At 42.6% G+C, this 60599-nt stretch overlaps 5 protein-coding genes across 7 annotated transcripts; 3 read left to right on the top strand and 2 right to left on the bottom strand.

Annotated features, from left to right (window-relative positions):
- The first annotated feature begins 1613 nt into the window (after positions 1 to 1613).
- On the top strand, positions 1614 to 4266 carry ptp4a1 (protein tyrosine phosphatase 4A1). 2 transcript variants are annotated; one of them, XM_076294933.1, is made up of 5 exons: positions 1614 to 1746; positions 1915 to 2007; positions 2183 to 2313; positions 2471 to 2545; positions 3216 to 4266. In XM_076294933.1, the coding sequence occupies exons 1-5, from the start codon at positions 1642 to 1644 to the stop codon at positions 3502 to 3504; spliced, it is 693 nt and encodes a 230-aa protein (XP_076151048.1). In that variant the 5' UTR covers positions 1614 to 1641; the 3' UTR covers positions 3505 to 4266. The 2 variants fall into 2 exon arrangements, with proteins under 2 accessions (XP_076151048.1, XP_076151039.1); XM_076294924.1 differs by having other exon boundaries at positions 3212 to 3463.
- Positions 4267 to 4290: 24 nt separating this feature from the next.
- Positions 4291 to 23891, bottom strand: col9a1a (collagen, type IX, alpha 1a). The gene is made up of 32 exons (XM_076294915.1): positions 23484 to 23891; positions 22843 to 22917; positions 22685 to 22723; positions 22530 to 22592; positions 19135 to 19188; positions 18880 to 18915; positions 18281 to 18304; positions 18114 to 18167; positions 17919 to 17972; positions 17293 to 17325; positions 16622 to 16678; positions 16370 to 16423; positions 15811 to 15864; positions 15450 to 15503; positions 15140 to 15193; positions 14303 to 14356; positions 14129 to 14182; positions 13828 to 13881; positions 13680 to 13733; positions 13474 to 13518; positions 13238 to 13291; positions 12953 to 13006; positions 12803 to 12856; positions 10759 to 10830; positions 10135 to 10170; positions 9962 to 10006; positions 9236 to 9268; positions 8897 to 9043; positions 8363 to 8417; positions 7796 to 7984; positions 6402 to 6479; positions 4291 to 5708 (listed from the first exon to the last, which is right to left on the bottom strand). The coding sequence occupies exons 1-32, from the start codon at positions 23556 to 23558 to the stop codon at positions 5503 to 5505; spliced, it is 2064 nt and encodes a 687-aa protein (XP_076151030.1). The 5' UTR covers positions 23559 to 23891; the 3' UTR covers positions 4291 to 5502.
- Positions 23892 to 24284: 393 nt separating this feature from the next.
- On the top strand, positions 24285 to 29875 carry hyls1 (HYLS1 centriolar and ciliogenesis associated). Of its 2 annotated transcripts, XM_076294952.1 has the most exons (12): positions 24285 to 24593; positions 24872 to 24986; positions 25079 to 25195; positions 25366 to 25439; positions 26170 to 26390; positions 26495 to 26550; positions 28247 to 28398; positions 28674 to 28719; positions 28815 to 28878; positions 28973 to 29054; positions 29145 to 29171; positions 29566 to 29875. In XM_076294952.1, exons 2-12 carry the CDS (start codon positions 24887 to 24889, stop codon positions 29695 to 29697), a joined length of 1071 nt encoding a protein of 356 aa, XP_076151067.1. In that variant the 5' UTR covers positions 24285 to 24593; positions 24872 to 24886; the 3' UTR covers positions 29698 to 29875. The 2 variants fall into 2 exon arrangements, with proteins under 2 accessions (XP_076151067.1, XP_076151076.1); XM_076294961.1 differs by lacking the exon at positions 24285 to 24593 and having other exon boundaries at positions 24612 to 24986.
- Positions 29824 to 33058, bottom strand: mrpl4 (mitochondrial ribosomal protein L4). Its single transcript, XM_076294975.1, has 9 exons — positions 32897 to 33058; positions 32589 to 32670; positions 32321 to 32489; positions 32181 to 32232; positions 31923 to 32040; positions 30986 to 31092; positions 30798 to 30907; positions 30639 to 30712; positions 29824 to 30044 (listed from the first exon to the last, which is right to left on the bottom strand). Exons 1-9 carry the CDS (start codon positions 32942 to 32944, stop codon positions 29899 to 29901), a joined length of 906 nt encoding a protein of 301 aa, XP_076151090.1. The 5' UTR covers positions 32945 to 33058; the 3' UTR covers positions 29824 to 29898.
- A 17569-nt stretch (positions 33059 to 50627) lies between these two features.
- Positions 50628 to 59119, top strand: pdcd4b (programmed cell death 4b). Its single transcript, XM_076294988.1, has 12 exons — positions 50628 to 50703; positions 51282 to 51378; positions 51801 to 52106; positions 53643 to 53737; positions 53860 to 53973; positions 54363 to 54584; positions 55627 to 55724; positions 55896 to 56010; positions 57221 to 57328; positions 57439 to 57549; positions 57858 to 57997; positions 58162 to 59119. Exons 2-12 carry the CDS (start codon positions 51336 to 51338, stop codon positions 58220 to 58222), a joined length of 1413 nt encoding a protein of 470 aa, XP_076151103.1. The 5' UTR covers positions 50628 to 50703; positions 51282 to 51335; the 3' UTR covers positions 58223 to 59119.
- The last annotated feature ends 1480 nt before the right edge of the window (positions 59120 to 60599 follow it).

Genomic DNA, 60599 nt, shown 5'->3' on the forward strand with positions numbered 1-60599 from the left:
AACTCACTGCTGTGCTGTTAGCAAGCTAATGGTATGTTAGCTAAATCAGTGTTTCCCCTTTCTTGTTAGCATCTACCCTGATAAGTGCACACGGCCTCCTCATCGGTTATGGCGCTTGGTTTGTCAAAATAACACAAAGGCTAACGTTAGTTACCCAACTAGCATACGTCAACTTTGGGCTAAAAAAAATCTATCCTGGTCTCTTAACAAAACGCATTGCATTGTTTCCACCACATTTGTCGTTCTACTCAACGTTAACCTAACGTTGTAACACGATTGAATGGTCGTGGTTATCGATGCCAAACCAATAACATTATCGATAACGTTAGCCGGTTAATATTTAGATTAGACGCGAAGAAGAAGGGAATGGAGGCTTCCCTCGATTTTCATCGTTTTTCTTGCCTTTAGCTGCAGCTACCTCGAAAGAAATGTAACTTCTATTGGATATGGGTAACGACTAGGGTTTTGGCCAAATATAAATTATAATCGCTAATCTATTGCAGTAGTAGCTTTACGTTAACGTTACTCTACTTTTCTGCTTTACAATCATAACAATAGATAGCTAACGTTAAACCTGTCTGTCTACATCTAACGTATTTGTCACACGCAACCTGACACTTTATCTTGTTAAATAGCTTTTGTGATCAAGCTAACGATGATTTATATCGCATCCAAACCGTAGACCATTTAAATAAGGTCCAGGCAATGAACAAGAATATTGTCAATGGAGCCTTAATACGTCAGCCTTGTTTATCTGCGGAATTTCTCCATGATGCAAATGAATAAACGCCAGAAATGGAGAAAATGTCCTGGCAAGCTTTAAATTACACGTATTTCCTTTGCAGTTAAGACATGAACTTGATATTTTAGTATAGGAGCAGGTAAATTAAAACTGATAAGCTTGCGGTGAAGGACTGTTGGACCATATTGTCAAAATGGTGCCTCAAAGCGTTTATCTTTCAGTCTTGGAAGATGCTGGGAAGTCACTGTACTTTCCTACATCCTGCTTTTCCTTTTTATGAGAAACTGTTATCTCTTGTCTCATCTTGCTTGTTGAGGCATGTTTGCTAAGTCAACATGAGGGGTTCATGGCTGTTGATATCCTCTTTTCTCTTGTAACTCTTGCAGCAGTTCTGTGGTGTTTTGGGTCACACATTTATGGAGTTTCTGAAGGGCAGTGGAGACTACTGCCAGGCCCAGCACGGCGTGTATGCAGACGAGTGAAGTGCCGGCCCACCCAAGCTACCTCAAGAAAGAAGCTTGCACAGAGACTTGAACGTTGGCGGGATCTCGTGACTCAAAGAGTGAGTGTCCACACCAGCAGAGCAAGCCTGGATGGGGTAAATCTCCCAAAGTGCACTGCCCTAGCCGGCCTTCGCCTCCTCGCTCCCAAGAGGACTTGCCTTGTTTTGAAGGATTTTTTTTCTCCCTTGTTCCTTCTCTCTCCCTCTTTAGTTCTTAACTTTGGCCCCAACCTTCACATTGTGTTGGTTGTTTTCCTTTTATCCCCTTCACTCAAGTACCAGTTTTTACGGTTACACATTTTTGGTGGTGTGTCGTGAGGACATAGCCCTGGAGTTTGTCACCTCCCAATTGTGTCGGCCCATCTGTCAGCACTCAGCCTCTTTTAATTCAGTTGCCATGGCTCGTATGAACAGGCCTGCCCCGGTGGAAATCACCTACAAAAATATGAGGTTTCTCATCACCCACAACCCCACCAATGCCACTTTAAATAAATTCATTGAGGTGAGCTTTGAGCTTTGATTGATATATATCTATATGTATATATATTTGTCATAAAATAAGCCAAAGTCTGACATGTACAATAGTGTTACATTTCAAAATGTACAGCCTTGTTTTCAAGCACAGCTCTTATTAGTAGTCCTGTGTATCTTGGGATCTTTTATCTAACAGGAACTCAAAAAATATGGAGTCACTACCGTAGTGAGAGTTTGTGAAGCCACATATGACGCTGCGCTGGTGATGAAGGAGGGAATTCAGGTTCTGGTAAGAGGTCTCATGCAGCCTGCTCAATGAGCACAGCATACCTGGAGCATGGCACTGATAACAATTAAATCATTTGATTTCAGGAAAGATATGTTAAATTGTCCTCTCTCGCTCTCTCTCTCTCTCTCTCTCTCTCTCTCTCTCTCTTTCTTTCTCTCTCATGGTATGGTAACAGGATTGGCCTTTTGATGACGGAGCTCCTCCCTCAAACCAAATTGTAGATGATTGGCTCAACCTCTTGAAGCTCAAGTTTAAGGAGGAGCCAGGCTGCTGCGTTGCTGTCCATTGTGTCGCCGGCCTTGGAAGGTGTGTGGACCATGGCCCTTTAATCAGAGCAAACATGTTTAATAAGATAATAGCAAATAGGAAATGCATTGTGTGGTTTGTGATAGAATGTGAAGAATTTAGCATGAGGCCAGTGTACTGCATTCTCCTCTGACGGCTCTCCACTCTTTGCTTCCAGAGCTCCTGTCCTCGTGGCGCTTGCTTTGATTGAGTGTGGGATGAAGTATGAAGATGCTGTTCAGTTCATTCGACAGTATGTCTCTCCTCTGCATTGTTTGAGTCACTCTAACCACGTGGTCTTGACAGACTATGGGCAAGAGGAATGAATTGTCTTGGTGGGCTGCTCTTATAAATGAGCAACTACTGTAGATATGCCATGGCTGAGAGTTAAAGCAACACCAACGAGTTTTTTATACCTTAAAATAATGTTTCCAAAATCGTTTCAGTGGTTCATCAACTCGTAACAGGGTGAACGGCAATTCTGCATTCGCTTCGCGGCCCTCTATCGGCTATAACCGCACTATGTAAGTTTGCCAGATCAGGTAGCGGATCTGTAGTTCGATGGAATGAGACATAAGAAACTACAAATTTCACTTGCATCTGATGTCACAATACATCGTACTTTTAAGTCATGAAAAATATTCTACCTTGTCTGTGGACATCGTTAGCCGGTGCTGAATAAACAAATAGCGTGCGACAAGAGGGAAAGTTCTTTGGTGTTTGTTTTAATGTTTTGCTAATGATATGCCAACAGTTAGCCTTACAGTGAATTATTACTTTACCAAATGTTTTTGTGCATATAATATGCATTCTGAAATGTACAATTGGAATGTGTTTTAGCTATACACAAGCTTCACACATTGGGCTGTTTTAATACTGCATATTTGCTCATGAAAAACTTTAATCCCTTTGCTCTCAGGAAGCGTCGAGGAGCGTTCAACAGCAAGCAGCTCTTCTACCTTGAGAAATATCGTCCAAAGATGCGCCTGCGCTTCAAAGATTCCAATGGTCATCGTAACAACTGCTGCATTCAGTAGGTCTGAGTGGAGTCCCAGGTCACTACCTCCCCTCAAGAGTTTAGCCAGTTGTCATCTAAGCTTAAATCATGCCCTATGTACTTCCACACAACCGAAACCATGCCCAATAACTCTAAATTGTCCCGTTTTTAACTTTATCCAGTGTAGCATCTTGGAATGTTGTGTCGACACGTGAGTGTTTTCTTGTATGTGATTGCTGACATTGAGGGGGGGTGCTGCTACCTGAGTTTTATTATAATGTGAATTTTGCCATCAGAGAAATTTGGCCAGCTATTGCAAAGTCACCCTTTGCTAAACCAATTTTACCCTGTACGGTTGTCAAAATGTCTAAATATGACCTTTTAATCATGTATCCTTTTTTATGTTATGTTGTTCTATGAGTTTAGAAACATTATTATCATGTCTGCCTTCAAACTGATTACATTTAAATGCCTTATGATTGAAATGAAAACAAGGCAATCTTAAGGAGGGTTGGTCCACTGCATTTGGAAAGGTATTTCATTTTCTATTTGGAAGAGATGTCAGCAATGTACACTGCAGGAAGATTAGAAAATAAATCCTTCCATAGCTATTTTAATATACATTGCTTATTTGTAGCGAAAATGTTTATTGAAGGCTTGGATAGTTTCTTTTTTTTTTCCTCATTGTTTTTTTCTTTGTCATCCAGACATTGTTTACTAATTACTGCCATGTCAGAAATGTGATTTTTTTTGTGTTTAAGCTTCAGAACTGGACTGAAATGTCTGCGATATTTTGTATGCTTTTTTTATTTGATGTGCGTAACTTAATTCTTGGATACTTGATTTATGTATTTGAAATGTGTATTATTAGATGGGCTATTTATACTTATCAATGGATGTGTTTTAGTATAGTGAAAGGCAAATTGTATCTGTTCACCAACTTGTGAAAGTACATTAAAATAATACACTGAAAAAGATAGATGTGGTTTCAGGATTTTTATGTTCTTTTTAAAAATTACCTAAATCAGAAGATTTCAGTAGATAGTGCCCTCTCAAGGCTACAATGTGAAACTACAGTCTTGGACATGTTCAGACAAGTCCAATGCAGAACGACCAACTTTAATCAGTGTGTACAGTTAATCTTTTTGCTGAACATAAGTGCCCTAATGGGGCTATATAAACCCTTTAAATTATATGGAGAATTTGAAAAAAGGTTACTGACATTGGAGTGATGCATATGTCTCGTTTCACAGCTTTAGAAATGACAGTCTTCATATAAGGTCTGATTTGATGGTGTCTGAGGCTTTAATGACCATGACATTCATCTTTACACGGGCTATACAAAACCATGCAAAGCTTTATCAAAATGTGTTTATTTCCCCTTTTTCCACAACTGGCGTCACATCTGCCTTTCATATAATAAATAATATATAGTGCGTCAAACAGGATCAGGTGAATAGGCTCTTCCATTGTACAAACACAACAAACACTGCAATGAAATTAAGTGATGTACTGTACAAAAGTCTGGAAACATGGAAGTCAGTGACAAACACACAGGGTCATTCTGTCACTAGTATAATTCGCAAGAGACTTCGGGTTCAGTATTGACACATATACACAGATTTACAGTTACACTTCAGACATAATGATATTTCATAATTTTCATATTTGGCATTAAAACAGCAACTAAAAAATGAAATATGTATCTGGGTGTACAAGTATGGCTGACAAGTTTTTCTTATTACAAAAGGAGTGAAACTAGAATTCAATGGATATGACATTGTACCTCAAAAATTCTCATCAAAGAGGGCAAGAAATATATTTCATCAGCCCATATTTTTCTATTATGGAGGGAGTTAATCACATCAAAATAAAACATCAAAACAAAAGGCTTTATTTCTGTAACAATTTATTTGAAGTGGCTTTCTCTTTGGTCCAGTCATAAGAGCAAGTATGTCACGATATTACATACCAAAGGAATTCCAAAGATGTTCCCCCCTAACCATCCAAATGGTTCCATGCCTTACAACAAATGTTATGAGCACATGTGAGTATCACTGTGACATGACATCTTACTCTTATGCTCCCAAAGTGCAGTGGCTACTTCAAGTAAAGTGTTAGCCTGTTCTCCTCAGTGGACGTGTTCTCTGTAAGTCTCTTAGGTCTCCCTGACCTGGGCTCTAGGTTTGGGTTCGGACTCTAGAGTCGGAATCTCAAAGCCCATCCGGCCCTTTCATGCTGGAGTCCTTGGCCGAGATCTCCCCTGGCAACGCCTGCAGGACACACTGGGAGGACTCGCACCATCCGTTGACCCCAGAAGGACCAGGAGGCCCTGGAACACCAGGCAGGCCAGGAACTCCGCGCGGGCCCCTCAACCCGTCACGGCCGTGGTTACCGTACGCGGCTACACCTGGTGTACCTGTGGGCACAAGATGCATTGTGTCATATTTGTGTTTAATAAGTCAAGTTCACTGGCCTGTGGCAGAGCGAACCATCTTAATCACTCAAGCACTATTGGCTAATTCAGCTGATGTTAAAGTAGTCTGCGTTTCTGGTGAAAGGTTATTGACATTTTGAGTGAATGACAAATTATACCCTGTCCCCCCTGTGCTTCTCAAACAAACTGGATTGGCTGAGTCACTGTGTTGGCTTTCCATTCAGAGTGACTGTGTGTACCAAGTGCATACACTGAAAGTTAGAGAACCACGAGGAACAATTCAATCAAAAGTGTATTTGCAGACCAACCTTTAAGTAGACAAATAAAATAAAATTGCTTTTGTAGAATTTGTTTGGAATTTGACCATGCAATATTAACCAAAGTGAAGTTAAATGACAGAATCTCTATTTTGAGCTGGATCTGGATGATCGTGTAGGTAGGGGGAGTGAGATATGGTGACCTTCTGCCTTGTATACAACTTTAGTATAGATAGATAGATAGAAAGATAGGTACTTTATTGATCCCCAAGGGGAAATTAATGAACATCAGACCAGTACTTTTGAAGTTATGCGAGTGAACACACACACACACACACACACACACACGGACCCAATTAATAATAATATCCTCTTCCCTCCTATTGGGGGGGTGAGGGTCATTTAACTGTGTTCTTACCAGGAAGACCAGGAGGACCAGCGATACCCTTTGGACCGATAGCTGTGGGACCTCTGTCTCCTCTGTCTCCTGTATCACCTGTAAACAACAAGCATCAGAAAGGAGAGTGACCCCAGAGATTACAGCATACATCATTTTTGGGTCGTTTAAGAGGGGTCTAAAGACATTCCTATTCAACATATACTTAGTTGTTTAAGCGCTTTTGTGTTATGGTTTGTATAATGTTGTTTTATTTTAATTGGGCTGTTAATTAATTTGACATTATTGTTTTTTATTGATATTCTTCTTAATGTAGTCTTAGCATGTCATTGTTTTTATATTATTGATTGAATGAACATTATTGTTTTATTATTGCCTTTCCCCTTTTTTTTCATTGCTTTTTATTAGGCTATTGATTGAATTGATACTATTGTGTACTTCAACTATTCTCCTTATTATATTTGACCTACATTTTAATCTGTTCCCTGTTCAATTTTAAATATTATTATGTTGTTTTGTATTTATGTGTCGCTTTGGACAAAGGCATCTGCTAAATCCATAACCATAACCATCCATAACCATAACATAACAACTGGAATATACAAACACTGCAAGCTCTGGGAATCTCTGGGAAAGGACTCATCCATAAGCAGCTTGTTCTTGATCATCAAGAGGAGTGGCTGTGCTTGTCTACTTCAAGCCAAGAACGCTGGCTAAAGACTGTTGATATTTGAGCTGAACAGACAATCAAATGACATCTCTCCTTTCCATTCTACCAAAGAGACAGGTTGATTGGCTGGGACACTTTGATAGTCTCCATTTGTAGAGCCAGGACTGTGCAGAAACAGCACAACACTCCATTTGTAGAGCCAGGACTGTGCAGAAACAGCACAACACACACAGAACAGACAGCTGTGGGATTGTGAGGAATAATTTTCTGACAAAAGGGCAATCACAATCACAGTCACAAAAGTACAAGGCACTCCTCTGTTGCATGAGCATGAAAGACACATCTCTGCCAACGAACATTCCAAAATGGACATTCTCAAGTAATTGTCAGTTTGGCCTAAAGTCAAATTATGAGCTATCACTGTTCTTCCTGGCTCAAGTACTACAGAGCTTTGAATGGAAAATATATATTTTTTCTTAACTGTGCCCACAGTTAAGCATGCCTAATTGGTAAGTTAAGTGGGCTATTGGTAGCTTAATACAGTGTGTTGCATGTTGGCTAGCCAGGATCATTCAGTTAATGTCTTGTTGAAAGGGAGACATTCTTTGAGATTGGCAATATCAGTGTCCAGTAACACAGCACGCCCTCATAGATTTCACTTTCTAAATGCCACTCTTAATGGAGAACACACAGAGTTGGACAGACACTGTGACCTGTGAGGTACACCAGGCTCGCCGCTGCTCACCTTTGGGTCCTTTTCGTCCCAGCAGACCTGGCGGCCCTTTGAGTCCAGGAAGGCCTCGAGCTCCCGGGTGGCCAGGGTAGCCGTTGTTGCCAGTAGAGCCGGGAGGGCCAGGGGGGCCGGGGGGGCCAGGGAGTCCGGAGATCCCAGACTCTGGTCTGCTGAGGCTGGCAGCCAGCTGAGCAAGCTGCTCTGTAATCAGAAAGGGACGACACGTCAGCCACATGGAAGGATGGCAGGTGGTGATGACCTCATGAACATGTCACATACAATGTCATGCACACCTAGTATACTGTATGTGCAGACCAAGCTACAGTAAAAGAAGTGAATTTCATTGCTCTTGGCAACTTCTTTGCTTTTCAGTGATGTAGGTGTAACAGTGGCTGCCAGGTTAGGGGTGATGTTGAGGGGGTTGAGTGAGTAAAATTCACTCCCCATGCCAGTAGCCACGGACAGCCTTCCACATGTCAGAGGATGCAGGCTTGAGCCCAGCGTGGAGCTGTGTTTCTCACTGCACTTTAAACACTATACAGGAGATGAAGGAGATTAGTAAGATGAGTGTGCTCTTACCTTGCATTACTCTCATGCAAACTTGCTTGATGTGCTGATCTGTTGGACCTCTGCCCTGAGAAGATTGTTATTTTACTGCACGAACCACCTCATTTCAACAGTGTTAAATGTTGCATTTCTACATGATACTGTTACTTTTAAACCATACAGTACACCAAGACGCCAGCCATTAAAGTCAACTCATTACAGTGTCATAAGTCAAGTCAGGATTCACACAGAGTCTTCCCACATGTGGATTGCACTGTGTGTGGTGGTATGGGTGGTGGCTAAGGCACTGGACATAAAGTCGTGGGCCACTGTTGTGCCTTGTAGCAAAGCACTCGACCCCAAGTTACTCCAGGGAGACTGTGTGCTTTGCACAAAAGCATCAGCTCAATAAATAAACATGTAGAAAAGTGTGTTTTAAAAAGACGGACGCATGCATATGTTGTATTTCTGTTTTAAAAAGACGGATGCATGCATATGTTGTGTTTCTTATCAGATGGCAGCGGCTTGACTCTTAACACCACGGGCGTCCTCAGGCTGGGTGCTTACTGCTACGCCCTGTCCTCCGGTCAGTCCTGGTGCTCCTCGGTCTCCCTGCATGCCACGAGGCCCGATCTCTCCTGTCTCTCCCGGGGCTCCCGGCAGGCCGCGCATCCCCTCTGGGCCTCTGTTCCCCGTCTCTCCCGGCTTCCCTGTCTGGACACAGTGCCACGGAACACGTGTAGTAAGTGTCACTGTGTGCAATCTCACCTTCAGCTCTCACATTTGTACAGTACGTTTCTACAGTGTAAAGCAACCTCTGCAGTCTCTGCAGATAACCAATGATGAGCAGAGCCGCGTGTTGTATCTCCATCTGATCATATGTGTGAGTATAGAGAGTGCACTTACTGATCCCTTTTCTCCTGCTTCACCTTCATCGCCCTGTAGAGAGTGGACAAACACATCAGCACAACAACACAGACCAAGTCCTTATCCCACAGGCACATCTGACTATACTGTGATAAAGTGGGACGTGGGAAAAACAATGAGATTTATTCCTGAAGGCAATATTCCTCTTGTTCCTCAGAGTTGGGTTCTATACTATAAATGTGGGTGGCACCGGGTCTGTCCGAAACAGGAAAAAATCCTTCCTTCTATGAAAAAATACGGTGGCAGTGAAGCATCAAGGTATGTCTGAATCAAATAATTGTATTACATTCTGCCTTATAAGATACCTTTATTTGGCCAGATGAAGGCAACGTACATGTATCCTTCATGCAGCCTTCAACTTCCACAAATATTTATAGGATTATGAAATCGGAGGTATCGGAGGCTGTCAGTATCTTGGCAACAGTAAACAGAAGACGGTGTTCTGTGTTCTAGGCCATCCAAAAAACAAGTTCAAGTTCATTGCTGGTACTTTGATGCCTGCTACGGCAAGTGACTCGTTAGACAGTTGGAGGTAGCTGGCAACCTCCCATTTCAGACAGACCCGACATTGTTAGTGGTCAGTCCTGTAGTGTAGTATGATCTGGGGTGGCTGAAGACTGGGCCTACTAGGCAACCCTTTCACAGGGCATCATGGCAAATCAAGTCCTCACTCCCTGATTTCTAAAACTCAGTGTGGTTTCTTACGGGGTCTCCTTTGTTTCCTGGGGTCCCTTCCTCTCCTGGAGCTCCCTAAAGTCAGAGAAGCAGATAGAATTGAATAATCAAAATTACAAACAGACAGAGCAAGATTTAAATATGTTTATGTTGACGGTTGGCAGTTTTAGCTATCAGTATTAAACACATTGAGTTGGACTTACTTGTTCACCCACAGGGCCTGTGAGACCAACTGCACCCTGAAGACATATGTGTATTAATGGGTGTTAAATGGAAATGGACAATGGACTACATTCTGATCAAATATATTTAAGTAAAAACAACTGGTTTACACCAATGACACAAGGACTACTTCCTAGAAAACATGTTTAGCTCAGGCTACATATTACAAAAGTAATAGGATTCCATTCATGAAATAGAAACTCCCTTTTTGGCTAGGCCTAACTTACAGAGAACACTTAAGCACAATATAGTACATAAATACAGCTAATAATGTAGGCTACAGTGCTATATTTGACCAAAAAAGAAATATGTCAAGTGTGCCAGGCTCTTACTCAACTCAACTCTAAGCTGATTTAGGCTGGATAAAACGTGTATTGTCACACTAGGATAAGGGTCACTTTTCCAGCGTACATGGACTAATTACCAATTGATATGACTTTCTTTGTGCTGTGAGAATTGTGAGGTGAGGAGTATAATGAACTGAAATATTACACTGGGATAAAGTTCTGATACACTATTCTTTATGGGGAAGAGGCTGTGCCTACCTGGGATGAGAATTCCTATTTCAACATAAAAATGTATCAATTTTGTGCATCTGGTCTTACCCGATCTCCTTTTTGACCAATAAAACCAGCCGGCCCTGGAAGTCCTGGAAGACCAATATCCCCTTTAGGTCCCTGTTCAACACACACACACACACACACACAGACACAGACACACACACACACACCTAAAATTATTCTGTTGAGAAAACAGAACATCAACTGTGCAAAGGCCCTACCTCACAAGCCTCTAACCACATTAGCTTAGAAAAACATAGTGACCGCGGCAGGGATGGAAAAGCAGGTCGCTAGGTGTTGTAGAAGAGATGTCTGGGCCCTGATTGTGCCATACCCTTGGCTGGCTGACTTTTGAAATTCCTTCTTAACAGAGGTCTCTTTCAGGCCCCTTTCCTGCTGCCCATATCCCATTACCAAAGAAAATACCCCCTGAGCCGGCTGGCCATAGCAACAACGAGCTATTCATGCTCCTCTCCATCAGATTACAGTAGTACTGCAGCCAGGAACCCCAGAAGGAGCCTCGGTGTAAGTTGGTCTTACCAATTGGCTCCCTATATGTGTGAATACATGGGAGTCTGAGAGTAAAAACATAATAGGATGTCAGCGTCCCTGACAGATCCACATGGGGGCTGTTCGGTCACTTGGCGGCAGAGTAGTTTTGGGATATCTGGGTCAGACTCCATCAAAAACTCCCCACGGTACAGCCGTCTTGTTTCTCCTTACTACAGTCGTTCACGAGGTCCACATGACATTGTGTTAATCTGTTTGCTTGGCAAAGGGCATCTCTGATCCATGGCAGAATAATGTCATTAAGCCCAGTTAAGAACCTCATCCAATATGAGCCCAATGCCATGAACGGTCTGAATATGGAGTAGGTCGCCTTTTGTGTGCAGTAGAATGTAAGGGGGGTGGACTGTGTCACTGTGCAGCCCTTTGAGCAAAAATCACAAACGTTTAAGCCTTCCCTGGTGTTTCCCAACGTAAGAAAACAACGTACACCAAATGTCAACCCTGTTCAGTCACATATCAGACGTAAAGTGACACTGTGTGCACAGGTGTGACAGCCTCAGAACATCCTTTTCTCCTCAGACTGCAGCAGACTCCAAATATTTGCACTGGGTTCCATTTTCCTCCTCTTGTTTGGGGACTCCTTCTTCATTTCCTGCTTCAGCACTTTCTTAGTTCCTCCAATTAGTTTTTTTACAGACGTTCCAATGAACGTTGAACATAAGCAATGATCTCTGTGCCAGCATGTATTACACACAAAAAAATCCCTTTCGAATCCCAGAGTTACTAGGATGCCTCTACATGTTCAATGCTACATCAAAAACAATATCAGAGCTTTAATCACTACCATGATTCACCACGTCATGTGAGCTTAAGATTGGCTTGGTGTAAATCATCTTTGTCTGAGTTGCATTTACATATGGATCACATCCAGTCACACAGCAAAACTCACAAAACCTTTTGGGGCATATGAGGCTCCCTCTCACATTTAACTCTGTTAGGAGTTGGTCATCCAGTCAAAACTACTGTCTGCACTCTAGCAGGTCTTTAACCTAAAATACAATTATTATAGATTATACAGGTTGTACAAAGGACGTCCTTATCTTGAGGAAAGGCTACAGGAGTCACTATTAATCCGATTTCTTTTTTTCTTATCTTACAGAACTAGGCACATTAAAGAGATGAATCTAGAGCTTCTGGTGTAACTCTCATGTTGCCAAATTTACTAAAGCTGTACAAATATACATACTTCTAAGACCTACAACACCCACCATACTATTTTTCACCTTTTTGTTTATTTCAAGTCTGAAAATCTGATGAACCACTGGTTTAAGCAAATTTAGGTATTCCTGCACTTCTGACTGTTTGGCAAGATCAGTAAACCACAGCATTAGTAAACTACTCTACACAGCATTAGTAAACTAATCTACACAGCATCTGCATCTGCAATGCTCTGTGATGTCTGTCTCCTTTTTAGTCAAGAACACAAGGCACAAAATCATTCCAAGACCAAAAAAAAAAAAAAACCCAAATCTGTTATCAGTGCCCGACGCAGTGGCTCTTCTTGGGGCTGGTAACTTACCCTCTCTCCTGGTGGCCCTGGAGGTCCGTCAGGACCGAGCTCTCCTCTCCCCCCCTACACACACACAAGAGCAGAGACGCTTATCAATCACACACTGGACACTGTGTGGACACTAGTGCTCATCTGAGATGCGGACAGAAGCATACTCACTGGTCCACCTCTGGCTCCCACCGGGCCCTGCTCCCCCTGCTCTCCACGCTCTCCCTGCAGATAAACAGAGCATCAGAGTAGCCATGGCAACTACACAGCACTGGCCATCATCCAACCATCATCCAGTCATCCTGACACATAGACATTCTATTAGGGATGTAACTGTGAGCACATTTAAAGGCATCGTACCCATGATTTCCATCACAGTGAACCTCTTTAACAGTTTGAACACTTGCATACAGCAAAGGAAGAGATAAACAGAATAAATTGTTTGTATTGACTCACACTTTTGCCATAGTTCCCAATTAATCCAGCAACGCCGGGATCACCTGAGGCTCCCTGGAAACAAGAAAAAATATTATTTTGTGCATGTTTCTAAATGCAGAAATGGTAATTTTTTGTAGAATACTCCCAATAAAATAAAGCTACTGCTAAGTGCTGTTTGCCACAAACAATTATTTTTTCTTGTTGTGAATTATTCTCCCTAGTTTCTTTCTGTGTGATTTCCTTTAAAAACCAACCTTTGGCCCAGAGTGACCCTTTGCACCTGGGATACCAGGCAAACCCTGTAAAGAAAAAGAAAAAAATAATACAAACAGAAACTCAGAAACAACTATGTGATCACAAAGATCGGAGCAAAAACACACACTTGATGGATGCTTATGTTCTATCTACAGTGGAATGCTCTCGTGTGGCACATGACCCTGTGAGAGAGGCTGATACTCACAGGAAGTCCCTGCAGTCCAACATCACCAGGAGATCCAACCTTTCCTGGAATACCCTTAAAGACAGACACAATGCAGGATCAGATCTTAATTCACTTCAGCAGACTCCTAATGCATAATGACACAATATTAACATGGACAATATCATACTTTCCCGCCTGGCATTCCAGGGATACCCTCACGACCATCTGGTCCAGGTAATCCCTAAATGAAGATAAAATTATTAAGGTATGTTTTTACAACAATATTTGATCAAATATCTTCTTTTGTAAATATTGAACTGAACATTCTCTGTGGAGAGTCGCCACCATCATCTATAATGACACTTTAACCCTGAGGACACATTTTATAATGGTGGCCACATGCTTTCCCTTACTGTTAATCATTCTAACGTGGACATGCGAATGTTAGCTATTCTAACATGCACATCATTCAGATGTGGCAGACTTACAGCTTCTCCTACGGGGCCTGGTAAGCCTCTCAACCCTTGTGGCCCTCGTGCTCCCTAAACAACACAAATGTCAGCAGTGCAATCAGCAATGATCTAGAGATGATCATACAAAAACACATTTTTGATTATTTCAGAAAATGTTTGTCTAGTAGTGATATGGTAGTTGAATCTTACTTGGGAACCTTTCGGCCCTGTCTCACCAACTTTGCCCCTTCGGCCAGGATCGCCCTGACAGAGAAATGTAATGAAATTAGTAAGAGGTAACAAGCACATGAATCTGCATAACCTCCATATTTCAATCATCCATTGATTTTTAAAAAAAGTATGCATTGGAAGGTCAAGAAAAAATGACTGATCAGTAATTACTAATGAACTGTTATGCATAAGAGGTGATGCATTCAGACATTCAGAGGTATAAAGTAGCATGACTCTGTTCCATAATCATGCTATGTTTTAAAAACTGCAGTGGCTCTTGACCAGGTCCTCTACCAATAAAAATGTAGATTAGATTTGAGATTATGTGTCAGTCATGTTTCTATTATACTCTATGTTGTTTTGTTTGTTTGTTTGTTTGTGTTTCCTTCCCACTATGTAAAGAGACCTTGGGTTTGAGAAAGGCGATATATAAATCAAACTTATTATTATTATTATTATTATTATTATTATTATTATAGGATTTGGACTAAATAACAATGCTTTTCTTCTTCCTTTTCTGGGAATATAATATTTTCGAGAGCACATTTACAAAGTGGGCAGCCTGGGATCAATTAAGAAAATCCCTGTAAGCATTACTAAGATGGCCAGAAATGCCATAATCCTCTGGAGAGAATTTAGGGGGGGGGGGGGGGGGGTTTGGGCAGTGAGGTCAGCTGAACTTGGTGAACTCACTGTTACAACTAATATTCCACTTAAATCACTGTGTAGCTAAAAAGGTCAAGGTCAAACACATACTGGGGTCAAACAGAGATCACAAACATGTGGCTGAAAGGGCAAACTAAAGCAAGCACTTACTGGGGGTCCCTCAGCGCCGATATTCCCAAGATCACCAGATTTTCCACGACCGCCCTGCGTGACAAATACGTTACGATATGATATGATGATTATGTTTTCTATTACCGATGTTCAAAGCTTCAGCATCAACATATCAAATGGTGACTATGGCAGCACTAACACTCTACTCATCTTACTTCCTTACCCCAGTCACGAGACAACGCCTCTAGTGCTGACGTGTGCACAAGAGGAAACTGGACAGTGATGGGAGGCACCTTGCTCATAATGTGATGTCTGTGAAATGGTGTGTGACAGTGAGCCTCGAACTTACCCTTTCACCTTTGGGGCCCATCAACCCAGTGATCCCTCTCAATCCACCTGGACCCTGGAATTACAGCACATATATGACACAAGTTCAGGTGAGGACGATACAGTGAGGTCAAGTCCAAGAGTGCACAGAACAGAGATGGTGAGGCTGCATGTTGTGTGACAGGTGTCAGAGAAATTAGCTATGAATAGATATGAGTGTTGCTTAGCAACTGTGAAGTTTGTACATAGAGAGCTATCAGTACTACAGATTAACAACAGTAATTGAATCGGTCGAAAAGCTGTGATGGGTGTAGAGTTGGACACATGTGCATAGAGACAGTGATGTGCATAGGGCACCACATGGATGTCATTTTATATATTACTGGTAGTCCTTGGGATCCTTGTTCCCCTGGAGCTCCCAGGAGCCCCTCTTCACCCTGCATCATAAGGACACATCATTAGGTATGAGCTGGGCAATGTCAGGTTCCCTTCATATTGAAGATGAGTTGATCATATACATCACATACACACACACACACACACACACACACCATAAACCTTTTTAATCACTACTTTTAGTTTATTCTTTAAAGTTGAGCTGGCTCTTAAACACAAAAATTGCATTAGCCTACTTATAATTCCTTTTATGACAATAAACTACTTGAACTTGAACTTGAACTAGATGATGAATACTCATTATCTTTTTACCTACAGCACCGTACTAACCCATTTAAACCCACTGAGTACATTCTATGATATATATGGTTCCATATGTATCATCTCTGCTCATGTACACACCCCATTAAACACCCTGAAGAGTGTGAGATGAAGAATAGTGCTATAACATACGAGTCTATGTGATTTTGTCATACAGAACTGCATCCCCACAATTATCTATCCTCGTTTCTGGTTACTCAGTCTTGAATTCCTGATTTTTGTTACCTTGTGTCCTTGCTTCCCTGGTTCACCAGATTCGCCTTTTGCACCTTTGTGGCCCTGTTGAGAGGTTTAAAATGTTTTTATTTTCTTTTAACAAAGATTTATACTAGTCCCCATCTTCTGGAACAATGACTAAAGCAAAAAAGTCCCATCTGTTCACAACACACAATATAAGATCAATAATGTTCATATCGATGGCACAAATTCAGTGAACTAACTCAATGGATAGTGAACACACAGAGCAGAGGAGCTCACCTTCATTCCTGGTAGACCGGAGTAGCCTGAGAGGCCGGAGGGGCAGGAAGTAGGACACTGTGGAACAGACAGAAGACCAGATGAAACCTGAATCAGCACCTGCCCTTCTATCTGCCCTCATGGGGGGTTTAAACTGCATGACACAGGTAAGAGGAGTCTGTGATATTCATAGCATGGTATATTTTCCTCTGCGTTTGAAATGTGTCAATTGGAAAATGACTGCTTGACCCCCTCTGATAGTTCACAGTAGAATGGCTATGTGTGATGTGAAATTGCAGGGCAGGCATTGCTTGTTGTGATGAGGACATCACTTCATCTTTAGTCAAGTCAAGTCAAGTCAGATTTATTTATAAAGCGCATTTAACATGCACATAGTGCAATCCAAAGCGCTCCACAAACAAGACACATAACAACAAGACAAGAGATGTCGGATGGAGCGGCGTAGTCGCCAGCGTACCCATGACATCAAGACAAGACAAATACATTTAAAAAATAACAAATAAAAAAAAATGCCGGACGGAGCGGCGTAGTCGCCAGCGTACCCGTGACACCAAGACATACAAGACAGACAACAAAACAAATAAACAAATAAAAAAAGAAAATATATTTAGAGCATGATTGACAGTCTTTCTGGACTGGGATGAAGATGAGGCGAAGCGTGAGAGTCTCACCAGATCCTCTCCATTCCACACTCCTGGTGGCCCCTACGCATAAACAAAGAACACAGAGCACAACTGTTACACATCCTGACAGGTAAACATGACTAAAATAAATACAACTATGCTGTCTACCCAACTGAAGAACACAATCATTTAAAGCAACACCAAAGAACTTTCCCTCTGTCGCACGCACGCTATTTGTTTATTCAGCACCGGCTTTGCAAATAACTATGTCCACAGACAAGGTAGAATATTTTGCATGACTTATAAAAGTACGATGTATTGCAACATCAGATGCAAGTCAAATTTGTAGTTTCTTATGTCTCATTCATTCGAACTACAGATCCGCTACCCGATCTAGCAAACTTACATAGTGCGGTTATAGCCGATAGAGGGCCGCGAAGTGAATGCAGAATTGCCGTTCACCCTGTTACGAGTTGATGAACCACTGAAACGATTTTGGAAACATTATTTTAAGGTATAAAAAACTCTTTGGTGTTGCTTTAAAGAAGTTTACCCTGTAAGAACTGCTATTACAATGAACATTTCACATTATTTGTTACATTATTACATCTCAATTCTTTTGCATTATTAGTTTACAAACATAGAACAAACAGTTCTAACGTGCGTTAACCTACCCTTGGCCCAACAGCTCCAGGAAGCCCAAGAGCCCCTCTTAGTCCTCTGGCTCCCTGTTAGAGAGAAGCATCCATGCATTTAACAAGGAGATCTTAAATAACATTGTCAACTGTTTGGTGATCAACATCCTTCAGATGTTGGATTCTGGGATAGTGGATGTTGATATGAACGCAGCATGTTGTCAATATACACACCGGAGGTCCAACTTTGCCCAGTTCCCCTGCCAACCCATCCTCTCCTGGATCTCCCTGTCAGAGGAACGTACACAGTAAAATGAGAGAGCAGCATGGTTCACACAATGGCGTGAATTATTTGAGAAATAACGACATATTAAAAGCCACAGACATGAAGGGTTACTCACAGGCTCCCCATCAGGACCAACTCCCTAAAACAGAAATACAGGTTATAATAAAAATGTTAGTCATGGTACGCTCTATGTGATGTTGGGTAACGTCACTTCTGTTGACGTTCAAACAAAACAGAGAGCTAGCTTGGTACTCCCTCCCATGCAATAGAAACTCTCCTAAACACGCATTTTGTCGGTGATTGGCAACAGTGTGTTATGGTTTTATGGTCCAGGTTGGACCAAGTTGTTTTTGTTGTTGTTTTTGGAGCTAGGGCTGTCCACAGAGACCATGTTTTTAGGGCACAGGGAGCTAGCAGATGGTGAGGTGAAATGTTTTAGCTAAGAAACCGCGTAATATTGCTTAGAGCACCTTTAAGGGGACTAAGTAATCACATGACAAAACAAATTGTCACTCTTGGTCTTTTTTTCCATACATAAGTTAGACATTTCTATCTATGATCCTTCACCTTCAATAATAGAGTTTAAAATGTCTCTCATTTATGAATACATCTGTCATTGATACACACCTGGCACCTGTTACCATCAGGTGTTTCTCTAGCTCACCACTGTAAGCCAATGTCAGATGATAAGTGTTGGACATGCTGTTTACTTACTGCTAGTCCACGGGCTCCAGGTGCTCCAGGCTCTCCCTGCAGTGAAACAGCCAGTTACTGCTACTCATCAGATGACATCATCTGAACTCTTCACATTCACTAAAGGTCATGGATATTGTTAGACAACATATGTCAATATGAACACACCAAGCCCTTAACTGACAGTATCTGTCCAGATACTACACAATTAAATGGACAATCAATGGACACTTTCAAAATGGTATTATAACACAGATGATTCAAGACAGTTTTTACCTTTAGGCCAGGAGCCCCAACAGGGCCAGGGTCACCAACAGGTCCAGTCAGCCCCTGTAGAGAAAATAAGTTTGAGTTGATTTCATTGAGTAGATCTTGATCCATTACTGTAAGCCTGGCTGATCCTGACTAGGTGGGTTTGCATGGACAGTTGTTGTTAAACTATTCTGAATGAAAACTTTGAGTCATCTGTTTACATGGGGTACAGTACATTATATTCCGATCAGGTGGTCATAAACGCTCTGGAATCTTTGATCGGAATAGCCGTTGATGCTTTGCTTTTTGCAGATTGCAGGACCTGCAGGGTAAAGGTCGCTGATAGATCCCAATGATATTTACTGATACATAACCTCTATTCTTTGGACAAATTATTATCTTGCTATGGCCACCATCCAAAACTGACATCAAACCTTTAATTTGGTCATTTCAAAGCACATTTAAACCATCTGCAAAGTCCACTAATACTGTCCACTATTGTCATTTTCACACCCCAATCGTGAACTGGTCCTATTCTCACCCAGTTGCACAGCTGAATGCAGTGATGCATTCATTGTCAATTGCAGTTGAAATTCTGGCAATATATGCTTCAATAAAATTCTAATTTCACCATGTACATGAATTCAACACACACACACCACGTGTCTTCCTTAGAGTTACAACTTTTTGCATAGCCGTATTCTGTGACCCCCCCCCCCCCCCTGTTTCATTATGGTCACATGATTTCTGAGTCTATATAACCCCACCAAACCATCTTTCAGCTCATTTTACTTCAGCACTCTAGAGCACATACTGGGGGGAAATACATTAAATATCAAATTTGACCTCAAATTTGACCTGAATTTGAATTCATTTATATGAAATATATCTAGACCTAAATTCACATCAAATTAGACATTTAAGATCATTTTCCTTAGTATGAACTCGAGAACAGGATGTGAGTAGTAAACAAAAATTGTGACAGCCTGGCAAGTGATCTTTTTTGGGGGGCTATACTATACTATATAAAGTTCTGTATGGTCTATTCATTAATTCGTTTCATGAACATTTCATTATACTATATTTTAGTAAACAACAAACTTTTTTCAAAATGCTGTAACAACATTAGCATTTGTTGATTTGTGAATTATTTCAGTTACCTGGACCAAGGAGATTATGACTTTGTTTCCATTTGTGTGTCTGTCTGTTTCTCGGCATGATCATGCAATATTACCCGGCTGATTTTCATAACACATGGTAGAGGTACAGTACAGGCCAAAAGTTTGGACACACCGTCTCATTCAATGCGTTTCCTTTATTTTCATGACTATTTACATTGTAGATTCATCAAAACTATTAATGAACACATGTGGAATTATGTACTTAACAAAAAAGTGTGAAATAACTGAAAACATCTTATATTCTAGTTTCTTCAAAGTTGCTATTTTTTTTTTTTAATTTAACACCATATTCAGCAAGCCATAACTTGACAAATATTCATTTGTGGGCCAAATAACTTTGCATTCATTCATAGTTTTGATGCCTTCAGTGAGAATCTACAATGTAAATAGTCATGAAAATAAAGAAAACGCATTGAAATGAGAAGGTGTGTCCAAACTTTTGGCCTGTACTGTATATAGTATGGCTCAGGGAAGAACCCATTCCATTCTGGAGCAGATTTGAATAGCGGGATTTATGCAGTTTATGCAGATTATGCATTATCTAATAACTATCTGAATATAACAACAACTATCATATTGTTCTAAAAACTCTCACATCTGGGAGTTAGGATGGTACAAAAGGTATGGATCTCCTTTAAAGGAGAATTCCGGTGTGATATTGACCTAAAGTGTGTTGAAACATGATACCGAGTGTGAACGTATGTCTCATAGCCCATCTCGGCTTGTCCCCTGCACTCCAAAATCTGGCGCTAGTTAGCTGATGCTACCAACAGCTTTTTCAATGGTGGTGTTTCGGCATCGGGCTAGCCATGCAAATAAATCACTGTTTTACACCGTTTACGAGGCTCAATGTATCTCCACACTTCATTGGTAGACTACCGAAGGCCCTGATATTTAAAACGAAAAAATAAAAAAATAATTCCGTGGAAATGCATGGATTCCAGTTGCTGCTACTGGAAGAAACTGGAATCCATGCATTTCCACTGAATTATTTTTGGAATCTGATCCCTTATCATACCTGTTCATTCTTACTCGTCGCTCGACTTATCGTGACTAAATTCAAGATGGCTGCAAACGCTAAACTTCGTGAAGATACTGTCTGTATAAATCGTCTTGTAAGTAAACTACCAGTGCTTTTTCAAAGTTCTCAATGTCTCGTTTTAAATGTCAGGGCCTACGGTAGTCTACCAATGAAGTGTGGAGATACATTGAACCTCGTAAATGGTGTAAAACAGTGATTTATTTGCATGGCTAGCCCGATGCCCACCATTGAAAAAGCTGTTGGTAGCATCGGCTAAGTAGCGCCAGATTTTGGAGTGCAGGGGACAAGCCGAGATGGGCTATGAGACATACGTTCACACTCGGTATCATGTTTCAACACACTTTAGGTCAATATCACACCGGAATTCTCCTTTAACTCTAGGATGTACCTAAAATAAATAACCTCTGTTCAGATGTAGTTGGGTGGGTGGAGGATGCTCGAAGAGGTCTGACCCCCAAGTTCAGACTCCACCTCCTCTTTTACATCAGTTTTTGCTGTCATCAGACACAGACTCTCCTTAGTTCACAGCCACTCACATCCACCAACTCACAACCACTGAACATCTGCCAAAAAAAACCCTCCATAATGGGACAAATTTCACATAGAACAAATGTACATTACAAAATATACTTCTCTACACATCTCCAGGTTTTGTGCTGTGCCTTCACATTTATTTCAGAAAATCTAGTGAAGACTTTATTGAACATTTTATCTTCCAAATAGCATCCCACAATGCCTGATCACTGTCATCCTGCATCCCACTATCTGATGCCTGATCATTTCATCCTCTGAGCTGATCCTCCACCTTCAGCACCACTCGCTCTGCGGACAGCACATGCTGAAGCCATTTTCTCTCTCTGAGTTGGCCAGTCTGCGGCTTCTGTCATTTCAAGGGCTACAGTATAGTGCTGTCCCCACGGTACTAAGCTCACACAAAACCCCCTCTGTTTCCACCAGGAAGCTTATTTGAGTCTCCCTCTGGTAGGCTATAAATGGCCAGATTCATGTAGTCTACTGAGCATTTCATGCAGCAACACCCCCCCACCCCCCTGCCACCCTTTGCCGTGTGTGCTTAGGAGCCAACATAAATGTCTCATACAGCCATCCATGTCACAGATATTTCATTTATGATACCTTAACTGACCAATGCTTTGCTTTGCAACAGCCAAAATCTAGAAAAAGACTAACAAACTCACATCAGCTCCTGGGGCACCAGCCAATCCGTTAGCTCCATTTTTACCATCATCTCCGTCAAGTCCCTACAATGTGAGAGAACATTGTGGTTTGGTTACTTTAATGCATGATGCTGTTGTGTACAACAATACTCTGCAAGTCATATAAGGCTACTTACAGGGCCGCCGTCTGGGCCAGGCCCAGGTCCTCGGTCCCCCTGAAATCAAAACATCGGAATATTAATCTAGCACATATCGTCCCACTTTCCATGAAAAATATTGATTTGAAGAATTTCATGGCAATGACAAAATAGTATAGATTCTCTATGCTACTTACATCAATGCCGTCGACTCCTGGGTAACCTGTAAGACCTTCAGGACCAGGGGGCCCTACTGGTCCTGGGGCGCCTCTCTGAAAAAATAAACAATCAACATTTTAAATCCATTTCACCTTTAAATTCTCATGCACTGTTATCCCCATGCACCTAGCACAATAGCTCTATTGTATGACACCCAACCTGGCTCTGCTAGAAAAGGTCAGGATATATTCACAACACTGTACAAAGGCTCCCTTCTGATACCAGAAAGTGAGAACAGATGTTGACATCTGTTTAATTAACTGCAAAATTGTATCCATATGTTCTTCAATCTTGAGGAATAGACAAATACCCATTCACATATTCATTCACATATTCATACACATGCTTTATATGACAGCCTCTAGTTGAAGAATATTTTTTATTTAAAGAAAAAATAAGACACAGACTACCTTAACTAGAGCCTATAGCAAACATGTATTCCACAGCCAATAGGCATGACTATTTGACATCAGACCCCACAAAATGCACAGGTGTAAAATGTAAACAGTAGCCTAAATAAGTGATTACAACTTATTAAAACGTAAGGGAGTAGTATAAGTACATGGATACGTACACAAGCGAGGGTAATTAATAGGTTATAAATACTTTAATCACTTACCTGAGCGGAGCAAATGAGAATAACTTGCAGTAAAATAACCAAAAATGACGCACGGTAGCTCCTGGCGTGCGCCATGGTCTTCCCGATGGCACGGAAGATTCAAAAAAGTCCTTTTTCTGAAATTTGTTGGGGATCACAGTATTCCTATCAATATTCCCAAGATGAACCTCACCACTCACGAAGAGGTAGGGCGTGCTGTTACTAATTCATGTTTATGCATGACGGGCAAGGCTCTGCAAAACGGTTAGAGGAGGAAGGTGCATGCACGGGCGTGACCCCTCCCCAAGGTTTCAGTGTCGTCAGTGAGAGTGGGTGAGAAACACTACTAGAGACTAACTAAATTATCCTGTCGTCTATGAAACCTAGTTTATGCAGAGGAACTGCATTATGCTTGACTGTGGAGCTATTTTTTAATAAGGACCAATAGCTTTATATGCCACCACGCACTTATCGAAAAGTAGGCCTACGTCTACATGTTGCCATTAATATAGCAAGCTTTTTAAATACATTCCTGTCGTGGTGACATGGTAGACCTATAAAGAACGGGTCTAAGTGATATAGGCTATCTAAGTAAAAAATATGTTCCTCAGAAACATATTTAATAACAGTGTGGATAAATTATTACGTAAAACGGTTAAGTTACTGCGTAGGCCTACAGTATTGGTGATGTGTATGTAGGTGAAGAGCTTTTTCCTACCACTTTGTCACCCAAGACGATGGTGGCGCTGCTTAGACAAGAAGCGCATGATGAGTTATTTCTTCTCCCAAAAAGCGTCATTTTCAAAAGCGTGTCAACGGGCGTTGGCGTTGCCCAGGCATTTAACAGTTACAGTGAAAGCCAACAGCTAGCTTCTAACGTTAGTTACTTTGAGGTGTGCTGTTTTTTTTACAATACGCCCATTGTAGAAATGTGAATGATCTATTAGTTAATAGTTGCATATCGTTCAACTTGACAGGTGTGATTCGGAACTTGCAAATTCGCAAGCGTTTGCTAAAGCTAACATTAGGTAGCCACGGAAATAGCTAAATCGTAAACAAAAAGGCAAGCGCTTTTCTTAACGACCCAGCGGATATTTTGTGCTCTTAACGACTGCTCGCTGATTTTTCAGGGTAAGTTAATGGGTTTGACTGTCAAACGAGACATCTAGCCTTTATATCGACATGTTCTTAACATTTATCTCACTTTACTTGACATTAGCGTGCGTTTGCTAGCTAGTGAGATGAAACTGACGAATGGCAGTTTTTGTCCAGCCAAATCTAATGTTCGTTGACAAACCAGTAATCTACTAATCAACTGGCAATAACAAAAGCTGACGATGACTAATGAAAGAAGACTGATTATGCTTGAATTGTTTTTTTTTTAATTGCGTGTGAATACTGCATGTAAGATCTGGCAGTTGAAGATGGACTTGCTGGATTTTTCTGAGGAGGAAATTCAGGAGCAACTCTCAGCACTAGGTTACACCAATATACCTAAACACCGATTACGAGAATTCAAAAGAGGCAAGTTATGTAATTCAATCGTAGCTCTTTTCATGACTGATTTCTGAAAGCTGGCTAGGCATAACGTAATTGTTTCACATTTTCCTTCCAAGACCTCGATGTGCTTATTAGACTCGAAAAATCGAAGAGTCAATCCTCAAGTGAATGGAATTCCCCAAAGTCTCAAGAGGGTGCCAGCAAAAGTCCATCTGCGTTCATGAAGGAAAAAAGTTGGTATCCTTTGATTTTATCAGTTTGGTAAATAAATTGAGAAGTATTTCGTCGATTTGTGGTGACATTCAGTTCAGATTGGTTTAGACGAGCATATGTTTTGTAAAAACAGCAGATTTACAGCTCCTTGTTTGTCATGACTATGAATGTGTTTTACTTTTCTTCCTAGTACAACTAAATGTTGCTGCTCCAAACCTCAGTTATGCTTTCACTCAAGCTGGCCCAGAAAGACCCCAGAGACAGGTATTGTGTAACTATACATTCTGCTTATGGTTACTGTATTCTTTCAAGCAAGCTTACATCACAGACCACTCAAAACTCGTATGTCAAGTTGTCAACTGATTACATTGTGACCACCAGCCAAGTTCTAAAGCAGGGCTGTAAACGTAAGTTGGACCTTTTTGGACTAAAAGATCAATTACAGATTGACCGATGAGTTTTGGTTGATTTGACAATCAGTTAACTTTGAAACGGGCACCTTACTTTGAATAGACAATATCAATATTTAGGAGTGATTAACGTCAAAACATCTAGACTGGAGTAACCTCCGATATGTTTAGTGTTCTAAAGACGTCAAATAGCTTGTTATAGTTACCAAAAAGATAGCCAAGGTGCCAGAAGTGAACACATGTGGATAGCTATACGACTGTCCTTTCATAAAGGCGATGCAGCTTTTGTTTGCACTTCCAACAGCATGCTGTACCTGTTACTGTGCACAAATGCCCATATGTTTGTGTCAAAGAATCCCCTTATATCAGAGTAGTTTCAAAGCTGGCGTACATTTTGTACTTTTAAAGTAGGGCTGGGCACTACTTCAACTTCAAATCAATATCACAATTTAGATTTTTAATTTTAATTAGTCAGCCCTGTTTGAAAGATAATCATTAAAATGTGAAATGACTTTGAAACTGTTTAGTAACTTTTAATTAAGCGATTAATTCACCGGATCTCTGTTTACTCTTCTCCTGGTAAGATCCTAACATCCACATTTAGTGAAGGACACCATGGCTCTGGTGTACGAAGGGAATACTTTGATTCCTACACTCAGCACACTGTGATGCCCAAGTTCCCCCGGCCAGCCACTGCTCCCAGTAGGCAGAACCCAGAGGTGGAACCAGAGCAAATCTCTTATTCAGACACCAGCCCTGACACTAGGACCCATGGAAAACCGTCCATCAAAAGAAAGGTCCTCAGGTATGGCAGTGGCTTGAAAAGACGTTTAAGTCTGAAAATGAAATAAGAATAATGTCATCTTAACTAATACGTTCGCTATCTCTAACAAAGTCTTTTCTCCACAGAAAAACTAGGGGCCAGCCACATGTCTGTGATGAATCAACTCAGAGTGAAGATTCAGGTAAAAAAACATTAAGCTGCACTGAAATACAGTTAGAAAAACAAAACATACATTACCTGACAGTATCCAACATTTTTTAGGATATTACAAGGGGAATGAGTGACAGGTTGTGAGAAACAAGCATTAGCTATTGTTATTAAATTCTTGCCTAGCCCATTATTTGAGAACATGATGGAGCCTTTCATGGTAATTATTTTTCTGGCCACTTCCATGTTCTGCCACAGTGTGGCGCCCTGGGTCTACCAAAATCCCTCACACACAGGTCAAATAATCCTCTTAAACTCCACACTTCCTCCTCTAACTAATCTGCCTCAGTAGGGCCAACAGTATTCTCCACTTCGTTGAGGTGCCTGGAAGCTGTTTTTGCCTCGAAATGTACAAGACATTTGATAAGCACTGGGACAGCGAGAGTGAGGAACACAACAACTCGTCTGGCGACTCCTTCTGGTCTGACCACGAGAGTGAGGTAGAGGAGGAGAGCGACGAAGAGCTGCGAGAGTGTTACGTGCGTGAGGAGGAATCAGGTGGAACACATCAGGACAAATCGGACCAATTAGCAGAGAACGCAAAGGCTGGAGAACATGATGACCAGGGCAGGCCACAGAGCAAAGGGTGGCCTAGCCCTGAACACGAGATGCATGCGGGTGAACGGAGGGGTGACAAGGCTCAGACGAAATGTGACGGGGAAAAGCTGCTTCAAGAGGAAGATCAAAGCAAGTGCACTGGTAGTGTGAAAGAGGATTATGAAAAGGACTGGAGCAACGACAGCGAGAAAGAACAGGATACAGCAGACACCCAGGGCCATAACGGAGAAGAAACCCCACCACAAGAGACTGCTGATGAAGACGTGGAGCCTGAGGGGAATGCACAGGCCAAAAAGTACTGGTATGGGAATGAGGACATGAGGAACGACTTGGAAGAGCACAATGAAAAAGATGGAGAACAAGACTACCCTATGAGTGCTGGCAGCCCCACAAGTGTGATCACATCTGGGTATGGCACCTACAGGCCCGACTCTCCCAGGGACAACCCTGAGGGGGAGGGTTACCATGACGACCGCACCCTGAGCGACCCGGAGGATGACCGTGAATCCCAGTTTGATGCTCAATATTATGTGGACAATTACAACTTGTCCATTAATGATCATGAATATTCGCTTACTGATGACAAGCCAAACGGCCCACACAGTCCTGAGCTTTGTAACAGCCACGCTGATGATGACCTTAAATGTGTGGGCTTGTATGTGGCCAATGAGGGCCTGGCTACACAGTGTGATGTAGATGAGTCTAAAGGGGTAGATGAAGCTGTTGGAGCGGAGTCACAATACAGAGATGGTGAAGTTTATGAGTTGAAAGAGCAGTGCCCAAGGGGATATCACACCGCATCAGAAGTAAGGAATGTTCCAGAACTTAATGAAAATGACTTCAGCTCACTCTGTGAAAGTCATGAGCATCCCTTTAATTTGAGGAGCAACAAAGACAAATACTACCAAAAGGGAACATTGGATGTAAAGCTCAATGACCACAAGAAGACAAGACAAAAGAAACGTGAGCGTTCTTGATAGCCTAAATTCCATCTTCAGCTCTCATAAATTTCAATGACTGAAATGCCAACACAGGCCAGGACAGTTTATCAAATGCTGTGAGCATTTTTTACTGAGGGTCATGTTTAACAGGCTGTGATTGTTCTGTTTCAGGGGGCGTCAGTGGCCTGGAGCAATGTCTCGACAGATTACAAATGTCTGGAACACACAGACACCCGGACTCAGAGTTAGAAAGCGAAGAGATGGACAGTGGGAGTTCTGTAGGAGAACTGCCCAGTGCCTTTCAGGCCTATCTCAAAGGCATGGTGAGTATAACAGCATTCATCCCATTGACTGCTGTGTAGAGTACATGGCATTGCGAGTACTCACAGGCTGACATAACATCCACTTTTTTGGCAACACACGCACTGTTCAGCTGTATGTGTTTTATGACCTTAAATTGATTGATTGATTGAATTAATGTTGATTTCTTGTTTTATTTATTATGGATTTACAGGCTATAAGTCAGACACCTTTTCTTGACCTACATAGTACACATTTCTACTTCAAACCTAACTTTGATTTCTTCTGTTTCATCCAGGTTAGATCACGAAGTGAGAATGACATTCGACCCCGTCCAAAATCATGTAAGTGCTTTTCTTCAGTCATATTTCATTTGCATGAAAAGTGCCACACAAAATGATCAACGCATGCAAAATGTCTCATTGGATTTCTCTCACAGTTATCAGACCGTTAATGGATCACCCTCACACTAGGAACCTGAAGAAAACTGATCCTGTGACAAAGTAGGATGGGCTGTTAAGCATCATCTTTTTTCCTTCAAAAATAAAAGGTTCTTGAGTGCTGAATGGTGTGCTAACTCTGCCATTACTTCCCCAGGTACTTCCAGTACAAGCAAGAGTGGGACGCATTCAAAGCACCTGGCGAAAAGGACCGCAGAGCACTACAGTGGGCCATCAGGGTATGAAATGGTTTGGATAGTAATGCATAAATGTTTTCCTTTTTTTTTGTCAAGAATATTGAATGTAATTTGTCATCCTCTTGTCCACAGGAACAACTTATGTACCAGCCTCCTCCTGTAAGTTTCTCGGCTTGCGCTGTTTATATTTCCTTGGGGAGTTGGGAAGTGTTCTTTTCAAATATTTGAAGATGTTATTTTATAGGCAGCTTTTACATTTGGATTTTCACCATAATCTGTGGTGATGTAAAGGGCTTAAAAAGTCAAACCAGATGTAACAGGCTTAAAAAGTCAAACCAGATGTAACACTGCAAAGGTTGAATTTGAAATTAAATTGAAATTAATACTATTAATTTTGTCATGTAAACACTGTGCTCTAACATAATGGCGTGTTTCAAAGACCAAATGTATTGGTTGTAAATTCATATACGGTATATTATGTGGGCACGTATACAACGGTCAGGTTTGGTAAATAAAGGGTATGACCTGACTAGTTCCACCTTCTCTCTCACAGCCTCGGCCTCAGAAAGTACTCGTCCCCAACACATATGTAGTTCCAACTGACAAGAAGAGATCTGCCCTCCGATGGGAGATTCGCCACGATTTAGCCAATGGGATCATCCCAACCAAAATGGCCTTCCCATGACCAAGATCCACCTTCATGAAATGAATGCCTTCATGAAACCTTCATGAAATGCCTTTGTTTTTTTTTAACCCATTGATATTGTTGATGCATCTTTTGTTATTTATTTGTGACCGATTGAGTGTTTTGAAATGAGACCCTTGAATCACGGATTTTTATTAAATAAACACTTTTAATTAAACCTTATTGCAACCTTATTGACATTTATGGCAGGTCTGAGTAAGGGAGTTTGAAGGGATATATTGGTGAGTAACGTGTGTCATGCCAAAGGAGCTTCTTTTCTAAAAACTTCACCGCTTCCAGAGTGAGGACCAAGGTTTCATGTTTCAGCATGCTATGGACATTTAGACCTGTAAAAGGCAAGATTTGAAAAAATGGTTTCATCAGAGGTTTCACAAAATCATCAACGTGTAATTTGGCACTGACAAAGAACAGTTCCATGTAAACTGAAAAGGTGAATGTTTTTTTTTTTTATAGACATAAAGGCCTTTACTAGTAGAATATTGAATAGGGGCTGTACTTAAAAAAAAATTGTATTGAGTTGCATCAACATGAGTGACTTGTGATCATATTGCCAGGACTTAAAGTAATGGGTAAGTATTGGTGGTTAGCAGCAGTGTACATGTTTTAAAGTGATTAAAACATTTACACTACATCTTTTTAAAGTGATTAAATGATATCGAGCCCTTCTAAGCAATGAAAGGAATGTGTTCTATACATAGTTCTGTCTGGGTGTTCACATGTCTAGCCTGCATACTATTTGGTATTTAAATATAGTCCTACAATACTTAAGGTGTGTCAGTGCTTTAGTGTGTGGTTATGATTCACAGTAAAGTGAGGGAAGGGAATGGAAATTACTACACAAAGATTCACTTGACTACTAAACTGACAGATCCCAGTGTCAATGTACCGGTTACCCAGCAACACTGATCAATCTATCTTACCTATTGCTGGAATGATATTTATCTTTTTGAGGTTTGCTGTAGCCTGCAAGATGTTCTCTGGCAATTCCTCACCTCTGTAGAACAGTAAATCAGTTAATTCTTCCTCACAGCTTTTACATTTTACATAACCAAGAATGATGACCCAGAGTGGATACTCACACGTCTACAATTAAGACAGAATCGCCCCAGTGTCTGTGTGCTACGAGATCCATGATGTATTGAGAGTCAGGAGTCGGAATCTCTAGACTGTCAACAACTCTGAGGTAATCCTGAGAACAGAGGCAGTAACCGTCATAATATGTTCATCTGAATGAATCGGTAGGCGAACACCAAATGTATGCTTGTACCTGTGTGAATTTAGAGCTGAGAGCGATTTTTAGTCCTTGCACACGGACTTTCATGGGCAACATGTAGTAGTAGCTTGTGGGTCCCCTTGGTCCGTGTATTACACCACCTACAAGGACAGACATAGGACATTTGAATTGTATTGTTTTTTATGCATGACAGACAGTAGACAAGAAAGGGATTCACAAAACCAAACAATTCTAAAAGCAGTCCAGTAATACAGTTTTTCCAACTCTAGAAGTCGTCATTATGCAACAAAACATAATGGTCATACAAAAAATGTTATGTATCTCAGCAGCCACAAACAAGATTTCAATAGAGTTTCAATATATAAACGAGAGTGATTGTTATTGTAGCACGTAAAATACATATAATGTGTTTAAAAGGATATAATCCATATTTAAACACACTAGAGACAGCCACACAGATTTCACCAAATGTTGAAGAATGTTGTAAGAATTGTAAAGCACTAAGAGAAACAGGGATGCATAGACTTAAACCATGTAGCAAAGTGTGTAGCATGCAGGTGAAACTAAGTCACTTCCTTTTAGTGATTAAGCATTATGTATTGACTGATGCAGTAGTAATTCCTAGCTAAGGTCTCCTCTGCACTGTAGTTTGAATGTTATTCTCTTGCTATATGTCGCTTTGGATAAAAGTGTTTGCTAAATGAACAAATATAGCCTAATGTAAATGTAATTATCAAGTCTCAACCCATTTGAATTGGATTGAAGAAAATTCACCTTCCAATTTCTTAATTTACTTGGACTGAGATAAAAAATTCACTTCTTGCCTCACTTTGACTTATTGTGCTTATATATACACATCTCAAAAATGAGAATGATATTTAATTTTTGATAGAATGATATTTAATTGTTGTTGTCCTACACAGGCTCCTCACACAAAACAGTTTCAGATCTGAAATGAAGAGCCTCATACCTCCTCTCCAGATAGGTGATCTGATGCTGCCGTGACGAGCGCGCCCACTACCCTTTTGGTTCCATGGTTTCCGACCTCCACCACGAACCTCACTTCTAACCTTGGTTTTGGCATGGCTCTGGGAACAAGTAATCATGTCTCCATCAATACACTGGAAGCACTGCAGACTTTTCTTCTTACATTATGAGTACAACTATATTTGATGCAATTGCTTGTCTGGCTACAGCAAGACAGCTACAGAGTAGAAAATCCACTTACAACTCTTTTGAAGTTTTTTTGCCAGATCTCAACTTCGTGGAGGATGTCGATCCTAATTTGTTTGACACGAAGGACAAAAGGTGTGTTAGACTTCAATTACAAGGGTGCCTCTACAATTCACAAACACTTACAAAACCTACCTGGCCTGAACAGCAAACACGTCTGGGTGGAGGTCCACAAGACCTAAAGGTTTAAAATCACGACTTGCTAATGACTCCACCCAAGTTTGTTTGGAGGCGAGGTGTGCAGGAATGTCCTCTGCACACCTGTGCAACACAGGGAGGTCCTCGTTTAGCGGCAGTGCACGTTCTGAAAATAGTTATAAAATGACAAATACATGTCACACAACAGCTACCATCAAACAAAATGCCTGGTGAATGTGTCCATACGAAATACCAAGTTACTTACTGGCGCGGGGAACGTCAACGAGATTTGAAGGGATTCGTAGATTGGATGGCAGTGCACTTTCCGTTCCAACCGATGACATAAACTGATGTTACAATGAAAACGGTTAGTAAGTATCATAAGAGAATATCGTTAGTATCATTAATTGTCTAATGTTACATCATAACGTAAATATACAAAATAATATGTAGCCTATGTGGCAATGAGTATTATTCAAGCACGGTAGAAACACATGCTAACTAGCATGGCAAGTTTACATTCTCCACGGCTAATTTAAAGTCTGCATAATAACACCAGGCTTTTTGTCTTACCCGATGGCCTACGTTTCTGACACATTTTCCAAGAGTTATGCGTAACATGATTGATTACTTTATATATTAATTCCCGATATATTTTCCCCAGAGTCTAACCAAACAACGACATAGCATCACATTTTCATTTCTGTTTCAGAAGGTCGTAGACTGTCGCTTGAAAATTACGTAGAATGAACCAGCGTCGTCTGCCCCCTGTCGTTGTGGATGTAGCGTAGGCCATCCTACTGAAGTACACAAGTTCTTGGGCCATCCACGCTCAAACAATCCTCCATATTCACTTAGACATTTTCATATTCATGTAGATGTTTGTGTCTCTATCAAAATTACGATAGCCCATCATATTAATTCCCAATATCATGCCAACTCAGATGCTATCCACATTTGAATACTGAATTTGAAATATTTTGGTTGTTACTGAATGTGCTATAGGCCAACAATTTACAGAGCACAGTGCACACCGTCATCTATGCTCATGCTATACACCAGGTGTGATCTCTCTATAAGTGGGTTTGCTCTGCAATTTGAACACAATGAGATAAGTGACCCATATGGTTTGGACAGTGGTTCACAGGTTAAAAGCGATAACTTTTATCTGTATAGGGCATACTGTCCTATTTCAAATCCACCAAGAGTAAATTAATCAACAAAAATTGGACACTGGTCACTGGAAGATTAGCTTTCACAATCTTGACGAACGCTAAAAATGTAAGATTTAGTAGGCTATGTCTACCCAGTTTAAGCTTATAGGCCTATACATGTCCCGGAGCAAACTAGATCTTGTCCTCTGACTGCAGTTCATTAAGTATGCCATCATCACCCAGGGTTGTTATGAGTTTATAGTGGGGTACAAATTGTCATGAAATAATGGTCCCGTAGGATTTTTTTGCTAAAATTGATTTTTTTGTTTTATCTGCTTTATTTGGGGTCCTACTGTTGAAAAATGATGGGGTGCAAATTTTCTGACCCCGTTTTGCCCCTCCTCTGGGGGGCGCTTTCTCACCTTGGCCAGGATAATGACTGCACACATATATCTACTAATAATGATCACATTTTCACAATCTTGGTGTCAATTTAGGGGTTATTGAGGATGCTGAGTCCATTTATGACAGTTTCATTGTGATCAGAAGTTGTTATGTCTCATTTTTTGGTAGTGGTTTAGGCTTTTCTAGGATATTTTATCATATTTTTTGGTCAAATTGATTATACACTCTAAGTTATGTGCACTCAAGAAGTTAATACACAGTATAAACTTGAAGAGTAATTTATATAATAATAATAATAATAATAATAACTTTGTTAGATATAGCGGCTTTAGAAAGAGTTAGAGACTTAAGGTCTCAGTGAGCAGATATGTGTTTAGATACTTTTTTTGTGTGTGTTTTTTAACAATCTGGTGAACAATCTGATATTTTCCTTTACAATAGCTAATAAAGCAATCAATCATTTAACATCTTTGAAATAAAACTAATACAAAATGTACAGTAGCTCTACTGCAATGGCAGTGTACATTAACTAAGTACTGAACTAATTGATGAACTAATTGATAAATGAACTAATTATTAATGTAAAGTTGCATAAACAATAAAACACCTTAGAAATACACTTCTACATAAATCGATCATTCATCAGCATCATCCTCATTTGTAGTATGCTTGGTCACATTTTCACAGTCACCAGCAAAGCATTTGCAAAAAGGAGTACAGGGAATTGCATGTCTGTGACAAGTGCACCTGAGTGTTTTGCACTGGGTTTTGCACACACATTTTGTCAACTCTATCACAGCTCTAGGGGCAGGGAGTGTAAGACATGTCACAGGAGCATAAACTCCTTCTTGGAAAGTCCAACCATTTTCTTCAATCTGAGGAAGAACTGGACAGTTTGAAATGTAGGATTTATCACGCATGGCAATGTAATTATTGTGTTATGTAATATGAGGCAACAAGGCAGCTCGTGACGGAGGTAACATTTCTCCCTCCAAGTTCCTGGTCCGAAATAGCTCCCACCTCAGTTTTGGTAGAGTTGTGTCAGCAGTTGACCTATAGACACTGCAGACAAACTGCTCTAGACCTCTGACTTGTTGGGGAAGTTCACCATTGATGAGATTAGATGGCAATGGACCTTCACCAAGCTTCTTAAAGCAACTGATGACAGGATCATCATCATCAAGTTTTTATGTAGGCATTAACCCAGGTCTTTTTGCTGACGCCCACAAATTTACCACCCCAGTCAGCACCAGAGAAATTGTGGAGACCGATAAGGCCTTGACATTTTTGATGTCCTATAATCTACACTCTTCCTACCACATCAATTTCTCTATATTTTGTGCCCTTACCAGCAAGAAACTTGAGATGAGTGTGAGGTCCAAGGTGCTTACCAGCAACAAGATCAAGCAGAAGGATTAGGACATCAGTATCTGGTGACCAAACTCTAGAGTTGGATGTCTCGAGACCGGTCTCGAGACCACTTTTACGTGGTCTCGGTCTTGTCACAGTCTCGACCGTGTTTGGTCTTGGTCTTGTCTTGGTCTCGGATCCCTCGGTCTTGTCTTGGTCTCATTGTCTTGGTCTTGCGGTCTCGGGTCGACATAGTGGTCGGGAGATTTGCAAAAAATATGTCCAGGGGCAAGAAAGAAGCATTCTGCAAAATGCAAGTTTTGCAAAGTCTCTCTCTCTCATCATTGTCATGCAATTGCTATAGCCTACATAGTTTATCTCACCCAGTCTACGAAAACATTTACAGTGAGTGAGCTCACAGTCACACACATTCATGACATGCTCTGTCTCTGCATTGTTCTGTCTGTAGTTGAAAAAATACCTTCTTAAATTTAATTTAAACTGGGACTGAACCTCTTACCCCAGCAGGGTTCTCAAGTCTCACGCAATGGGCGTGAGACACACGCAATTCAACAAGTTCACACGCTCACACACCACACCTTGCATTTCTCACGCAGAAATATTACTAGGGATGTCAAGGTATCTGCATAATTATTAGAGGAGGCGCAGGGATACGAGAGGATTTCTCGCAGGGTTCAGAACTAGCGCACCACTCACCAGCAAAATCAAAAAAATAAATAGCCACCGACATCCAATCAAAAAATAGTAGGCTATTCGTTGTATCCGGGTAAAATTCCAAAATAGCACATCCCCTCCCTACAACCACGTTATGCTTGTGTGGGGTTACACGTTTAAGATTTCAAAACTGCACCAACATTCTTTTTATTCAGAAATTCAACTGTCTGTCATTTGGTAAACCAGCCTACTTATGGTACTTTACAGGGTGTGTAAATCAAGCCTTTTCACGAACATTTGGCCTAGCCTACTTTATGGCAAAATTATTTCTTATCTATAAACTAAACTAAACTGTCGGTCATTAAGAAAACCTAATGATTGTGTCGTTATAGCTTTGTGTAAGCCAGACATCAGCAACGTTCATTTTACACGACCAATCACTCTCGTGGCTGCCTGCACTTTCCCTGTCGTCACGGCTGCAACTTTCGCACTCGTTTGTGCTTTTTAGCGCCGTGTTCATCAGGTCCCGGGACACCCATCTGATCCTCCATGGACCATGTCAACAATTAATAAAAATTAGCTTATTATTAACGAGTGTTATCAATTTGAGCGAGTATGCTACACATAGGCCTACATTTTTTTCTAAACATAGAGGACTGCTGCAGACAATGACCTGCCAACCACCATAATGTATAATGAACTTGCTGTCCTCGGTTTCGGCATGCACATGCTTAGTCTAATGATTCAGTGACAATATAGGCTACTCAAGTGAATAAAGCAATTAGCCTAATAAATAAAATATTTGTCTCACTCAGTACATATAGGCCTACATCTCGTAAATTGGTGAGCCATAGAATATCCCAGCGTCACGATTATTATATTTCAAGATTCCAATCTATCCCACCTAAATATGAAAGTTATTTCTACTGACATGCTTCCTGATGACATAAAAAAACAAAAAAGAGACATAGGCTATGCATTATACTTTCCGAGACAAAAAAAAGATATAGGATGTATAGATTACAATGACAAATTTAAGGTCTCAAAGGGTTAATGCTTCTTTCCAATTTTTTTTTTATAATTAGTGAGTGAGTGCACCCCCCCCCCCCCCCCCCCAATCTCACTCCAAGCTGAGCTCAAAACTTGAGAACCCTGCCCCAGTATGCTGCTCTTTTTCAATTGATGCAAGTTATGGTGTAACACCAGAGACTTTCTAATGTGGAGACACAGCACTCAAAAAATCCTCCATAGAAATGCATGGGGCTAGTTTGCAACGCCAATATGGCCGTTGTCTACACATATCCCACCCCTTCCTCGCCAAAATGTCGACATGTGTATACATTGAGCGAATCATGTGGTGTGAGTTGACTACTTTGAGCCATGTGCTGTGTTGTGCAGACATTGTGCCAATCATGTGTTGTGAACTCGACACTGGAGCACGGTTGGTGTGGTGAAGCCTTGCGCACGCGCATTTCTGCTGAATAGGATGCCCGATGAGTACCCAAAAAGCGTTACAATATGGCCGCCGAGTGGAGGGACATGCCTAAAAGGACTTTGTTTTTTTTTGTTTTTTTTGGTCTCGGTCTTGGTCTCGGTCTCGTCTCGACTTTGTCTTGGTCTTGACTCAGTCTGTCTTGGCCTTGGTCTCGTCTTGGTCTCGGTCTTGATACCCTCTGGTCTTGGTAGTGTCTTGGTCTCGGTTTAGGCGGTCTTGACTACAAGTCTACCAAACTCTAACTTCACTCCAGCCAGTCTCAGCTGAACACACCATTGCTTGATGAGCAATAAGTGTATCTGCCTCTTCAAAAGTTCCTTTAGAGACATTGTGAGTTTCATCTCCAGATGAATTTCAAACTCCCTTGATGTTGCTGCTCTTTTCTTGCGTGTTTTGTACTTTAAAGACTGGTCCAAGTAATAATAATTTTGTCTTCTTGTATCTTCTGTCTGTATCTTAGCAATGTGATTCTCAGCTTTGTGTCATTAGACAGAATTAAAACACATATATCTTGTGTTGAAATAGTTATCTTTGACAAAAAATGGCAAGCAGCAGTGAGGGGGCCAAATAAAGTTGTGACATGCTGATGATTTACTTTCTCTTTAAGGAAAATCCAATATGGCCAATTGTTTATAATGAGTGGGGAAAATTTGCAATGATCATCAATATGAGTATGAAGAGTATGACTAGCCATTGGATTTTTTTTGCTAACCCTACGTCATCATGATATACTGTAACCCCTAAACGCAGGTTTGCTAATTATAGCGCCCCCAGTGGCCGAATTACACCAAATTTGTTGTGTACCCTTGGGAGGGGGTCAGTTGTCATGTGACCAAGTTTCGTTAACATACATCAAAGTGTTCCCAAAATATGAGCTTACTTACTGTTTGGCGACTTTGCCCCATTGGATTTGCCTTTATTACTGCAAAAAATGAGTCATAACAACGTCTGATCACGATGAAACTGTCATAAATGGACTCAGCATCCTCAATAACCCCTAAATTGACACCAAGATTGTGAAAATGTGATCATTATTAGTAGATGTCGTGTGTGGTCAGTATCCTGGCCAAGGTGACAAAGCGCCCCCCAGAGGGGGGGGCAAAACGGGGTCAGAAAATTTGCACCCCATCATTTTTCAACAGTAGGACCCCAAATAAAGCAAATAAAACAAAAATATAAATTTTAGCAAAAAAATCCTACCGAAATACAATTCGTATCCCACTATTAAGCGATTCTTCCATTTTCTTTCAATTCCACATAAGCAATGGCAGGTGCATATCTTCAATGAAGAAATAGACATGTTATGTGATGTTGAATTTATCTTTACCTCATGCATGCCTTAAGTAGGCTATCCAAGCTGCCTGGGGATAACATGCAAATATTTAAGTGTGACTTTTTAATGATTTTTTTTATAAGTTGTAGAAGAATACTCCTCATATTAATACTAAAACCCCTCCCCTGCCGAGCAGACCATGCACAACGTTTTAGGCATGTAGCAGTGTTCCTGGTTTCCATACTGACTACTTTTTTCACTTTGTGAAGAGAGTCTGGCCTCTCACAATTTGGAAACATTTCCAACTCTAGCATTGTAACGGGCGTAGACTTTGCGTTTGTGTAACGGGCGTAGACTTTGCGTTTGTGTAACGAGCGTAGACTTTGCGTTTGTGTAATGTCATGTGGAACACAATGGGCACTAAAACTGGAACCAATTATTTTTGTGGATCCTTGTGACATGCAGTACGTCACGGAAGCCCGCCTCCACCACTTGAAAAAAAAAATGGCCACAAACTAAATAAAAATTCTGAAATACAAAAAGTTGAGATATTAAAGGCATCCTATGCACATCTTTCACCTCAATATAAAAATAAAACAGCTTTTAAGTCATTTTGATGGTAAACTAAGGTGTAATAGGAGACTCACACACCTTCTGCAGCCATAGCCTAGTCGTCAACGGAGAACCAGCCTTTGCAACGTGCCTTCCCCTGACCCGGAGAATCACAAATTGCTTTATGACAATTGTGCAATAGCCTACTATTTGTATGAAATTCTGTACAATTCTTCTCAGTCCACATGACTCTTATATCTTTGCCGATTTGTAAACAAATTCACATGTACCATGTCCAGGGGGGGAGCCCCCTGAAACTGTATTGGATATACCTTTAAGCCAATGTTTTGAGTAACAGGTGCATCTAAAGAAAATTGAGGTACTTCAAAAAGTGAAACTTTCATATAATTTAGCTTTGTCAGGCCACATATAAAGTGACATATTTCAAGGCTTTTTTGCTTTCATCTTGTTGATTATGGTATCTCAAAATATTATAACAAAGAATTAATAATGCAATGTTGACCTGAGAAGAGCTCTAATCAGCTAACTAAGTCTAAACTCCGACAATGGTTTCCTGAGCCTTTAATCTCTCAGTCTGTGCAGGGCAATTGACTTTTCCACAATATTCTAATTTCCTGAGATGTAACGGTAAGTCAAAGGTCAACATTTCCTATAACTAAATGTCAACTTCCTATCTCAGAATTTGTTGGAAACAAAAATGGAAGAGCCTTAGTGCATATCTGAGTTGGTGTAATCTGGTCTTGCAAAGAAAATCTGGGAACCTCCTAATAGTTGAGGTCCTGGGTAAGATTTGTATGCACTTCATTTAGCGGAGAATATCTCAACTGTTATGTAAGGGATAACGGCCGCCGAGGTGTCCTGTTATACGGAATTAATGGACGAGGGCGAGGGGCAAAAACTCCCCGACGCGCAGCGCCCAAGTCCATTAATTCCGTATTAACTGGACACACCTCGAAGGCCGTTATCCCGCTTATCACCCGGTTGCCACTGTAAACACTGTAAACACGCGGTTCTGTTTAAAAAGAAGCTCATTAGTTCAGCTTGTTGTACAACTTTAGCATGGACAGTTAGCTTGTTTACAGTTGATTCCATTGTTGGGAAGCCTGCAACCAAAAGATTCTAGAGCGCTGTAACCGTCGTCCTACTATGGTTGTTATAGTTACCATTCATAAGCATTGATATGGAACGGTGTCCTGTTATTCAGAATTAAAGGCCACCCGCCAGCCAATCAGAAAAGAGTATTTCTTCTCTCCGGGTGATAAAGACTAATATGACCCCATTGAACAACGTATGTGTGCCAAAATCTGTACCCGGGACGAAAGTCCTGAAAATGACCACAACAGATGACTTTTTCCCCCTTTATAGATATCCCCATACATTTCTACGAGAATAATCTTCATATTAAGATAAATACTTTTTGTATTACACTTTGCCTAAAAAATAAAATAAAATATGCAAATGAAGCAATATCTCATTAAATATGCGTACCCTTGAAGCTACTTTCTGAGGTGATCACAATGTTCACAGTGACCATAATTATAAGGTCTTAGAAGAGTGTAAGCATTCTGATTTGATATAAAGAAACTGGCTAAAAAACAGTCAACCTATTACATACAACTAAAAACTTAAAAGCTTACATTTCCTGTTCTAAATATTGCGGTCATCACGCCATCACCTCCAACTTTTTTTTCTCCAACAAAAGTTTACTTGGCAGCCATAGTGACCTAAGGTCATACCAGAGCACATGGCTGTAAAGCAAGATGACTTGTGAGATCACGAAAAGGATCTAAGGAAATCTACTCTTTATTCTCCGTGTTGGCATGTCTTCTTACGTGTCATTACCATGAGTTGTAGTTTTGTGTATTTAAATAATTATAATGAATTTGTATCAGTTTTATATTTAATTTGATGTGTATTGTAGCTAGCTAGCTGCTAGTGTTTTCTTTTATTTTTTTTGCAAAATGGGGAAAATGTCATCACCAGATTGTCTCAGACAAGTTGATGAAGTTACAATGTCTTCATGTCATGAAGTTATTCCTCACAAAGAACAGATAATTTGGTACATACTAATTACTCATATTTGAAACCTTATTTTACAAAATTCCAAAAGATCTGGAGAAAGTGAGAGAACAACTTATGGATCTACATCACTGACACTGTCATCAGGTGACACAGATGTGTTTGTGTACATAACAATTGTTCTGGCTCATCCGCAACTCAGGAGTGAAAAGATCAATATTACCACTTCATGATATCTGCATAACGCTGGGATACGAGCTCACACAGTGTCTCCCAGCACTACATGTGCTGACTGGGTGCGATACAAACAGCAAAATATCAACCAAACTTTGAACACTGTCCACAACTCTTTTCTGATTCTCAATGTCAACTGTCCACAGCTAACAGAGTGCAACACAAATGTCTCAAACCATCAACGGACATGGAGACATTTGACGACCTGCACATTGCTGCGTTCGATAGTAATGCCCTTAAGATGGACTTTGAGAGGGCCGCTTGCACCTCAACTAATGCAAGAAAACATATACAAAGAGCCTATTCTATTCAAAGAGCCTATTCTGCTTCACTTCAGCCGTGGCCCACTGGTTAGCACTCTGGACTTGTAACCGGAGGGTTGCCGATTCGAGCCCCGACCAGTGGGCCGCGGCTGAAGTGCCCTTGAGCAAGGCACCTAACCCCTCACTGCTCCCCGAGCGCCGCCGTTGAAGCAGGCAGCTCACTGCGCCGGGATTAGTGTGTGCTTCACCTCACTGTGTGTTCACTGTGTGCTGTTTGTGTTTCACTAATTCACCGATTGGGTTAAATGCAGAGACCAAATTTCCCTCACGGGATCAAAAAAGTATATATACTTATACTTATACTATACTTATTCAACAGCAGCTTTGGGTCCAAACACCATTTACAGTACAGACACCACCTTGATCTTAAATGCAGATGCTTATGGTTTTGTAAGAAAGGGCAGTTTATTAGTCCCTGAGATTGTAATCTCAAAACCTGAAGGTTTACCAGATTCCTGCTCGTGTGGCAAGTGTACACACAAGAATGGGTGTCCCTGTCGGGTAGCTGGTATCCGTTGTTGCAAGTACTGCAAATGCAAGGGAGGCTGTAGTTGTAAAAATCCTATCACTGAATGAGGTCTCATCATCATCCCCATACCTGGACTCTGTTGTGAAAGTTTTACCTTGCAACACAGGGAATAAACCTGTTGTTTTGTATTTTTCACTTTAACGTTCCAATGATGATAGCAAGGTTGGATATAAACTTAGTTTTTGCCCCCAGGCAACATTGGACAGCCGTGGCCTACTGGTTAGCGATTCGGACTTGTAACCGGAGGGTTGCCCGAGCGCCGCTGTTGTTGCAGGCAGCTCACTGCGCCGGGATTAGTGTGTGCTTCACTTCACAGTGTGTCACTGTGTGTTGAGTGTGTTTCACTAATTCACGGATTGGGATAAATGCAGAGACCAAATTTCCCTCACGGGATCAAAAGAGTATATATACTTATACTTACTTATACTTACTTGTACCATTGCGGAATGAAAATCAATATTTTACAGATATGAAGTTATAATAATACAAATTATCATAGGAAATCATCAAAATCACTGTTATGTACTACTGAAAAGCTCCATAAATCTCCCCAAACATTCTCCGGTACAGTATACATACACACAACCACACACACATATCCATGAGTTTGCACACTTACACCCATGCATACTCATGTACTGTATGTGTACTGATGCACACTCATGCAAGTTACCTGCACCTGACGTTCTGAAAGTTTAGTAAGCAATTTGTCTCAAAAGAGAAACACAGGGGGTAGGCCTATAGCAAGTAGAGGGATCAGTCAGGTCTCAAACTTGGGGCTATAGGGTACAGGGTAGCAGGTCTGCAGCTTCACCGCAACATCAAAAAGCCATGGATGTTGGTATGATAGTCAGGGCACATACTCAACCATAGTGATGGCAATCTATAAAACTTCATGAAGCACACTCATGCACTTCACATATACAGGTGCTTCCCTACTTAGAATATTTGGTATGGCCATATGCAAGTCCGTTATGGTTCAATGTTGCCTCAGGGCAACATGCAGTTTTTTGTAATTTCCTATGACACCTACTGTACATTGATATGTTATGAAAAGTTGTTGATAATACACCGGTAAATGTATACCTGATAGTCACAGTTGGTAAAAATAAAAGGTTCCTAGGGTTAACCTTTGAAATTCCATAGAAAATGCTTGGGGTCATTTTTGACCCCACGTATGGAAAAGTGTTAGCCTGACGTAGTCATGGTACTGATACAAAAAATGCAATTACTTAAAAAAAAATACCAATTAGATACAAATCCAAATGGCCTCATGTCAAAGACAACCTATTTGAGGAATACATGGAAGATTAAACCATAACAATTTAAAATGACCAAGATATTGCAACAAAACAAAACCGCTGGGGTCATTTTTGACCCCACTTATGCATCCCTTGTTTGTATACAATTAACTTTAGGCTATAAATCTTAAAAGCCTCTACTACCTATCACCTAATGATTAAGTGAAGACATGGTGCATACCATTACTGTCCCACATCCTCTAAAAATCTCTCAAGCTCAACTCTCAGTGTTATCACTGCACTTGTATCTATATGGGAGGTCAACATGTAACCTAGCAACTCTGATATGAACACCAGTGTTATTGTCTCTGGGCTAAGTTATAGTAACCTGGCCCTTATGCTCCAGCACTAAACATCTATATGAGGCTGTATCTACAACACACACTAGTTAGACCCGGTTATGAAAACTGTAATCAACTATAAACATAAACACGACAGACAGGACGCACAATATTGGTAACTTGTATGGTTAACATTAACATTCCACATAACCTGAACAGCATCATGGGAGCACAGTCATAAGCCAGCTAGGCTCAGTTCGTTACACAGCCCCCCGAGACTTAGTCCATGTCCCCTTGACTCAAGTCTTACCCTACATCAGTCCATGAGCCTGGCTGGGAGACGACGCTGGCGTTGTGGGCGCCCCGCTATCGCGGTGGTGACTTCCGGTGAAGGCTGCACGGTGACCGGTGTTAGAGCCACAGCTCCATTGTCACCAAGTTCCACAGAGTCAGTGTCCAGGTCTCCACGACCGTTAGCTGAGGCCAGGGGTCGATATGGGGCCAGTCAATCACGGTGGAGAGCCACAACTCTCCGACGCTTAATCAGTCTCACACGATAGACCACATCAGACAGCTTCTCTAAGACATCGCACGGCCCGACCCACTGGCTAGTGAGTTTCGGGGAAATGCCTTTCTTTCTCTCCGGGCAGTACACCCAAACTTTATCGCTGGCCTGGAACTCCTGGCCGCGACAGCGTGTATCGTAAGCTCGCTTTTGACGTATTCCAGCTTCACTCATAGCCTGCCTGGCCAACTCGTGTACTCCTTTCAGTCTCTCGCGTAGCAGCTTGTAGTATTCCAGCCCTGGCTTACCTCCAATCTCCGCTTCCGGAGGCGAACTGAACACCAAGTCTACTGGCGTGCGTAGCTCTCGCCCGAACATCAGAGCTGCTGGTGTGCATTTTGTTGACTCTTGCACCGCTGTGCGATATGCCCAGAGCACCAGGGGCAAGTGTAAGTCCCAGTCCTTTTGTCGGCGGTCGGCCAATATGGCCAGCTGCACTGCTAGAGTCCGATTAAACCGTTCCACCAGCCCTTCGCTTTGTGGATGCAGAGGTGTCGTTCTCACTTTCCGGATGCCCATGCGCTGGCAAACCTCAGCAAACACCTCCGCCTCGAAATTCCACCCTTGGTCGTTGTGGAGCTCTTCCGGTGCCCCGAACCGGCAGAACATCTCAGTGACCAGTCTGTCCGCTGTCGTGTGGGCGCTCTGATCTGGCACCGCATACGCCTCCGGCCACTTAGTGAAATAGTCCATGGCCACGAGCACGTAGCGATTTCCCCGCTCTGTGACTGGCAGTGGGCCCATGACATCGACGGCTACCCGCTCCATGGGAGCCCCGACTGCGTATTGCTGCAGCGGAGCGTGCAAGCGTCGCGTGGGGCCCTTCTTCGCTGTGCAGGCGTCACAGCAGTGAACATGCAGTTCAACGTCCAGCCTGCATCCCGGCCAATAGAAGTGGCTTCTCAGCCGACGAAGAGTCTTTGCAATGCCGAAATGAGCCGCCTCCACTGCCCCATGCACATGTTCCAGTACACAGGCTCGTAATCCAGCAGGAACCAGCAACTGGAAAATGTCAGATTGTCTATCGGGAGCTCGCCAATGTCTATAGAACAATCCTTGACGTGCTACTAATCCCGGCCACTGTGAATAAATCGCTTTGGTCTCTGGATCGAGTGCTGATACATCAGTCCATGACGGTCGCTGACCGGCTTCGATCCATGACCACACTCGGCCGAGCAGGGCGTCCTCCGATTGCGCCTTCCGGATCTCCTCCCTTGACATCACGTCCACCGGCGACTGCGCGTCCGTGGCCCCAGCTGCCGCTCTGCAGTGCTGTGTTGTGGCGTTGAGCTGTGGTGCGTTGTCTCCGGTCTCTCGATTACTGTAGCTGGTAGTGGAAGGCGGTGAGACGACTTTGGGGTGCTGCTGGCGAGCGTTGACTCTCTCGCTGGCGTGAAGCTGGCGAGCGGTGGCTCTCTTGATGGCGCGGCGCTGGCGAGTGTTGAGTCTCTCGCTGGCGTGCTGCTGACAAGCGTTGGCTCCCTTACTGGCGTGCTGTTGGCGAGCGTTGACCCTCTCGTTGGCGCGACGCTGGCGAGCGTTGAAAACAGTGACTCTCTCTCTCTCTCTCTCTGCCAGCGGTGATGCAGCCTTTAGCCGACGAGCGGGCTCTGGTTGGGCCGCGGCCAGGCTCCTCTCCTCCCTCCGGTGGCAGTGCTGGCACTGGTCTGCTGCACACGGACGCCTGGACAGGTGTCGAATCTCCATGTCGTAGTCCTCGAGCGCCTCCAACCAGCGATCCAGCTGGCCCTCTGGTTCTTTAAAGTTCAGCAGCCAGGTGAGCGACGCGTGGTCCGTTCTCAGCAGGAACCGTTTGCCGTAGAGGTAGGTTCGGAAATGGCGCACTGCCACCACCACAGCCAACAGTTCTCTGCGGGTCACTCAGTAATTCTTCTCCGCTCGGTCCAGTGAGCGGCTGAAGTATGCGACCACTTGCTCGCCCTGCTTGCCTGCTTGTGAGAGGACGGCGCCGACGCCCACGTCGCTGGCGTCGGTGTCCAGGATAAACGGCAGTCGAGGGTCAGGGAAAGCGAGGACTGGGGCCTCACATAGCGCCCTCCGCAGCCGCCGGAATGCCGCATCGCACTCCCGTGTCCACTCGAAGAGCTGGCCTTTGTGCGTCAATCGATGCAGCGGGCTGGCGACTGTAGCAAAGTCCCGAATGAAGCGCCGGTAATATGACACCAGGCCCAGGAAGCTCCGCAGCTCAGCAACGTCGCGTGGAACAGGCCAACGTCTCACCGTCTCCACCTTAGCTGGGTCGGTGGCCACTCCGGCAGCCCCCACGACATGGCCCAGGAACCCGGTTTGCCTCCGGAACAGGTGGCACTTTTTCGGGTGCAGTTTGAGCCCAGCACCTCGTATGGCGTCGAACACCTTCTCCAGATGTCCTATGGCACTGGTGAAGTCCGTTGCATGACACAGGATGTCGTCCAGGTAAACCACGCAGCATGTTCGTGGAATGCCCGCCAGGACACGCTCCATCAGCCGGTCGAAGTTCGCTGGCCTGTTGCATAGGCCGAACGGAAGTACCTGGAACTGCCACAGCCCTTGCCCGATGGTGAACACTGTCTTCGGCCGAGCTTCCGGGGCTAGCTCAATCTGCCAGTAGCCACTGTGCAAGTCCAGCGAGCTAAACCAGCAGGAGCCGGCAAAGCTGTCCAGCGCATCGTCAATGCGGGGGAGCGGGTAGGAGTCTTTCCGGGTTACCTGGTTGAGGCGCCTGTAGTCAACACAGAACCGCCACGAGCCGTCCTTCTTCCGGACGAGTACAGCTGGCGCAGCCCAGGGACTACTGCCTGGCTCTATTACTCCTGCCGCGGCCATTTCCTTTATCTTTTCTTCAGCTGCTTGTCGTTTGGCGAACGGTAAGCGATGAGGTTGAAGTCGGATGGGCCGGGCATTTCTGGTGTTGATATCGTGTTGGACCAGGCTCGTTCGGGTGCAGTCCTCATCTCTTGCGGCGAAGATGTCGGTGTACGCTGCTAGAAGCCTCCGCACCTGGCTACCCTGTGCTTCACTCAGCCCCTCACAGCTACGAGTGCAGAGTTAATTTACGGCTTGCTTTGTCTCTACAGAGGGCCGCGTTCTCTGAGCGGAGAGTGGTGATTGCTCAACCCGCTCTCCTGGCTCCTCTCTAGTGGGCGTGAGCTGGGCAGTGGCGGACTCAGCAAGCGGACCTGGATGAGACCTGTTGTTTTCGCGGGCTTGAGTTTCGCGGGCTTGTGTGGGGAGGGGCGGAGACTCAACAAGCGGACCTGGATGAGACCTGTTGTTTTCGCGGGCTTGTGTGGGGAGGGGCGGAGTCTTGGGTGGCGAGCACACTTTGCGAGTTTGCCTTCTGCGGGCTTGTGTGAAGCGAGTTGGAGGGTTCTTCGTCGCGCCAGTTCTCCGCACTTCATGCTCTGTCTTCCCGGCCGTGTGCAACACTACGCTGCTCGTCCCTAAGTGTAGTGTGAACCGGGAAATGTCCACCACAGAACCCCCATTTCTCTAGCACGTCCAGGCCGAGATCATCCTGAATGCTAGCCAACCAAAGCTGGCGGCTCGCCGTCTCACCGTTGATGCACACACCACTTTTTGTCCATACAGTTCCGCTCGCTCTCCGGTAACTGTGGTGATGCGTGTTTTTGTCTCTTCCCAGCCTCTGGGTCTGGCTACCAGCGTGCCGGGTAAAAGACCGGGGCGCACCAGCAAGATGGTGGAGCCAGTATCAATCAAGGCGCGACACCGAGTCCCGTCTAGCGTACAGTCCACATAGAGTCCTCTTGTTTGGCTGAGCCGGCCCAGCCGTAGGCAGTCCAGAACCAGGGAGGTAGTGAAACTTGAAGGTGGCATCCCTCCCGCCGTGCCACCTCCCTCTAGTTTGACTGGGGCGCGCGCATGAGGGGTGCTGGGGCGGGACAGTCCCTAGCGATGTGCCCCGGCTCGCCACACTGGTGGCATCCGTCTCCGCTGGCCGGCCTCTTCCACTCGTGTGGGCGACGTTGTGGTGGCTGTGCTGTGGTCTGTCGCGTCGTCTCCAACTCCTCCCCGTCTTCCTCCATAGATGTCTGGCGTACGCAATGCCTCGACTCCGTTGTGTGGAAGATGTTTTCCACCCGTTCGGCCTCCGCCAGCACCACGGCCAGCGAGCTGGGGGCGCTCAGGCGAAGGTGTTCTCTCAGCCGCTCCGGGTGGATGCCTCGCACAAGCGTTTCCAGTGCCATCTCTTCATGTAGACTCTGGCTGTACGTTGGGTAGCCCCGCCGGGCATACAGCTGCAAGTCAGCGGCGAACTTGCCCAGTCTCTCGCCCTTGTGTCGCCGTCTGGAAGCGAGTTGTTCTCGAGCATCGCTGGTGAAGATTCTCTGGCCGAATTGTCGTTGCAGAGCGGCTTCGATTGAGGTCCAGCTTGCTTGCTCTGCCGGTGGCAGGTCTTCTAATACTTGTAGCGCTTCCCCCTCCAGGGCCAACGCCACCTGTACGCCTGTTCTCTCCGCCGACCAGCCATTCAGCTCGGCTGCCAGACGGACCTGCACCAGGTATGTCGCCAGCGGCCTCTCACCATTGTAGCGGGGCAACTTGGCGTTGGAGCGCCATTCTGCCGCCGTCGCACCGGGGACCGGCCGATTTCCCTCGCTCCCGTGTGGAGCGGGTTCCAGTGGCGGGATGCTGCCATCAGCCCGGTTCGTTTCCTCCTGTGGCCTGGGGCGGGCTTCTTCGTTACGGTCACGCTGCAGGCTGGCTCCGTCTGCTGGGCCCAGCAGGTGGCCATGGGCGAGCGCGCTGTGGATAAGTCGCCTTGGTAGGAAACTCATCATCGCCGGAATTCCGGTTGCCGCTCTCTCCTCCCGTCCAGTAGGGGTAGACATCCCATTTCTGACACCAATGTAACAAACTGCAAAGTTGTCTCAGAATGGCTTTTATTGGTTACGCACCAAAACACACAAACACATAATTCCAGGCCAGACCTGGCCCTTATGCTCCAGCACTAAACATCTATATGAGGCTGTATCTACAACACACACTAGTTAGACCCGGTTATGAACACTGTAATCAACTATAAAAATAAACACGACAGACAGGACGCACAATATTGGTAACTTGCATGGTTAACATTAACATTCCACATAACACATCACCTGAACAGCATCATGGGAGCACAGTCATAAGCCAGCTAGGCTCAGTTCGTTACAGTATTTTACCTTGCATTACATTTTGTTTCATCCTGTCCTCTGTGCTTTGGCAGGTCAGGCAAAGTCCTTTTAGGCAAGTCCCTCCACTCGGCGGCTATAGCAACGCTTTTTGGGCACTCATCGGGCATCCTCTTCGGCAGAAATGCGCGTGAGCAAGGCTTCACGACACCAATCTTGCTCCAGCGGCGAGTTCACAACACATGATTGGCACGATGTCTTCACAACACACCATATGATTGGCTCAATTTATTCACATGTCGACGTTTTGCCGAGGAAGTCAAGTCAAGTCAGTTTTATTTGTATAGCGCATTTAACATGCACAGAGTGCAACCCAAAGCGCTCCACATATAAGACATTGTCATTGACACAATGGCTCCCACACACAACTGCGTTCCGTCAACGCATGCCAGTGGGTGTTCCCGACGGTAGCTATGCAAATGACTTGAAGTAAAACCGTAATGTGATTGGTTGGTGCCGTCTGTAGATTGGCTTGATTGGCCGGTGCCGTCTGTCAGTGCAGCAACAGCTGAACTCCTCAACGCGAGCGGCGGGAACGTTATGAAGGGGTGTGATATGTGTAGACAACGGCCATATGGGCGTTACAAACTAACCCCATGCATTTCTATGGAGGATTTTTTGAGTGCTGTGTCTCCTCATTAGAGGGTCAGGTAAGTCTAATAATGTAGATGAGGCCTAACAAGTCCTACCGTGGCTCTCCTGTAGCAGGCAGTAGCCTACATCTTTTGAGTCTTTAGCAGCGAAGCAGATGCTTTAGCATTACGTAAGCTCATTGCTGCAATGTTCCCATTGAACACATGGGGCAGTAGTGCTGTCCTAAAAGCAAACAAAGCCCCATGGAAAATACCAGAAAATGCTCTGATTCGTGGTTAACGTACGCCTTTCGACTGAACAGCCAATCAGAAATTTTGAAGACAGTCCTATTCAATTGCGTTGCTGGGTAGACGACACAAAAACAACAGTAATTTGGAAGGTACACATTAACTTGGGAGTTCGACGCAGTAGCAGGTCAGTGATTTTTTTCCTTACAATATTAGAACTGGAAAAGACATAATTTATATGAATAGCTTCTAGATGCTAATGCTAGATTTCTTACACAGAGGATTTAAAGGTCTCATCAGAAGGGATGACGCGCTGTTTATGTTTATGCTGTGGCTGTGTTTTTGTTGCACGTCCAGAGTCTAATGCTGCAGCGAAGCTATCGAGTAAAATAACAACATCCACCGCCGCTTTTACAACAACACTTACATAATAAATATAGGGGGGCAACATAAAACGCAGGTGTGGTTATGACTCCAGTGTCAAGCAATAATAACATTGATAGCTACATGCTAATGCTAATACTGCCTTGTAACTAACTCGACGAGAAGATGCAGGTCAACCCGATTGCGACTGACTCATTCATCAGAAAAGATTTCAGTCAGCAGAAAGCTGGTAAAAGTTAACTAAGTTGGGTTGCTCGATTGCAGAACGTTTTGTAGGATGAAATAGTTAAACTTATTTTTTCTTCGTGTTTTGTTATGAATGTTTGGGTAGAAGCTAGATACTATCCCTTTAAGTTTCTCCTCGTATTGTGTGTGTTTCAGGTGCAAGAGTTACTACTTGATTTAACGTTTTCGCTGAAAATATTTCCTCAAACTATGGCAACTGAATGCGAGGCATGGCTGAATGCTATTCCCGTTGGTAAGTTAACCGTTAGTTACAGTTTTAAGATAATATGTCAGTGTAACATTGTTTACAACACGTCAGACTAAACACCAAAACCTGAAGTAACGTTAGCCTGCCATTTACCAATTTTGTCATGTTTATGAGTAAGTGATGCAGGGATCTAGCATGATGAATGAGAAAATGTACTCTAGTCTTGGCAAGTTATCTGTGAACTTTTACCTCATCATACATGAATGTACACAATGTACAGTGATTTCTACTTCAGTTCAATAATTGAATTTAATCACTGTGGAAATGTTTTGATTGAGTGAAATGAGTGTTCATAAATTATTCAGGATCTCTTCCTACACTTGGAGATCCCAACCTTTTGTTTTGAATTTGAGCAGTGTAGTGAGTGCAGCTGGGTATAATATATCTTGTAACTATCACCCCCTCAGAGGTCGACGATCTGAGCGACTCCTTTCTATCTGGTGATGAGGAAAAAGGACACACCAGAAAAATTGACAATGAGATCAATGGCAACTGGATCTCAGCCCCGACTTCAAGCATCCAAGAGGCCAGACTGAAGGCTAAGGCCAAACGGCGACTGAGGAAGAACTCCTCCCGAGACTCTGGCCGTGGGGACTCGTTGAGTGACAACAGCGATGGTGTCCGAGTGCACACCGCACCCCCCACCAGCCCAAAAAGCAAACTGCTGGACAGGAAATCTCGCTTGGGCAAAGGAAGGGGACTACCTAAGAAAGGTACCTGCATCAGTACAATGCAATGCACGGTGCATCTTTTAGAGATTGATTTGTATTCATCACAAAAGTATTTACCCACATGGCCCACTCATTTCCTGTGGTGGCCAGATCTGTTTGTGGCCTCCTTCGCCATTGGTCAGTTGTAAACCAATTAGCGCCTACACAAATGGAAAGGTTAACACGTGTTACTCACACCAAGTTAAAAGCATCCCTTTTATCTTCTTGAGGCCTGGCGCTTACTGCCTGAAATTTTCCACTCCAGTCTGTTGCAAAAAAGGATAAAGATGTTGCTGTGGAAGAGCTGAGGAAATGTTCATGTTGGTAATGTTAAATTCATTGCCAGAAAGAAAGCTGTTTACTTAACCCTGTTTCGATGTATCACAAAAGAGCTTGTTGTTTGTTAATCCCTTATCTGTTTGCTCATATCAACAGAGCAGTTACATAGTCTTATTTTATGATCATCCAAGATAAGAATGTGAGTCAATAGTGCAAATCTGTTGTAAGTTTTTTTGTGACTGACTGCAATACCTAATCCTTGTGGAAATTATGCAGGCTTGAGACAAAGATCTTTGGGCAGTTTTTTGATAGTCCAAGCTGTTAGACATCTATGGCAATGCTGTGTGGGGTTTACACTGCCCACTGACCTACATAGACGTGCTCTCATCAGTGCTGTAATACTAGGCTGACTTAATTCCGTTGCTGTAACAGAGCTCTACATCTCACTGGTTATGTAACAAAAATGCCATGCAGGCATTCAAGCTCCCTCCCAGAGCAGGGGTTGTTCCCAAGTTCTGTTTTGTAATTTTGACCAACCACGGAACATACTGTGTGGAATCTCCCTCTATATGAAGGGACACGATGTACCATAAGCTGCCGTGCCTCCTGCATGCAGTACTAAATATAGAGGACTATACGTCTGTGAGTAGGGGGTGCTGTTGGTTGAGTGCTGAGGGAGGGTTTTAAAACATGTCAGTGCTTCTTAAAAAACAAGCAATCTGTCTCTTTAGGCCTGAACAGATGTGGCTTTGCGTAACAATCACTTATGACCTCTCATATGTGGGATATGCCTTTGTGAAACCATGCTGCTTCAGTGTATCCTGGTGCGACAAGCATTTATTTGGTCGACAGAACTTGTGAAAATCAAACACCTCTGAGGGTATACGTTTGCTTTCTGTGACTGTGCAATCCTGTCTACAAACCTGTACGGTTTGACATTAATGGCAAGTTCTGTGTAATGTGCTCCAGTACACATCCTGTACCAGCAGACACATGTGCATCCTGTGAATAGACATCAACAGACAGTTTCCTTCCTCCTTGCAAAGTGTCTCTATGCAGCTGTAGAGTATGTTATAAACATGGAGGCATTTAACAGCTCTCTCGTGTTCAGAATGCTTATAAATGAGTACACAAACATTGTAAGAGCTTGCCAAACTGATTGTGTGGAGATCAACAGGAACATGCAGTTCAGCAAAGCTTTTCCTCCCCACCATAAAGCTAAGATTGACTGTAATGTTAAGAATTGATTTATGTTTACAGGTGGTGCTGGTGGTAAAGGGGTATGGGGAACCCCAGGAGAGGTTTATGATGTTGAAGAGGTTGATGTGAAGGACCCAAATTATGATGACGATCAGGTATGAAGATCAATGTCTATTGGTAATAGTTGTGTTTATGATGTTTCTGTGTCTGTTTCTGCCATATCCTTGATCATTCAGAGAAATTCGGTTCCATGACATTCCTGTTTCTGTCCTGATAGGAAAGCTGCGTTTATGAAACAGTTGTGCTTCCTCTGGATGAAAATGCCTTTGAAAGAACAGTTACCCCAATAGTGCAGGAGTATTTTGAACATGGGGACACAAATGAAGTAGCGGTAAGCATTATATTGAAATGACACTCATGTCTTGATGTTTTGCCGTGGTATTGCCGATTGTTTAGATTTCTATCGGCTCATAGGCTCATAACAGTAGGAAAGAGTCAAGTGTTGTCTGTGATGATTTGCAAAGAGTTTTATTACAGTGGGTGTGGTTAAATATATGTTGTTGTGCAGTGAAAGTAAATAATGATTAGTTCAGTGTCCTTGATTTTGTTATGACTGGCAATTCAGTAAAAAGTGAGCTTGTTATGGCTGGTTTTAGATTGTTGTTGGCCACACCTACAGGTGTGTAGGTGGCATGTGAGTGTGATGTGGGCCTGCTTGTGCTGTGATTACTCTATGTGCAGTCATCCCCATGCATTAACCCCTCTCCATCTACACTACAGGAGCTGCTGAATGAGCTGAATCTGGGCCCCATGCGTAGTGGCGTGCCCATGCTGGCGGTGTCCCTGGCCCTGGAGGCCAAAGCTAGTCACCGGGAGCTCACGTCACAGCTGCTCAGTGACCTGTGTGGGAAGGTGCTGAGCCGTGCTGATGTAGAGGGTTCCTTCGACAAGCTGCTTCGAGAGCTGCCAGACCTGGTGCTGGACACACCTGGTGCTCCACAGGTAACGCATGTCTGCTGCTCGTATTGTTGTGTTGGAGAGCGTGTGGGTTGAGTCTCTGGATGGGAGTGACAAAGGTGTCTCTTCAGGTCAAGTGCTAATTTATGACTAGGGTCATGTGCTAGCACAGATAAAAACAGAAACAGCTGATACACAAGTGCATGTGAAAGTATCACCAGGGTGGAAATGAGTGAGCTGTCGCCTCTGTGCTCTGGGGGAAGAACGCTGTGGTCGGGCCCTGCTGTGAGCAGCTCTGATGTTGACGAGAGTGATGTATTTCAGCTCTTTCCTTTCAGCTGGTGCTAACACGCGATCTCTCACCATTGTGTTTGTATCTGCAAAAGAGCCAGCTCAGCGTAGGAAGCGGAAACACGGCCTGCCTGTCTCTCTCCTCCTGCCCCCCCCCCTCACCTTAACCCCTACTCTCCACCCATCCATACATGGCTAATGTACAGTATGTCTGAGTAGAGACACGGACACCACCCAGTCCCTCTGTTTGTCTGTCTGTCGGTCTCTTCTTTTGTTCTCGTCTCTTTGAATAACAGTCTGACCGTAGAGTGTAGATAACAATGGTATAAGGGCTTTGTTCTTCCCAGAACCGCAAGGGCAGCGGTTTCTGTTCGTTTGAGTCATGCTATGAACCAGAAACCACTCAATGTAGGTCGGGAAAACCAATGGTGAATATAATGTTGCGTCTCTTTCTCTCAGTTTCTCTTCCTGTTCCAAATGAGTTCCACTGTATATGTGTTGTCAGTTTTTGGAATTAGCTCCAATATGACAGCCCTTCATTTCCTCTCCATACAAGACCAGTTATTTTATAATATTTCCCTGCGGCCATTACAGTCCCACACAATTATATTACCATGAATTCCATGCCATATATGGATTGTGCTATTTTCAATGCTCTTTGGGCGGAGTGTAGATGAAAGTCAAGTATTCTCCGGAAAGGAGACTCCCGTGCAGTGAGATGGTGAAGATTGGCATCCTGGATCAAGATTACACAAGTCAATTCCAATGTTTGTTTGTTTATTTTTTTTTCTTCCAGCTGGTGGGCCAGTTCATTGCACGGGCTGTAGCGGATGACATTTTGTCCAAAACCTACATTGAGAGCTACAAAGGGAAAGTGGACTGTGAACATGCGCGGTAGGTGAATACTGGTCCTCAGTGTTTGAAACCCAAACAGAACAGTATGCACTGTAATGCTACCCAGACGTTCAGTATGCCAGAACACCACTAATGCTGTACGGTAGGTTTCCTGATGCTCCGCCCTCAAAGTAAACACTGGGATATATGTCTGTTTGTTTTGATTAATAGGGCAGCCTTAGACCGTGCGGTTGTACTTCTGAAAATGAACAGAGGAGGGCTACGCATCGACAACCTGTGGGGGACTGGGGGTGGCCAGAGACCTGTCAATCAGCTGATCAAAGAGGTTAGACCCTGCTTTCTCTGAGCACAGTCACGATCCCTCAGTGTAATTCCTCCTTCTGCATTAAATGTCTTCCTTTTTATACATTTAGACCAGGGATGTCAAACTCAGGCCCGTGGGCCATTTTTCGCGAGGTCATTATTCAATCTGTATTAGAAGTGGCCCGCCGCGTAGTTTATACAGCGCATCCATATCTGAGCTGGCCCGACAGTATTCTCTTCAGCGCATCCGCGTTAGAGCTGGCCCAGCACGCTATTCTATTCAGCGCATGAGCGCAGCCCAGGGCAACGCAGCCCATCAAGTTGCTACATACTGTACATATAGTGTATCATACACCGATGACACTTCAAATCCCAAAATGCGTTGCATCGTTAATGCCGCCTTTTCTGTTCATAAACAAAACACGTATCCATGCAACCAGACAAACTATCAACGAAAAAATGGCGAAGCGAAAGATTGCTAATCGGAGCTTTCAAGATATGTGGGAAAACGATTATATGTTCATATTATTCAAGGACAAACCCGTTTGCTTGGTATGTGGATTCACCGTAGCTGTCACTAAAGAGTAGCCTACAACATAAAACGGCACTACGTTGAACTGTCATGAACTGTTAATAGTTACAATTACAATTTTGATAGTTCACCTGCAAAAATAGGCCAATATATTTTTTCTATTCAGATATTCAATATATTTTTTCTATTAGGCTATATTCAGAAATGCCTGCATTCTATTTTTTCTTGTGTGTATACAGTTTTAATTCAATAAAAACATTGGTTATTCAATAAATGTTGAGCTTGGCCCGCGACATACTCCCAGTTCTTAATTTTGGCCCCCTGTGAATTTGAGTTTGACACCCCTGATTTAGACAAACCTTTTTCCAGTATTCTTTCAGTATCCTAGTCCTCATCCAATGGACCAGAACTATTCCTTATACTTTATTTCTGATCAACACTAGCATAGCAATAGAAATAGTTTTTATGCATCAGTTCATAACATACAAAGTGAAGCAAAATATAAAAACATTATTTCCTATTAACCTAGAAGGTATAAGAACATTAAGACAAATGCACAGTACTGTGTGTTATTGCCAATAATAAAACAGTTTACAAGTCTGTGAACAAACAAATGTCACTAAGCTTATCTGTGTATAAATGTTGTTTGTGTTGCCTGACAACTTGATTCAAAACTAAGTGAGATGTACATGTTGCTTAGGTCAATCTCCTGCTGAAGGAGTACCTCTTGTCTGGGGACACAGTGGAGGCAGAGCGCTGTCTAAAGGAGCTTGAAGTTCCACATTTTCATCATGAGTTTGTCTATGAGGTAACTAATCGTTGTACATTTCAGGACAGCAGAATCCCTGTTGATACGCATTTGTTGGATCTCGATTTTATTTTCCCCCCCTCAATAACGATCTTCTGTCTTCTTATTAGGCTATAGTAATGGTGTTGGAGTCCAAGGGGGACAGAGCGTTACAAATGATTCTGCAGCTTCTAAAATCATTGTGGAAGTCAACGGTCATCACAGTTGATCAGATGAGAAGGGTAAGGTGCCATCTAGTGGTACATTTGAATAACTATTAAAATATTTGATGTAATCATCACATAATGGTAGCTTAGAAATATATGCACTGAAGAACCATTGTCTGTGGTGGTTGAAGAAAAAATGTGCAAATGTATGAAAAACTGTGATTTGTATCTTCTAAGTGGGCTTATTAATACAAAACTAGTTTTGAGGTGTGGCTTGGAGCCCAAGACATCTACATCAGTGTGTATCTGAATAGCCCTTGCATTTGATATTTTTTCAAAAGGTGGTATAAGCTAATTATTTGTATCCAAATTTTCTCCCATAGGGATTTGAAAGGATTTACATGGATATTGCCGAAATCAACATTGATGTCCCCAGTGCATACTCAGTCCTGGAGCAGTTTGTTGACAAAAGTTTCAATGCTGGAATAATAGACAAAAAACGTAGAGACCTCTGTCCATGTCGGTAAGAACTGCCAATTCAATTTAATTCTGTTTTATTCATCTACATAGTCCGATGTTAATGACCAATCTGGAGAAGAATCTCAATATAGAAGAAGAATCTCAGTTGAAGACATTAATGCTGTTTCAAATAAAGAGCTATAATGCTGTATCTACTCTCTTTGACAGAGGACGGAAGCGTTTCATCAGTGAGGGAGATGGTGGACACCTCAAATTTGAAATATATTGAGGGACTTGCAGCAGCTGTCATTTTAGCAGCTTTAAAAAAAAAAAAAAAAACTGGAGCTACTTTTTAAAAATCTTCATATTTTTGTCATAATTTAGGTACAAACCCTTCTCTTCCTGTCAAGTAAAGAATGTAACCTTTTTAAAACAACAGGGTTAAAAAAAAAAGGCACTTTTTGAAAACCGAAGGAGTTTATTATGTACAGTAGATGTAGTCACCTTGTTAAGGTGCTTGGATATAAGCTAACCCAGAAAGTGCCACACCTGGTTTTGACAGTCATTCCATGTTTTGTACTCTTGAGTTCACTGCCACTCCTTTACTGTAGTCAGCAGTCTTTGTATGGTCAGTTGTCTGTTTGAAAAGCTTTATATAAGTGGGCATGTTGGTCTGAGCATTTTTTGCCCCGCTGCTATTTGTATGCCATTGCCTGAGTTGTTTTTGTTTTTTCCCCTTGGGTCTTACAAAGCATCATTACTAAAAGAAACAAAGATGGCACTGTAGAGCAATGGAAAAAAAATGTATAATTTCACATACTGTAAGGGTATCAAGAATGTTTATTTTTCTATTTCATAACACTTGGGTGTGAAATGTACCAAAAATTGCTCTGTGGTCTGTCTTCAAAGTTATTAAAAACAAATGGAGAAAACCAAAATGTCAGTTTTTTTATATAAAAATGTTAATAACAATAAATTATTGTCTCCAATTCAACACCTGACATATGACAGCATCACATATTCTGGTACCTAGGTTAGATTTTGACTATATCCCATGTAATGCATTCACTGATGTGTTAGGCAAAAAAGTGCTATATGTGAAGTTTATGTACCATCAAACTCTGGACATTAAATAAAACAAACAAACATAATACTAAAACAAACCAAAATGCACAGTGAACTGTTTCAATCCATCAGGCAATATGTGGACCATTAACAATGCAGGAAACCGAAAATGTATAGTAGTAGATTAACATTACATTTAGAAGCTAAAAACTGTTCAAATATTAGGTGGAGGTGGATACTTTTCCCAATTAAGCCTTACTGAACCTTCTCTTGTTCCTTTAAGGCCATTTCCTGCTGTTTGATCACTTCCTGTGCCTCCAGTTGCATCTTCTCCAGCTTTTCCAGAGTGACTGATTTCAGAGGAAGCAGTTTAGGTTTGCACAGCACCATGGTGGGGACATCTTCCATGGACAGCTGTCCTAATGGGTAGTATGACAGGTAGGCACAGCACACATGGGTTTAGTAGTTTTCCTTATTACCTTTAAGGACTAATCATTGACTATCAGTCAATGGGATTCATCATAGACTAAGTTGATACACCATCTTAAGTTATTCTTTTTATTGAAGAATATAGGTTAGAAGTTCTGGGAGTCGACAAATTTGGAGTCTGCCCAATTATAACAATAATAATAATCCGACGTGACCAATAAAACAACTATGATACACCTCACAACTTTCGCTTACCTTGCTTAGGAAGGACTTCCCGAAATATTGACTTCACTTCAGGCATGATATTCTGTAAGCAAGGCTAACCCAACGTTAGCTGATCTGTCAAGAGAACGTTACGTTAGTTTGATAGTTTACTTTTCTAAAACGTTTTACGTGAGACACTGTGCAAGCTCATTCCTGTTGATTGTTATCAATAGATACTGTAGGCTTATTTTAGATATATACACTCTAATAGCTAACATTACCCTATTTATCAATCAAAGCTAATGCGCTTAAGATTGTTTACAGCGTTACTAGGCAGCTGCATCGTTAGCTCTTGCATTAGCAAGACTTGCCTTTCTGTTCCGACAAACAAAACTACAAACCGAGCATGTCCAGAGTGAATAACTTTAGAATATAACTTTAGCGACGATGTGCATCGAATAAACGTCTATTTGTTTGTCTACAGACCTGTGATAAAACGCACACTTCAGCTCACAGATTATAGCTCCGTGAATTTAAAGCCAGACGTCTGTTAGCCGTCTGCAAAGCACTACTGCTTTTTCTCTGGTAGCACCGAATTGAACACAGCCATATGCTGCCGCCTAGAGGATGCAACAAGATTTGGGAGTTCCAAATCTTCGCTGCATGGTCCGAGCATTGCTTTTCTGTGGTTTGTGCATTCATTCATTCAAACTCCGAGATCGGGTTGGCTTTCGATACATTTAATGACAAATTATTCAAAATGCTTTGGTGTATGCATGGTGTCAACACACTGACGTTGCTTCATTTCCATGTTTTGCAATTGCACACCTAGTCACATACACTCTCAAAAAGGATGTGTTGGAAACAACACATTTTTAACACATCAATGTGTTTAGGTAAGGACAACACATTTTGTGTTATTTTTTGTGTTAAACCCATGTAACACAGTTACTGTGTTGATATTTTAA

Source organism: Alosa pseudoharengus, unplaced genomic scaffold (genome assembly GCF_046254945.1).
Source record: "Alosa pseudoharengus isolate Yale_2024_CS ecotype anadromous, Long Island Sound unplaced genomic scaffold, YU_APseudo_1.1 YU_APseudo_1.1_scf_1, whole genome shotgun sequence".
NCBI lineage: Eukaryota > Metazoa > Chordata > Actinopteri > Clupeiformes > Clupeidae > Alosa > Alosa pseudoharengus.

Excerpts from the sequence above, each read along its gene's own strand:
- ptp4a1 (XM_076294933.1), top strand. The coding sequence starts at position 1,642 with ATGGCTCGTATGAACAGGCCTGCCCCGGTGGAAATCACCTACAAAAAT. Across the intron at positions 1,747-1,914 it reads CTTTAAATAAATTCATTGAG|GAACTCAAAAAATATGGAGT; the intron begins GTGAGCTTTGAG and ends TTTATCTAACAG. Across the intron at positions 2,008-2,182 it reads AGGAGGGAATTCAGGTTCTG|GATTGGCCTTTTGATGACGG; the intron begins GTAAGAGGTCTC and ends GTATGGTAACAG.
- col9a1a (XM_076294915.1), bottom strand. The coding sequence starts at position 23,558 with ATGGCGCACGCCAGGAGCTACCGTGCGTCATTTTTGGTTATTTTACTG. Across the intron at positions 13,882-14,128 it reads CAGGCCCCGTAGGAGAAGCT|GGATTACCTGGACCAGATGG; the intron begins GTAAGTCTGCCA and ends ATCTTCATTTAG. Across the intron at positions 10,007-10,134 it reads CAGGCCCTGTGGGTGAACAA|GGAGCTCCAGGAGAGGAAGG; the intron begins GTAAGTCCAACT and ends CTCTGACTTTAG.
- hyls1 (XM_076294952.1), top strand. The coding sequence starts at position 24,887 with ATGGACTTGCTGGATTTTTCTGAGGAGGAAATTCAGGAGCAACTCTCA. Across the intron at positions 25,440-26,169 it reads CAGAAAGACCCCAGAGACAG|ATCCTAACATCCACATTTAG; the intron begins GTATTGTGTAAC and ends TCTCCTGGTAAG. Across the intron at positions 26,551-28,246 it reads AACTCAGAGTGAAGATTCAG|GGGGCGTCAGTGGCCTGGAG; the intron begins GTAAAAAAACAT and ends GTTCTGTTTCAG.
- mrpl4 (XM_076294975.1), bottom strand. The coding sequence starts at position 32,944 with ATGTTACGCATAACTCTTGGAAAATGTGTCAGAAACGTAGGCCATCGG. Across the intron at positions 32,490-32,588 it reads CGTTGACGTTCCCCGCGCCA|AACGTGCACTGCCGCTAAAC; the intron begins GTAAGTAACTTG and ends AACTATTTTCAG. Across the intron at positions 30,908-30,985 it reads TCAGCTCTAAATTCACACAG|GATTACCTCAGAGTTGTTGA; the intron begins GTACAAGCATAC and ends CTCTGTTCTCAG.
- pdcd4b (XM_076294988.1), top strand. The coding sequence starts at position 51,336 with ATGGCAACTGAATGCGAGGCATGGCTGAATGCTATTCCCGTTG. Across the intron at positions 53,738-53,859 it reads CAAATTATGATGACGATCAG|GAAAGCTGCGTTTATGAAAC; the intron begins GTATGAAGATCA and ends CTGTCCTGATAG. Across the intron at positions 55,725-55,895 it reads GTGGACTGTGAACATGCGCG|GGCAGCCTTAGACCGTGCGG; the intron begins GTAGGTGAATAC and ends TTTGATTAATAG.